This window comes from Onychostoma macrolepis, chromosome 13 (assembly GCF_012432095.1).
Source record: "Onychostoma macrolepis isolate SWU-2019 chromosome 13, ASM1243209v1, whole genome shotgun sequence".
Classification (NCBI taxonomy): domain Eukaryota; kingdom Metazoa; phylum Chordata; class Actinopteri; order Cypriniformes; family Cyprinidae; genus Onychostoma; species Onychostoma macrolepis.
The window spans coordinates 21,158,951-21,231,039 of record NC_081167.1 but is presented as its reverse complement, the minus strand read 5'-3'; the positions used below and the strand labels follow the sequence as shown (position 1 = coordinate 21,231,039).

Here is a 72,089-nt window from a genome sequence, read left to right as displayed (position 1 = left end):
CTCCAAAAAAGTATAGATAGAGGCAGTTTAACACTGTCACATCAACTTTCCTTTTAATTAAAATGTTTAATTGTTTGGAAATTGAGGATTCTATTGCAAGCAAAAGTTTTGTCAAATCTCGCTTGATACAAGACTTCAGCTGCTCAGCAGCCTGTGATTGTTGTTATTTGATTCTCCTTTTCATGATGGGCCATACATGTTCAATGGGAGACAGATCTGGACTTCAGGCAGGCCAGTCAAACATATTCACTTGGTGTTCATGAAACCACGCTGTTGTAGTAGCACATACAGAAGGAGAACTGACATTGTCTTGATCTAATAACCATGTACTTCACATGAAATATGTTATCTTTATGGCAGTATATGTCTTTGTACAATCCCAGTATATGCCTCCATGCCAATGGTACCTTCGCACATATGCCAGAAACCCATGCCGTTTGCTCTGCTGCACCCCCATATCATGACAGACGTTTGCTTTTGCATCTGTTGCTGATGAAATTCTGGATGGTCCCTTTGGTCTTTGGGACTGAGAATTTGATGTCTGTTTTCCCTGAGAACAAGTCGCACAACACACATTTCCATCTCTTTCACTAGATGAGCTCACTGCATAGAATTGATGTATAGCTTTCTCCTAGAGTAACAGAGATTCAAGTTGCATTTCTTGATGCACTTGATGTACTCCCGAGCCCATCTGGCTATATTTAACACTGCAGTATGATGGTTTCTTATGCAATGCCATTTGAGGACTCACATATACTGGGATTTCTCTGAATTCACTGAATCTTTTCACAATATTATGCATGGCAGTTGGCGAAAGACCTAAATTCTTTGTGATTTTGCATTGAGAAATGTGATTTTTGATTTGTTTGACACTTCTCTCATGAAATTTGGCACAAAGTGATGGGCCAAACCTGATACCCTATTACCGGTTTACCCTGCTTATTGTAGACTTTCAAAAAATTATTCCATTGTCACGAATCTGGTCTGTGGCCTTCTGTCCGATTGCCAACAGAGGTTGCCCTTCCATTATATTGACTCTCACACTACACAGACTGTTTCACGTTACCTTGGACTACATTTCCCATGTGCCATTTCACTAATCACACACTCACCTGTTGCCAATTACACACACTATATAACACCCACTCAGATCCTTTTCAAATCGCTGAGTATTGTTTAGCGTTTATCGCTCTCCTAGTGATAGCTACATTACGGAGCCAGTCTAGTTTCTCCAGTCTTAGTTCCCAGCCATATCTAGTCTTGTTCTCTGCCTGAGTTCCCGTGTTTCGATCCTCGCCTGTGTATCTCGATTCTGTGTTTCCCTGCCTACTCTGGATTTTGCTTGTTCTGGATTACCCCTCGTCTGGACTATAGCCTGTCTGTTGGATTTCCTGTTTGCCTCGCCCTCTGTTAAATTACCAAGGTACTGAATTGACAAGCCTATTAGTGTTTTCCAATATACCCCATTGTCGTGGCTGTTTTCAGCCAGCATCACTAGAGAACCTTTAATGTTCTCATATCACACGACTGTGTAACATCATATTTGAATGGATCAAGCAACTTGCACTGTTTATCTCTTATAAATCGTGGCAGACGCATGGTGGACATTCGTCAGCGCTGTGCGGGAGACTGATCCCGCTCTGCTTTGACGTGCGGCTGGCGGATGCATCGGGTAGCGCTGCTTCACACTTTTGGAGTATTTGCTTTATTCGGTTTTGCATGCGGTGTATTTTAAAAACAGTGCCTAATATCGGGGAGGTCTCCCTCGTTTCGGCATCGGCCCACTACTTGAATGGAATGTTCTGGTGCTCCCGATGGCCAGTAGGCGATCGCGGGCCCCCTAGACCTCTGGGCCCTATGCACTCTGTCACCCTTTTCCCCCCATTAGTGACGCCCCTGACAATAATACACACACACACACACACACACACACATAACATATTATAAATATTACTGGTGTTGATAGAAATTAACCATTGTGCTTATAAGGAAGCCAAAAACTTTGAGAGACATAAAAAAAGTTTTGCATAATAGGAAAAGTCTCAAAATACTTCTATGTTCCACAGAAGAAAGAAAATCATATAGGTTTGGAACGACATGCGGAAATGATTACTCCATGATTATTATAAATGTCTACTTATTATTCCATTAGCCTACTGGATAATAAATAACCGTGTTCAACTTTAGTTTTATTAATGTATAATACTTGGTAAAATTGCAGCTCTACTGACCATTTGAAGAGTTCAGATGCAAAAGCCTCTAAGTGCCATCTGAAATTTTCATCTATGAGCATTTTTATCAGGCTGCTATGTTTAGGTTCAGTAATTTTACTCTAATGGCAATGCATAGGTCCTTTTCTATGCAATGAAAGTGAAATAAGTGAATATAAATATAGGGGCCTGATAAAAATGCTAATTTTAGAAGAAAATTTCAGGCGGCATTTAGAGGCTTTTGCATCTGAACTCTTCATTTATTTAGACCATAAGTCTAACGCGGCGACATAGGGCCTTCTTATAGTTTAACGATGTTGGTGTCACAGAAAAGTTCCCAAATCACACCTCATACCAGTGAGCACGCCAAGAAGCGCGGGAGTAATGCCAGGCAAGGAACTGAGGATCAGAGATCTGGAGGAACGAGTGGCAGAGAGGAAGCAAGAAAAGAAATCAAACAACAGAAACTACACTGCACTTGGAAAACACAAGACGTAACACGAAAAAACCGTTGGTAATGAGCAAAGCATAGCGTGTACCGGTCTGACACAAGAGGGTCTAAAATAGAGGGAGTAACTAGCCACACACAGGTGTGATGGTAGCCAAAGCAGTAAATAGGATAACAATAGGAAGAGGAAACCACAAAGACAACGAGCACATGGCGATCTGTCAAAACAAAACCCATGTGCTCACATCAATGAACACGTACGTAGACAAGACAAGGACAACAACAGCCGTGACAAGACATGACAAACAGACTGATTAACAGAGTAGTTAAAATACCAAAACATAATTTTCTGCCTGACTTTGAATCTTTTGAATCTTTTAAAGTTTTCTTTTTGAGTCTTTCATTTTTTTTTTTAATTCTCCGTATAATTTGGAGTTCTCCAATTTTATTTTTCTTTGGCCTGACCTTTGTCTGAAATTATAAAACAAATTTAAATTCAAACCTTGCATAAATTAATACACAACACACAGGAAGAAACCTTAAAAATAGACAGATAAACAGATAATACAAATTGTACACATTATTTATTAATTTATTTGTTTGTGTGGAGAGGTGAAGTTAGGGCCCAAATTAGAGATTTCAACAAACATTAGAAAAAATTTAATTAAAAAGACAGAATTAAAAATGAATATATTCTTTAAAACTAGATTTTTTTAAGTTTGCTTTTTTGAGTGATTAATGTATTTTTATTTTGCTCTGTAGCCTAAGTTTAGAGGGAGTGACAGCACACCTATATAATTCTCTATTGTTTTAAAGTCTGAAGCTCTGTCTAAGAGCTAAAACTTTCTGTAACAGTTGACTTCTGTAAGTTTATGCTGTATGAAAAAAAACAGCTGTTTCTGATATGTTGGAAATATTTTTATTGAGTTTTGTTATCAACACATTCTTAGTGCATTGAGCTGCTTTTTAGGGGATACAGAGAGCAATGAAATTCACTAGAATCATTAATAATCAACAATAAAAGTGCATTCACTGGATTGTGCCTCTATAAAAATAGAATGAAAATTCAAGCCCATGCAGACACAGGGAAACATGCAAACTCCACACAGAAAGGCCTAGCATCCAGGACTGGTACCGTCTTTTTTATTTTATTTTATTTTGGAGAGGTGAGGTTACAGCCCAAAATAGAGATTTCAACATTCAAAAATTAGGAATAAGGGATTAAGGACAGAATTTTAAAAAAGGTCTGTTCTTTAAAACTAAAGTGATTTTTTTTCCTTTTTTTAAAGCATTTTATTTTTAAAGCATTTTTCTACAGTTTTCTACATTTTTATTTTATTTTATTTTATTAGTTTGTTTTATGATGTTTTTTTCGTAAATGTGTTCTATTTTTAAAATTTCATTATATTGTCTCAAGTAGATTCCACATGAAAACTACCACTGAATGAATAAGAGAATATAGTCACCAACAAACAGATGTACATTTCAGATTTAAAATAAATTACATTTAGCAAAGTACCAAACTAAAGGAAAATCAAACCTGAGTCTGCATAATTAAAAAGAAAAAGTATAAAACTGGTAAAGATCAGAGTATAATTGTATTCTACACCAGTGGTGTTCAACTCCAGTCCTGGAGACTCACGGGAGGCACTTGGAGCACTGGGTCCCCAGACATGGCTCTACACTAGAGAAAAGTGGAAATTATCACAAATAGTCAGAAGAGGGCAGTGCAGCCCTCCCAATAATCCTTACATTTCAGTGCATTTATTCTAAAGTCCCCAAGAAATCAAAATAGAAGTTTTTTGGTGGTTACAGTAAAGTTATGTGTAAGCTTGTGCACTCCAAAACACAAAATTTGCATTAAAATGATATATGTAGCCTATTCAAGATTGAGTGTTTTCACTGGTCTATATAATCTATATAATTATAATAGATCAATGGTGTTTTTCTCCACCACCAATATAGATCAACAAATTTGATGACTTCATTCTGCATTCTGAAAGAATCTGCAGCTGAAATTGGTCCCTTGTTCACCCATTTACTATATGGTGAATTGCAGATTTTAAATGCTATTGGAGGAGGTCAAACATCACAAAAGGTTAAACAGCCCCAGTATTATAAACAGCACTGATGAGTAGAAGTGATAACACTGCTGCTATGTGCCGACATAAATTCAAAACCTTTCAAACAAAACATTATCAGCTTTACTAAAAATGATAACCACTTTGCTGTCTATCTAAAGGGTTGAATTTTAATATAATTTAATATCCAAAACATCGAATAATGCTTTCATGTAATGGCTCTTCAGTAGGACTGAAATTCTGTCCTAAAATCAGATTTTATAAAGGGCTTTTCTTGAGGTTACCCAAGAGACCAATAATACTAGTATTAGGTCAGCCAGACTGAAGGAAAAGATAAATGCAAAATAAGAGGTGGAGAGACAAAAATAAGAATCAGGAGAGAAGAAGTGTGATAAATCATAACAGTGCTAGTTGGGCATCAGTGTTGCACAGAGGAATTCCATTTCACTCTGAGCACACTTTCAAAACACATACACACACATGCTGTTACATAAGCAAGTTATAAACTCTCACTCATCTCTCACTCACAGATCATTTCAGAGGTGACTTTCCTCCAGCAGCAGCATCTATTATCTGTTCATGTATGAGCAATTCTGTGTCATATGCTATACAGGCAGTTGTGAAAACTCATTTTTAGAGCAAATAGGAGGGCAGTTTTTCTCCAAACACTAGAAGAAATGAAAAAAGCAAGCTGGGTGTATGCACCTCATACCCTGTCTTTCATTTTTGTGTGCTGTTGCCAAAATTTTGTCATTCTTTACTTATCCCCAAGTTGTTCCAAACCTGCATTAGTTTCTTTCTTCTGTTGAGCACAAAAGAAGATATTTTGAAGTATGTGTGTAACCAAACAGTTGCCATTGACTTCCATTGTATGGGGGGGAAAAATACTATGGAAGTCAATGGCTACCGTCAACTGTTTGGTTACTCGCATCACTTGTGCTTCTGCTTTAAGAACATGCATGTCTGTTTCTGTGACTTTCTGTGAGCATGTAAATGTGTTTTTCATGATAGACTTAATTAGAATATGGACCTTAATCAGAAAATGATATGCATTTAAGCATGGTCGGAGAAATTGTTTTCAGAGAAACCTGTTGTAAAATGTTCTAGCATTTACCCTCGTGCAATATTTCTTTGCTGTGCATCAAGCCAAAGTTTCAGCACTGTAATTGTTCTCTAGTCGTGCACTTGTGTAAGTGTGTGGTTATGCAGTTTTGCAATGCTAATTTAAAATGTCTTTATGTTACGGAACCGTTGCTCTGTAGATCTGTGCCGAAGCGACTGTTAAAATGGAATTACACACAGCGTGTAGATGAAGCAAGTGTGGCGATTGCTCAAAAGACTTAGGGTAGAAGCGTTTGGTTTGTTGGTACAAAAGAGATAGTCGAAGTATGATTGGCTGCTGAGAAGGAGGCGGTTACCCATCTGGTGCAGAAAGAGATGATCTCTTTGAACCCTGTTAGTTCAGGGGTCTCCAGGGCTGCTGTGAACTTACACAATAGGCTTGATGTCCACTGGGTCCTACTGGACATGGCCAAAACATTTTCCCAATCAAGAGGGTCCTGTGTGTACTAGTTTGTGCATGTGTGAGTAAATCTGCACCAAAATCAACCTCAGCACTGTGCATTCATGTTTGTGTGTGTGTGTGTGTGTGTGTGTGTGTGTGTGTGTGTGTGCATGCATTTTGGGCAGATCTGTTATTATGAACTCCACAACCCGAGCTAATGCAAGGGAGACGAGGTCAAAGGTTATTTCAACACAACTGTTTTCATCCCTCCAAGCTTATTTCCAACATATGCAACAATTAAAGATGATGACAAATATTCAGGCCCATGTGAGAACATTTCTGGCTTCTGACGGCTTTGGAAACATCTCCCCTCCCCAGTGTTACACTCTGTAACTATATTATGTTATGGTATTATTCTGAAAATGGCAGTGCGTACACATTCTTTGGGGGTTGTGGTTATATGAAGTCAGTCTTGTGGCTGAAAATCCCTAAATGAAATGGCAGTGTTGCTTAACAATGTCAGTTTTGAAGATGAAGATTACACTGAATGTGTGTATGTGAGTGACTTTCAGCGACTAAAACCAAACATATAATATTAATGCTGCATGCATTTGATTTTAGGTTGTAAAAAGGAAAAACAGCCTCACTTTTAAAGCTGTGAATGAGTGAATCTCAAGTTACCATGAAGAATACACACACACACACACAGTGTGTTTAAGTTGCAGTTTATTGACCAGCTGCTATGGTTACGAAGCAGAGAGGCGGTGAAATTATTTCACAGCAGTCAGATAATGATTTATGACTTCATAAAAGGAGAGCAGAGAGCTGATTAAAAGAGTGTCATGGAAAACAACATGAAGGGGCGCTGGTGGCACCAGTGAACCCCAAGTAATTCCACTTCTCTCTTGTTCTTTTCTTCTTCCTTGTCTAGTTACTTTCTTGTGGATGCTCTGGAAAAAAAGCTTTTGAGATGGGCAAAGAAACTCTGTGAGAACAAAATCAGTGGTCCTTTTAAAAGTGGTTATTAGGGGTCTGAAATAAGGTTGGAGTTCAACCTCCAGCTCTTTTCATCTGAGAGTTCAGGCCTTTTAAGAAACTGTTTAAAATGTCGTAGTTGCCAATTTAGGCAGTTCACAAAGGTTTATAAGGGGAATTAAAAGAAGCACCACAAAGTACATATTTTAATTCGTTCCACAAACATGGAACCGTCTTTATCTTTTTTTTTTTTTTTTTTTAATTTCTGCATCACTGGTCAGGATTTGAATTCATTTTGACCCCAATATCATAGCCCATTCAGAGATCAACAATCAATCAATCAATCAATAAATTTGCAGTTAAAATGTTCTTTGTTATTTGTATTCCTGGCATTTGCTCAAATTCTGATACAAATGACATACAAAAAAAAAAAAAGGTCTTGAGATGAATAAATAAATCCTAAATAAATCAATGTGAATGAATGAATCAGTTGAGAGACTGATTCAAAGATTCACCATGACAGATTTGTTTCTTTCCAGAATTTAATAGTGGCTGCGTTCAAAATTCCATTTTCTCTGAGTAGGCAGTTCTTTTGAGGAAGTAAATACTTCATGACCGTTAAAAAGTATGTTCTGTGCAGTATGAATGTTACTGTGAAATTAATCCAGACATACTACATTCACCGTGTTGTCATTGTCATGTGATCTTCTCCTGTGGCCTCATGGATTTGCACTTCAGAATCTCGCCGGGAGTAGTAAATCATCCAGTAACTTTTACCTGAATGCTGTGAATTCTGACATATTTCACTATGTAGTAAGAGAAGTATGTGAAGAATCCAGTGTTTTTAAACAAAATGGTTAAATGAACTTGACTCAGTCATTAGGACAGTCGCCAGCAACTGGTCTAACTATGTAACCCGCCGAAAGAGTCTCAGGCAAGAGCCAAATTCAAGGACTGGGAAATTCCAATTAAAATTGTCCCTGAATATTTCCATAGGACAGTTATGTCAGATTTACCTCACAAAATTGTCTCCCGACTGCTGAGAAAGCCCACACATTCTCCTTAAGTTCACGCAAATGTGCTCCCACACTCGCCCACACAAAACAGCAACTGATAAGGAACTGTTGAGAACAGTTGAGGGTACAGTAATATCAGTTTACATCCCACCTGTCTGACTTCACAATCAAACCTCATCTGTCTTGAGTATTGAATGAGTAGAATAATGAAACACGTTAAGACCTTTTTAGCTAAAGGGAGCACAATCCTGCTGGTCAAAGATGAGTGATAAAGGACTATAAGGCGAGATATGATGCTTTGAGAAATAAAGAGATACAAAAGGAAAAGATGGAAAGAGAGAGAGAGAAAGAGGAAGAGAGAAAAAGTGGGTATGAGCTTTTTCTCACCACACCTGTCCATGTGGAGGATATCCGCTCTGGGTCCATTGTTCCTGAACCTTGATGTGGTAACAAGCCCCCAGGATATAAACACACACATATATACACACAGAAAGGATGAGGGCAAAGCACGGGGATCTTTACGTGCATCCTGTATGGCTTCAGAGATCTGAGTGCTGTTCTGTGTGTTGTAGAGCTTCATAAAATAACCTGACACTTTTTATGACCACATTTCTTTCACATCTTTCTGCTTTTGTTCTGATTTTCCATTTGATTTTCCAGTCTAATGTGACTTCCTGCATCTGATGCTCTTTTACTGTGTCTACACCAAGGCATTAATATCTCATGCAGATATGCCAGAAACATAGCATAGTTTGATTTTGAGGGCTATATAAAGTTTTCAATTTGATTTAATAAAAATTATTTAAATCATACCATATAATAAAGAAATCTGCAATGCAAAAATAATAATAAATAAATAAAAGGAAAAACAAAAATTGATTTAAAATTTGATTCCAGAAATACATGGATCCATTTGAAAAATACTGTAACCCCCTATCATACCCCATCACTCACTGGCAGTGCAAACAAAACACCAGAATGGTGCATGCATGATATCTTATCTTGATAGCAGGTGATCATTTCAGACTGTGGCAGTCTCTGCTGACTGATGCATTGTGGGGTGAATGGTGCTTCTTGTAAGCGACACAGTTCCACCTCTGAGGTTTTGTTCTTCTGGTATGTTGGGCTGAATTTTGCATCCCCACCCTGTTACTTTGCGACAAACGGAGTTCTGTTTTCTACTGTCTCTTATGGTTTTGCTATATAGGCCACACCAAACCATTCAGCTTTTATTGAAGACAAAAGACTCCTTGTGAGTTCTGAGTGAACAATGATGTTGGGGAACACGAAACCTTCAGAAGAGTAGTTTAACACCAAACAAAACCCCTCCACCATGATATAAAGTGTCACTGGAGATTTTTCCATAAAGTCATTTTAAACTGAACATTTAAAAATAATTAAAAGAATGACACTTTAACACTAAACAGACCATTAATGTTATAAACATCCTAAAGAAACTGAATTTACTGGACAGCAGCAAATGCAACAGTGACAAAATAAACAGGCAATACTGTGATGTTCATCAGCAATGGAAGTTGATAATAAATACTTGAGATTTTAGAGCTGTCTTTAGACAGCTGTTTGGCATGGAAATCAATTACAAACAGAGAACACTGCTGTTTGGCCACATGCACACGTGTGCGACACACATTCTTCTGGCCAGGAGGAAAATCAATAACACAAGCCAACTTCTGGGACCGAATAACAGGTATGTAAGATTTCTTTTATCTTTTTAAGTGCCAAGCCTGGGGTCTGATGGGAAAAGAAGAAAAAAAGAGTATATCAATAGCTGTTCAGATCCCTCCTGTCCAGCAGGAGGCAGTGTTGCCAGAGAAATGGTGCAGGTGCAGATGCAGGGAATGACAAGAAGATGCCACACTGGGATTAAAGACAAAAAGGTATAGCCTGAAGGCACCTAAAGTCAGAGTTTATGGCTGGGCGTGACACACACACACTTTTTTGTTTTTGTGAAAAGTGGCGACATCCCATAGGCGTAATGGTTTTTATACTGTACAAACTGTATGTGCTATTGCCCTACACCTAAACCTACCCCTTACAGGAAACTTTGTGCTATTTCAGATTTTCAATACACTCCATTCTGTGTGATTTATAAGCGTTTTGAAAAGTGGGGACATGGGGTAATGTCCTGAAAAGTCACCTTCTCTGACCCTTGTCATTATACAAATTTATGTACTCATTTGTCACAAAAACGTGCGCACACACACACACACACACACACACACACTCATGCACGTATATATTTGTACACACTGCCCATTCAATAAGTATAGCTTCTGGCTAAGTAATACATGTTTATGACAGAGTGCCTGAGACTCAGATTAATGGCCAAGCTTCCATTACACACAATACACCTCAACAGAGTGCAGACAGGTACGAACACACACAGACTGAAGAGCTCCCAGAGAAAGATGCATGGATTCATACTTTGACACAGTGATTCTAATCCCTTATTGCACATTGTGTACATTTAAAGATGACACACAAACAGAGGAAACAAACCTGTTTTGGGGGGAAATACAACAGTAAACATATTTCTGAAAACATTTAGAAATGGGATGTTTTATATTCATATAAATTGTATGGAATGAGCCGATATAGACTCTGATTGGTCACCTATAGGGTTCATGTGCAGGAAACAGGCAAATGACACAGGTACTCCATTTTATGGGTGCTTTTAGTGTAAGTGCATACATGTGTGTGTGCTTGTGTGATCTGAAAAGAAGGGCATGTCCTGGCTTGCTGGTTGACCCAGGTCAGAAATCTCAAGGAATGCGTGTAATACGAAGCGGATATGTCTTTTTGATTCATTGGAAAGTTGCCTCAGCCTAGCAGCCTTATTAAAGCTGAAACGTTATTCAACAGAGCATTCAAGACAAGCAAAGCTGATTGGTGAAAACAAATGGAGTGATATTGCAGAGATCCCCCCCTCCCCACCCATTTACTATCTGCACTCTGCTTTTTGTTTCAATGTCATTAAAACATAATTAAATAATTGTAAATAATGTAATAAATAACAATATAATTCAAAATACCCATGAAATACAGAATCAGTTACAGGATTCTTAAAACCATATTGCACGCGGCTCATTTGAACCATATAGCTCTAAAACTTTAGGTGCTGAGAGGGTCACTTCCATCAGTAGGCCTATTAAGTGAAAAAAAGCCAAACTGAAAAAGTCGCTCACTGAAAAATGTAAAGAAAAAAAATTTAATCTAAAATTGTAACTTCTAAATTATTGTTTCATTATTCTAGATTCAAGTCAAAATATATTATTATATTATTAATATTATAAAATATCATTTAACATCACTGAATCAACCTAAATAGATAGTTTAAATAAAAAAAATTAAATTTTATGGGTTAAATCAGGAAATAGGAAAATAGAAATAGGAAGGTTTTTTTTGCATAACATGACTGTAATGATTGATATGTATTCTCAAATTTGATTTATCGATCATTTAAAACCTTCTGCAGTGCAGCATAAACTGGAGTTTTGTGAATCTTTAGGTTGTAACATGTTTTGTCAGATATCTTTTGTACAGAGGAATTGCTAAACAGACAGCAGTTAGTGTTTTTCAGTCATTTGAAGTGACTGGATGTGTGTCATTTTCATGGTCACGGTCCCAACAGAAAATCACTACGAAAAAACAGAGACAAAGTGACAAGCAACTGCTGAAAACAGCTGTTGAAACACACACACACACACTGAGGGATAAACAGGCAAACAGCAGTGTCAAAGAGAGGAAGTGTGTGTGTGTGTGTGTGTGTGTGTGTGTGTACATGAGCCAATTAGAGAGAAAGAAAGAAAGAAAGAAAGAAAGAAAGAAAGAAAGAAATAGCGGGGGTTGTGTAGGCCTCTTTTTATGGTCAACTTTGACCCCTTCTCAGACAAGCAGCAGAACCCTAAAATAATAGACAGCAGAGACAGACATAGATAATTACACCTTTACTGATTACTACTGTACCAATTCAGTGGATACTGAAAGCTCTACAGTGTGTGTGTGTGTGTGTGTGTGTGTGAGAGAGAGTGAGTGAGTGAGTGAGTGTGTGTTCAACATGTTGTAGCTACACTGCAGTTTTAAACGGATCCAACAATGTTTAGGACATTAAAAAACAACAAAAAATGATTCAAACATTTACAAAACATTTAAAAAATAATTGCAGCCTCATCAATTCATACAGAGATTTATACAGAAGTCACTGACAGAGTTGGTTTGATTGGAAAAGGCTTCACATCTGAAAGTATTAGAAAACAAGTGGATTCAAAACTTTAGGTGCAGACTTTTGCTACTAATAATGGTAAGTCAAAGTTCCTCTCCGTGTGAACTTAACTCCTACATCACTGAGACTTTTCAGCGTTTCTGTCTTTACCAGTGTTATTTTACTATTATTCGTATACTATCTTAGTATTATTGATGTTTAGAGATTAGTCTTTTCTTTTCTATTATTTATTTTCATTTTAGTTACATTTTTAGTATTTTTATGCTTTTGTCATTTTTATTATTTATTTTTTAATGGTTTTTGTTTTTATTAATAATAACAACACTCTTGTCTGTGTTTATGCGCAGACTGTCCATTCATTAGTGGTGGGGATTTTTCAATGATTCTTTCCACAGGTTATAGTCATGTCTGTATACGGCTACAAACATCTGTTTTTGTAAGTGAGTCATTGAATCTTTACTCAACCGATTTGTTCAACAACACCGATTCATTTATGATCCAAACAAGGAACTACGAGTGCTTCTCAAATGAAATGATGCATCTTTGCAGTATATTAAGGCTGCCACGTCATAAGGCAGTCTTCGGTTTGCATCCTTCATTTGGCCTGTTTTGAAGGATGCATCAGGAGTATCCTTCGCTGCAAATTTTCCCCCATGTTATACAAGATAAAAAAAAAAAGATTTTTGAGGTGAAGGCATTGTGTTTTCTTTTATTTTGTTGTAAATTAATCACATAATGACCATAGAGACCACATACTGTTGTCATTATCTATACTGTATGACATCAAAGTACCGCGAGAGCGATTGGAGAGCAGATCACTCTTAAAGCTTTTTCATTTCTCTCACGGTACTTTGATGTCATACGCTGATCGTCTGCGCAGTGCTGATCTCAAACAAGCCTAATGACTCTAGCCTTGAAGCCTCAGAAGTACTGGTCTAGAAAGGACGTGTCCTCACTAGGATGCTTACTTCCGTTTATCAGTGAATATAACCACTGAATCGTTCACTCGAAACACTGATTCATTCAAGAAGGAAACATTGTCCGCTACAATCATGTATCGGTCGGAGACATGCAGCATAATGTAAGTTACACAATATTAGCTTATTTAATTATGCAGTGCTTTTGTCTTAGTCGGACATTTAATAGAATGTAACAGCTGTCAGCCCATCATCAACTGTAGTGAAAAGTTGGCTATGTTAGATGTGTTCTGACCAGATTACGGCACACGTCAGCGCAGAAGAAGCTTCCAAGAAACCCATCGAATAACCTACAGGTTACTGTGGGCAATTTGAGCTAAAAAGCAATGACTGCCACATCCTCTTTTCTAGTGCCTTGCATCCACCAAACTTTAAGCAGTGAGAAACAATGTCTGAAAAATATTACTGACCTATGAAATTATAAAATGTAACACCAAATGACAAAAGGTCAGTGTTTGTGTCACAGTCTTTCAGTGATGTCCCAGCAACTGTCACCTGCCTTTCTAGATTTATCCAATAGACTAGTGTTGAATGAAGCATCATCACAGCTGCATTGCAGATGTGTCCTAGATTCAAACAGATATTTTGAGGGGTCTGAAGAAGCCCTCCATCATATTGAATGGATTTGAGATGAGAATGCATAGCACTTTAAAAGACTCCAGGTGTTTGGTGCTTGGGTCAGTCTCAAAGCAAACGATCCTGCAATATGGTGCTTGGAGACCTATGATTTATTTGCAATAGTAGTAGAAATGTTTAGTGAGCTGTAAGGCTTACATTGGGCATCCTCTACTGTGCAGGTTAGTTTTTTAGTAGATTCAGATTAAATGTATTGTACTGCTTTTGCGTGGTTAAGTATGAGTAAATGGGTTTGACATGACTCGAATGACTGTATTATCACAATACTTTATGAATCTAATCACATTAAAATATTATGTCAAATCATAATCCATGTATTGTCATAAGGTTCCCGGCAATTCCCTCTCACCGTAAGTCTTGCCACTGCAACAACAGCAGCATAAAGCTTTTTCACATTAGCATTCACAGGCATTTTTGGTTGCAAAAATCTTAAATTATGAAATTTGTGAATTCTATCCTCTAAATATATAACGTATGTTTGTAAACACTCTCAGGTAAATACATTCTTGGTAGTTTTGTTTTACTGTGTTTTCCTAAAGGGATATTTCACCCAGATATGAGTTTCTTTCTTCTGCTGAAAACAAAAGAAGGTTGCATTTTCCATTGCATTTTCCCCCATACTATGGAAGATATTGGTTACCGTCAACTGTTTAGTTACCAACATTTTTCAAAATAGCTTTTATTTTCTATTTTTTTCTACCCAGACAGCATCATAATTTTGGCCCAGATCCAGCCCACATCTGGCCCGTGTGAAATCCATGCGGGCCAGATGTGGGCCGGATCTGGGCCGACACTGCTTGCTGTCTGGGTAGTGTGCAGCTTGTGAACAAATCGTTCATGAACCAACCCATCCATCACTACATGACTGAAAACTGTAGTGAATGTTGCTACATTTAATGAATAATAGATGTGCATATGCAAGTACTGAGAGCCTCTTCTCACTTGCTGATCTAATGTATATATATATATATATATATATCTTTAAAATATACCAACATAACATTATTTGTTTAAACAAACTCATTCTAGTCTCATTGTACAAACGTTAGAAACATTTTTCTTATTTTAATGCAATTCAACAAATTTTTTTACTTATGTACTGAAGGTAAATTTGATCTGAATTGTGTTCTCGGGACAAGGGCATTTTCTATAAATATCACTAACCCTGAGCTTTTAACCACTACAAATCATCATCTGTGAGTAACTTCTACACCTGGTCTTGAATCACACAGATTCAGGCACTGATAGAGTGAAGACAGAGCGGCATGCTTAACAATCTGTTATGAGTACAGCTTCATTTAAGAGCTGATCTTGGTTCAGTTTTTCCCATTATCTAGCTAATCTACTCCTTTACACATATGGCAACTGTTCAGGCCTCATTTAGGAAGTGACCTTTGATGGAAATGACTTGTGTTTGAGACTCTGCTGTAGCTGTACCATCAGCACCATAGAAATTAAGAAGAGACAAGTGAAGAGAAGTGGGCCAGAGGTGGTAAAGCACACAAATAATGAATTTGCTTATGATCATTTTGTCCAGGTTCATTTCATTGTGTACAATTCACTTAAATGGGGTTCATTCAGCGAGTGCTATTTGTTGCTATAAACTGAGTAATTATTTAGCATGATCTGAACCGGGGGTTTTCAGAATAGAAGAATACAAACTTCAAAGTTTGGTAGTGTTGCAAAACAGTATTTTGAAATATTTTGAGTTTATTATTTTCAATTTACTATTTTATAGAAATAGAATGTGACATAATATACTGTTGCGTAAATTTGTTGCAGGTTCAGAAGAACTTTCACATTCTCAAAGTGAAGTGTGACCGCACCTTTAGTGAGACATCTAAACTGTGCAGCAGTGGGATGTCCAGGAGGAAGATTGAGACATGATGCCACATGAATGCCTGTGAATGCTAATGTGAAAAAGCTTTATGCTGCTGTTGTTGCAGTGGCAAGACTTATGGTGAGAGGGAATTGCCAGGAACCTTATGATAATACATGGATTATGATATGACATAATTTTTTTATGTGATTAGAATCATAAAGTATTGTGATAATACAGTCATTCGACCCATTTACTCGTACTTAACCATGCAAAAGCAGTACAACACATTTAATCTGAATCTACTAAAAAACTAACCTGCACAATATAAGCCTTCCAGCTCACTAAACATTTCTACTACTATTGCAAGTCAATCATAGGTCTCCAAGCACCATGTTCTCAAGTTGCATATTCCCATGAAAACGCTGGAAGGACTGTAAGAATGACAGAATCAATGCATTATTTGACAAGATAGCAAGTGCTGATTTGAAAACCCTAGCAGTGAAATTCTAAGAGACATCAATGTCATGTTGAAGAGACATCTTGATTTCGGCTCTTTGCCAAAGGATGCATTAGTTTGAAGGGATGATCCTTGTCTTGCCAAAAAAAATCTGAGAAAGTATTGCAAGTTCCAGATTTATGTTACTGCTGCTTGCAGGAGCTTGAGTTTAATGTTTATATACTGTATTTGGCTGATTATGCTCTGTGAGTTACAGGCAAACAAATGAGATAAAACAACTGCAGATTTAATTGAAATATATATAAAAGAACAAAAAAATTTTTCATTCAAAAGTTTGGGGTTGGTGAGATTTTTTGATTTTTATTTTATGTCACTTGTGCTTACTGAGGCTGCATTTATTTGAGCAAAAATCAGTAAAAAATAAAAAAGGTGTAATATTATGAAATGCTAAAAAAAATAAAAATAAATCTATGCTGTATTTGCTGTCACTTTTATCAATTTAATGCATCCTTGCTGATAAAAGTATTAATTTGTTTAAAAAAACGGTATTTTTCCCACACAGCTACAGAAAGAATACATTTGTGTAAATTAACTTTTTATTCAAATATTATTTTCAGTATTATTCTTCATTTCATCAGTATTAATTTAATTTTTCTTAAGTGAATAAACTTCTGTCTCTGTCTTTTTCCTTTTTAAATGCAATCACAACCACCATTCATTTGCTTTCTCTTGCTTATAGTCATGGATACAGTTTCCAATCAAACATCACACCCTGAGTACCTGTCATCTTAAAATTCCTCTCATGACGCATTATAAACGAAAACACACTTGTTCTCTTTCTCAAACACTCCCTATGTGACAAAAAGCATGCACTTTTGTTTTTGTTTTTTTTTAGATTCAGAATATGGATATTGAGTCACGTCTCAAATTAGAAGCTTTGCTGTAAATTAAGATAACAGATCTTTACTTTTATTCAGTCATCAGCCTCATTTACATAATCTTTCCGAAAAATCCTTTCAAGTTGTATGTGCGACTATGTCTGTCAGTTGTTGATCATCAGCTCAACTCCCAAACATTATCTCAGTTGTGTTGAAAATGTATTGGCCATGACCTCAAAACTTTTTGCTGCATCCCCTTTTTACTCATTTGCTCAGCACTGGGACATATTGCATGCAGCAATAGTGCATGTACTATTTATATGACGCTCCTTTTCTTATTTTAGTTAGCTTAATGTTGATTGGATGACGAAATGCGGAGTTGTAATACGTAACAAACACAAATGAGGAGTGGCAACATTTCAGATGTAACAGTCAATGTGTCACAACATTAATGTCACAGTGGCCCAGTATTAGTGGTCACTTTAATGGGTCAGTTCCCTTTGAACTGATCTGCGTCCTCTAAGGATCCCTCTCAGGTGACGCATTCTGCAGTAATAATGCATGCTGCAGTGTGTGTTTATCTATGTGTGTTGGATGGTTTATTTTAGGACTGGCTCCATTACCAAGGCTGGGAAAAGTCTGCGTCTCATAGAGGGAGACAGTAGTCTGCCACACCCATTAACACACACACGTACACACACACACACACAATCCCAGGCTACACCCCACAGCCTAAGGCCAGTTCCCAGACTCTGCCAGTGTGTTTCCATCTTACAGAAGCTGGTTAATGACAGACCCTAATAAAGACATGACTGACTGAAGACTCACAATAAATCAATAAACCACTATAATGCTCTCATCTGAGACACACAATAACACACCACACACACACTTCCATGACTCCAGGGATAAACACTTGGGTAAATGATGACATCACTGAAGTAGATCCAGTATCAGAGTGTGTGTGTGTGTGTGTGTGTGTGTGTGTGTGTGTGTGTGCGCGCATATACCGGAATGCAAACAGATTATACAATTTTGATTTCATTCTACTACATTCAATATGAGTTAATTGTACTGTACAGATGTAGAACTTTACCCTTAAATCGGTATGTAAATATTTAACGGTCAGATATCTGCAGGTGAAAAAATTGTTATTTGAATTTTATGTATATACTATCAATATTTAAATGAACATTTATTTTCATATTTTTTGTTTCAATTTTAGTTTAGGTTTTAGTAAAGTAATTTTTTTCTGTTTTAATTTTACTCTTTTTAATACTTCAGCTTGAACTTTTTATATCCGTTACTTTTAAAGGCATTTTATTTTTTTCCCCCCTAAATTTTTTATATTGAATATTTTTTTATATTGAAACATTTTGATTCTGTTAAGAATAACAACACTGGATGGAAAATTTATTGCTTTCGGAAAATGCATGTGAGTGTGTTTACAAGTGAATGACTTGGCTTTAAATGAATAGAATTTGATTTTGCTGATCACGTTTTCTAATCACAATGCTTGACACGTACAGGCACATACAATCACACATACCACTTTTTTTTCCCAGAACAATATTTTCCATAAAGTGGCCAATCAGATTGACTGATGATGTGTTATTGCAGTCTTTCCCATGTAATATTTTTTACAGTTTTTCCCAAAGGTGTTTAGGTAAAGTGAGTGGGAGGAGCATGTCACATCTCAAGAAGCAAGCTTTCAGAGTGAAACTAGTCACTGAAACATGAAATTGGTTAAAGCTCAGTCAATGCCACAGTCTTTGCTGCCATTTTTAATTTTTGTGTCTGTGCAATAAACATTTTTCTTTAATGGCAGGTAATGTAACTTTGCACCTTCATGTTAGTGATTTAGTGAGGTTAGTGAGTTTCCTTTGAAGAAACACACACATACATATGTTCAGTGGTCAGAAGTGGAACAGCTGAGGAATGACTGGACTCATCTGAGAGCAACAGCTGCAACCTAACTATTGCCAGCGATATGAGAGAACAGATATATAGACACAGACACTAACGCACAGGCACATGCTACACTTACATGTGACACTGTAAGGTTATAGATCTGCAGCATGCATACAGGGGACATTTATTTCCAAATATCTTTTCTTAATTTTAAATATCTTATCAGAACAGCATAGCTGCGGCTTCAAGGGTCACGGCCAGATTCCCATTGTCAGTGGTGTTACTGTACACACACTATCAGATTTCAGTTTCAGAGGGACCTCCTACCACAGATGCATGGGTATGCGCTGTAGGTGCATATGTCCGTACAGTGGAAATTGACAAAGCTGCCAGTGTGTGATGATAGGCACCATTTATTACAAATGGTCTGTCTCTCTTCTGGTGAATTTTTCTTAAACAAATGCATGTACAAAGTGCACTTTGTATCTACGAGAAACCACCCTGCTGCATTCTAACTGATTCACACTTGGCACTAAAAGGACAGTAGCCTGGAGCATTCAGAAGTTCAGTGCTTCTCACAATGGCAATTTAGATGCAGTGTAGTTTTTCAGTCAGAAACTTGGCTTCACTAGTTTTTGACATTGAACCTGCAGCCCACACAAAGTTACATGGATGCATTACAATGCATTCATCATTAACCATAAATATGTTTGCATATAGACATATAGTAAAAAAGAAGGAGAACAAGCAATCGTAACATTTGCTGTAACATAATGCTTGTATTTGAAAAAGCACACACATTCATGGTTTGTTTATGTAAAGGAGTAGTGATTCATTGATAGGTTGACGGTGGCAGCTGTCTGGATGATGACGGACAGCTGCGTTGGTAAAGACAGCTGAACGATCGCTCAAACACACGTATGTGCTCACACACACACACACACACTGCTCTTTACTTTGTTCGGTTTACAAAAACAATAAACATGCACCTTATCATACAGGCTATTTGGGGCCAGTTGTCACAATTTTTTTTTTTTTTTCGAAACTGTAAGGTCAAAAGTTCAGTTACCCAAATATGTGTTTTCCTCTAGCAATTGTTTTACATATGTTGGGTGCAAAAATCTTAAATTATGAAATTTGTGAATTCTATCCTCTAAAAATGTAACATATGTTTGTAAACACTCTCAGGTAAATACATTCTTGGTAGTTTTGTTTTACTGTGTTTACCTAAAGGGATAGTTCACCCAGATATGAGTTTCTTTCTTCTGCTGAAAACAAAAGAAGGTATTTTGAAGAATGCTGGTAATCAAACAATTGGTGGTAGCCATTGACTTCCATTGTATTTTCCCCCATACTATGGAAGATATTGGTTACCGTCAACTGTTTAGTTACCAACACTTTTCAAAATAGCTTTTATTTTCTATTTTTTCTAGGGTGCAGCTTGTGAGCAAATCGTTCATGAACCAACCCATCCATCACTACATGACTGAAAACTGTAGTGAATGTTGCTATACATTTAATGAACAATAGATGTGCATATGCAAGTACTGAGACTAGCCTCTTCTCACTTGCTGATCTAATGCATATATATATCTTTAAATTATACCAACATAACATTATTTGTTTAAACAAACTCATTCTAGTCTCGTTGTACAAACATTGGAAACATTTGTCTTGTTTTAATCCAATTCAACAATTTTTTTTACTTATGTACTGAAGGTAAATTTGATCTGAATTGTGTTCTCGGGACAAGGGAATTTTCTATAAATATCACTAACCCTGAGCTTTTAACCACTACAAATCATCATCTGTGAGTAACTTCTACACCTGGTCTTGAATCACACAGATTCAGGCACTGATAGAGTGAAGACAGAGCGGTATGCTTAACAATCTGTTATGAGTACAGCTTCAATTAAGAGCTGATCTTGGATCAGTTTTTCCCATTATCTAGCTAATCTACTCCATTACACATATGGCAACTGTTCAGGCCTCATTTAGGAAGTGACCTTTGATGGAAATGACTTGTGTTTGAGACTCTGCTGTAGCTGTACCATCAGCACCATAGAAATTAAGAAGAGGCAAGTGAAGAGAAGTGGGCCAGAGGTGGTAAAGCACACAAATAATGAATTTGCTTATGATCATTTTGTCCAGGTTCATTTTATTGTGTACAATTCACTTAAATGGGGTTCATTCAGCGAGTGCTATTTGTTGCTATAAACTCAGTAATTATGTAGCATGATCTGAACCGGGGGTGTGAAATTAAGATTTTATATAGTGTTCGCTTCCATTTATACACACAAATATAGCAGAATGGAGTCAAAAGCATTAGCTTTTGAATTTAGCTTTTTGACCAATAGAGGAGGATCTATGTAAACATCACAGGTTCAGTCTACAAAGAATACAAACTTCAAAGCTGCATGTTCGGTAGTGTTGCAAAACAGTATTTTAAAATATTTGGAGTTTTTTATTTCCAAATTACTGTTTTATAGAAACAGAATGTGACATAATATCCTAGGGTTTTTTCTTTTCTGCATTACCATAACGATGGATCCACCCTAAAATGGAGAAAAAGATAGGGAGAATTGCTTAGCTCGTATTTGTTACCTGGGATAGCACTGGATATGAGATCTTAATCGCATCAGTAGAGAGGTGAACGCAACACCCTCTGTGTCAGGGCCTGGAATAACGCAGGCCTTTTCTTGTCCCAACATCAAATGAAAATCACTCCAGCAGTTTTTTTTTTCCCAAATAGAAATTTAATTCAGGGTGTGGCGTGTATGTGTGTGTGTGCATGTTAAATGTGATCCGTGCCGCTACATGATTTTTGTAAGCAGAGATCAATTGAACACACACATGCTTGGATGCTTTTGTAAAGTTTAAGCTTGTGACTCAGCCTGACAAAACCTCTGTGATTTGAAAGATTTCATTCACAGTACATTCTTATTCAGTTTCGACAGAATTTAAGATATGTTTATATTTCGAGATGTAACCTTGTGTCTTAGTCTTACTGTCACACATCTTGCTTTGGGCCACTTCATATCGCTTCTTATACTCTGTACTCTGTGACATGATAAAGTGCTGAGATATGCTAGAAACGTTCGTGGCGTCTTCTGTAATAGTCCTGGAGAATGTCTGATCTAGACCTAAACAGCTCTTCATATATGGCACGAGGTAAGAGGGCAGATCAAAACATGCCCAAGAATGCAGAGCAGGAATTTAATGGTTAATCGGGGTAATAATACAATCACTGTCCATTCAGTTTCTCAGAAACTCGCACCTGAAATGCTCAACTATGTGTGCTTGAAGCAAAGGTTGTTTTTTAGGGGTGCTATTTAACAATTATGCAGTATTTGATTATTTGGTTTTGAAGTTTTGGTTTTAGGATGAGAGGAGTTTCGATTGGCAGCTGCTGTGGTTTTTTGCCAGCACTAGATGAATGAAGTTCAGTTGAGAGCAAGAGGAATTCTGGGATGTGTTCAATGCCAGCATGGAGTCTTAAACCCGCAGAGGGTCTTTAGCAGCTGTTTCCACAAACAATTAAGGTATTGAGACGAGTGAAACACAGGCTTTGACTCATCTTTAGTCTCCAACTGGAGATCCCTCAGTGTTTCATACACTGGTCTGCATTTAAAATAAAATATCCAACACTTCAACAGCCTCAACACACAGGCTAATGAAAGTGTAAACAGTTTACTTACAAAGCTTTGCATTGACTGGAAATGTTATGTCAGGTCAAATAAGTACTCTGCAGACAGGGTTTCTCATTTCATTCATTTTTCTATTTCTACTTTCTTTTTTGTAATGTTCAGAGTTTGTCTTTTTAACTGAAACTTGTTTGCTCATCGTCAACATTTTTTATGCCGTGTTTGAGCATGTCTAGTATTATAAATGAATGAATGAATAAATGAGCCATTTCTATTTCTATTTTATATTAAGTGCAGTAGTTAATTAGGATCAGGCAACCCCAAAAAACCCCAACAACATTTGAGTCACAAATATGTATAAAAATGTATAAAAAAACCCTACAAAACTTTCCCAAAGTACATATTGTTGGGATGTTAAGAATTCCCACATTGCAGTATGAATATATTGTGGTTACTGTTAAGCTGAGTTACTTTAAACTTTTCTTGTTTTGTCATTATGGTTAGTTATTTGATGTGAACAAAAAATCTATTTGGATGAAGGAGGCATCTTGATTTTAGTGAATGTACAAGTTGAAAATGAGAAAATTAAAAGTTACTTAGGACACTTATTAAGACAATGACTGAGAGAACCTAAAAATTTGAATGCATCATGTTGCCTTGAATTTTTAATTCCTTTTTACAGTATTTATGAGTTAAATGTGCAATATTTCTCATGGACTTTTGTAGTATTTTCAGTTGACTCAATAACATAATGTTCTCTCGACTACTTCAGTTGTATTGATTGTTGAAATTAATTTTGAGTGCAGACAACGTAAAAGCAAGGGGACTTTTTACAGCATAGTTTCTGATTTCGTTTTTTCTTTCTCTCTGTCATTCTCGCTCAGCTTATAAAACAGGAATGTGAGGTGTACCTCAAGTTTCAGGTACTGAAGACTGAGCTGCCAGATTCCTGTTGGCAGCTTCCTCCGTTGGCAGAACAAATGTGTCCGCTAAATTCTTTTCTTTATGTCTGTGCATGCAGCTCAGATTGTGAATATGATACCACTGCTGACTCAGCAATAATACTACAGCTTAGCATGGAGCCAGCATCCAACAAATCAAAGCTCACTCGCTCATACACACGCCAAAGTACCTACATGTAAACCTACTACTGTTGACATTAGCAATCAAGTGTACTTACCGTCCCTTCATACAGTAAGCTTACCAGCACCTGCTCTCCCCGAGAAGTATATATTACAGTACGGCAAGAAAAACACGCTCCTAAAATAGACACCTTTCCACTACCACAGACATGTTACAGGATAAAGTCATTTCAGCACAGAGTTCAAGCCAAGGGCACCAGGCCACCTAACAAGACCTGAGGATGCAAAACCACAGACTGGGGCTCTTCAACTCCAGTTTCCTGCAGTACCAATCCTAATTTATCCCAACTGTCTGTAATTTGCAGTCAGTTTTGAACACCTTGACTAGCTTGTTTGGGTGTGTTTGGTTAGGACCAGAGCTAAACCCAGCAGGACACGAGCCTTCCAGGACTAGAATTGAATAGCCCTTGATGTAAAAGATTGAGTAATTTTATGTATCTCCATCTGTTATGCTTTTTTCCCTTTTTCAACTTTAGTTAGTGTGCAATGTTGCTGTTTGAGCACAAAAAGATCTGCAAGTTTACAAAACTCAAAGTCCATTCTAAAAGGAGATATTCTCCTTAATACACCGTTGCTTATTTAAATACAGTAATTCCTGCCTACACGCTAAGTCTGGTTGAGCTGCGCTAGAGAAGACGAAGAAGAGCTGCTTTACTAGCATGTTGGTGCCATGGAAAACAGATGCTGTTTCTTCCACCCCGCTTCCAAAACAATCTTCTTGTTTGTAAACATTCTCAGGGTCTACAATGGACTCCAATAGGTATGGCAAAAATGGAGCCATCATTAATATTTACCGCTGAGCAGATGAAACTCGCCGGGGAGAGACATTTCTGGAACACGCTCTAAGTGGTCACTATACGCACTGGGCAAGCTAACCAATCAGAGCACATTTCTTGTTTTGGAAGGAGAGGTTTCATCGAAACAGGCAATAAATTGGGAGTTCGAGACAGACTGGGATGAGAGGTGCTGCAATAATATACAGTGGAGAAAATTTTTTTTGATCCCCTGCTGATTTTGTATGTTTTCCCACTGACAAAGAAATGATCAGTCTATAATTTTAATGGTAGGTTTATTTGAACAGTGAGAGACAGAATAACAACAAAAAAATCCCCCCCCCCAAAAACGCATTTCAAAACAGTTATAAATTGATTTGCATTTTAACGAGTGAAATAAGTATTTGATCCCCTATCAATCAGCATGATTCCAGTCCCAGGTGTCTTTTATACAGATAACGAGCTGAGATTAGGAGCAGTCTCTTAAAGGGAGTAATCTCATTTTGTTAACTGTATAAAAGAATCTGTCCACAGAAGCAATCAATCAATCAGATTCCAAACTCTCCACCATGGCCAAAACCAAAGAGCTGTCCAAGGATGTCAGGGACAAGATTGTAGACCTACACAAGGCTGGAATGGGCTACAAGACCATCGCCAAGCAGCTTTGTGAGAAGGTGACAACAGTTGGTGTGATTATTCGCAAATAAAAAAAAGAAACACAAAATAACTGTCAATCTCCCTCGGACTGGGGCTCCATGCAAGATCTCACCTCGTGGAGTTTCAATGATCATGAGAACGGTGAGGAATCATCCCAGAACTACACGGGAGGATCTTGTCAATGATCTCAAGGCAGCTGGGACCATAGTCACCAAGAAAACAATTGGTAACACACTACACCGTGAAGGACTGAAATCCTGCAGCAAGGTCCCCTGCTCAAGAAAGCACATGTACAGCCGGTCTGAAGTTTGCCAATGATTCAGAGGAGAACTGGGTGAAAGTGTTGTGGTCAGATGAGACCAAAATCGAGCTCAACTTACTGTGTTTGGAGGAGGAGGAGTGCTGCCTATGACCCCAAGAACACCATCCCCACCGTCAAACATGGAGGTGGAAACATTATGTTTTGGAGTGTTTTTCTGCTAAGGGGACAGGACAACTGCACCGCATCAAAGGGACGATGGACGGGGCCATGTACCGTCAGGGCCAGGGCATTAAAGCCAGCCAGGGCATTGAAAATGGGTCATGGATGGGTATTCCAGCATGACAATGACCCAAAACACACGGCCAAGGCAACAACGGAGTGGCTCAAGAAAGAAGAAGCACATTAAGGTCCTGGAGTGGCCTCACCGGTCTCCAGACCTTAATCCCATAGAAAATCTGTGGAGGGAGCTGAAGGTTCGAGTTGCCAAATGTCAGCCTCGAAACCTTAATGACTTGAAGAGGATCTACAAAGAGGAGTGGGACAAAATCCCTCCTGAGATGTGTGCAAACCTGGTGGCCAACTACAAGAAACGTCTGACCTCTGTGATTGCCAACACGGGTTTTGCCACCAAGTACTAAGTCATGTTTTGCGAAGTTTTGCAAATATTTATTTCACTCATTAAAATTCAATTTATAACTTTTTTGAAATGCGTTTTTCTGAATTTTTTTGTTTTTATTCTGTCTCCCACTGTTCAAATAAACCATTAAAATTATAGACTGATAATTTCTTTGTCAGTGGGAAATGCACAAAATCAGCAGGGGATCAAATAATTTTTTCCCCCACTGTCTGTAAAAAGAAACAAAAAAATCAAGCATGAAAACCTGTTCTAGTACACCAAAAACCAAATCAAGGATCCGTAAAAGTATTTAAGTTTGAGTAGTTCTTAATTATTTTGGACTCCAATTTCTATGATTTTGCACATTAAGAGTTGAAGGAAAATCTACTGTAATATAAAACAGCTCTCAAATCTTAATTAATTTTTAGAGCATAACAACCCCAGTCACTTTCATTGTATGTGAAACTAGCATGAACTGGCATCAACCAGCATCTTATAAAATCATTTTTGGGTAAACTATACTGCACAATTCAATAATTTTGAAAGCAAGTCTCTTATGCTCACCAGGACTACCAATTTACGTAATAATTATACAGTAAAAACTGTAATATTCTGAAATATTATTGCAATTTATCTTTTAACTGTTATCTAAATATATTTTGAAAGGTAATTTATTACTGTGATGGCGAAGCTGAATTTTCAGCAGTCATTACTCCAGTCTTCAGTGTTACATGATTCTTCAGAAATCCTTGTGATGATTTGGTGCTCAAGAAACTTTTCGAGATTTATCATCAATGTTCAAAGCAGCTGTGATACTTTTTATGTTTTTGAAAGCAAGTCCTTTACAGGACTGCCAGTTTATTTAATAAATATACAGTAAAAACTTAATATACACTAGTCAACATTTGAAGTGGATCAAAACCTTTCATCAAAGTTGTCCTAAAACCTAAACCAAAATGTGTTCTTCTCTTAGGACAAATATGGTGAACTTTTTTGATCCACTTCAAATGTTGACTACTATATTTCAAAAGGTAATGTGTTCCTGATGGCAAAGCTTTATTTTCAGCATCATTACTCCAGTCTTCAGTGTCACATGATTCTTCAGAAATCATCCTAATATGCTGATTTGGTGCCCAAGAAACTTCTCAAGAATTATTATCAGTCTTGAAAACAGTTGATGCCTTTAAAAATTAAAAAAAAAAACTTTACTGGTTCCTTGCCAATGCTTTACACCCTCATCCTCCAGAAAGATCCGGTAATCCAAGGTGAATTGTTCTGAAAAGAAATGGAGGAATTTTTTATGTGGGTGTGTCTTTTTTTTCCTTGGGAAATTAAAGCCCTGAGACCCAAGATGAGTTAGAGCAGGTTAATCTTTAAGAGAGATGATACACATCGTTACTCTGACTGAGTCAAAACAAAACCCTTGTTATCAGCCTCTTCAACTCTCAGAGGATTCTTCTCCAGCTCTGTGGATTTCACTGTCATGCATGATATCAGCAGCTGACAGATTAGGCATGAGCTTGTGTTTTGTTACATATGAAATAAAAGTGTAAACCTCTATAGGTACAAAAGTCTTTAATAAATACTTGGGAAAAATCAAACAGATTTAACAAATGAAATGCCAGATTCAGTATGAGCATCAGTGCATGTAGAACTAATCGCAGCCAGAAATGTGATGGACTTGTTTTCCCATGATAGGGGAGTGTTTCAATTGCTTAACATTACAATAATGAAACTTTCATCGAGGAGTGACATGATTCAGAATGTAAACTCATCTGAATTAGTCACATTTGCATCATCCAATCATTTCTATATTCAACTGTATCATGTTTTTCTGTGCTCTAAAGACACCAAATGAAATGCATGACAATGAAAAACATAAATTGTTCCCTTCATTCAGCCACAGCAACAAGCACTGATACAATTTTTCTGACCTTCCAAAAATCTTAATTGCATTTGATTCGACCCCAATCAAATATGACAGAACAGCTCATGAATAAAGGAGGGAAAAATACCCCAGCCACCCCAGACAAGGGAGGATTTCTGATAACATAAATCTTTACTCATAGTGTTCTTTTGAAAAATGGTATTATAGTAATATAGTACCATTTTATAAATATAAAATCTGATATTCAACACAATACTCAAACAGAAGATACACTTTGAACTCAAGTGTTTTCTGTCTTTGCGGGTCAATACTCTGGTCCGTTTGTGGTTCATTTTGAATTGTAGCATAGTAATACAAAGCAACGATGTTCTGAAAACATTAAGAATAATAATAATAAAAAAAATCTTCCAAAGTCTTCCAACATCCAACTTAAAAACCAGACAGTCTGGGACACTAATATGAACACATAATTATATCATGACTGACAGTGGCTTGAAAATGCAGGTGTTGGATTTTTCCAAGGAAACAAAGTGCCACTCGAACATGCAGCATATTTCTTTGAAGTCTTTGAGTCTTTCTCCAATGAAGTACTGTAGACCTTCAGAAGAAGTCAGCATTTGATCAGTGGCAAAACATTCTTTCAACACGGTCAATGTGTCCAATCTTTAGTCGACATTCATTAGGAAAGTCATAAAAACAACACAGATAATCTATTCTATCATCTAAGATAGATCATCTACTGTTTAAAGGTTTTTTTTATAGTCTCCACAGATAGATTACCAACTTGTGGCCATTTTACATATTTATATATAAAACATTTTCTGATCAACATAAATAAAAGGAATGACACTGTTGAAAAGGAGAGCGACTAAAGGAGAGAATAAGAAAAAGTAATAATTCTAAGAATGACAATGATAAAAAGGTGTCACATAACTTACTAAACTCGAATATACACAGCTATGTCTTTTTTCACTATTTACATATGTACATATGAATATTTTTTCAATATAATGAACTATCTCTCAGTGATTAAAGAATTAAAATCATTGTCCCCTACTGTGTGACCAAAAATCTAAGTGTTTTGCGACAACACAATAGTGCACTGACTGAAGTGGCCCTTGATTCTTTACATCGTGACTGTTCTGTTTATATGGTTGTCACTTTAAAAAAAAACAAAAAAAAAAAACTGAGCAATAATTTCTAACCATCAAGAGCTGAATGAGAGTTTATCAGTCAGAATACTCTTACTGTCTGGACTCTGAGTACCAATTCCCAAAGGTGGTGAATTTGAATATAAAACAGTGGATCTTTTATACTTAACAGTATCTTAGTTCACCGAAAAATGTAACTTGTCTTCATTTACTCACACTCATGTCTTTCCAAATGTTGTTTTATTCTCTTTTCTGTGTAACAAAAAAGAATGAGGACTGAGGCAGTTGAGCTCTTTAAAAGTCTTCTGATGTCACAAAACAGATTTGTGCGAAGGACAAACTTCAGACATTACTCACATAATATCTTGATATACATCTTATTGGGAGTACTAGAGATTGTCTGATTAATGAACAAATGATTCTTTTGAGTTGGAGCTTTTCAATGAATCAGTTGATCCAGTTCAATTCTGAATGATCTGGTTTTCACTCACTGACAACAGGTAAACAGCCCAACAAACGGAGAGCTATTAGTGAATAATGATGTATATTTTGGTCTGTTCATCACACAAAACTATCACATGGCTCCAGATGACTTGGAATATAACATACCAATTTTATGATACTCTTATGATACTTTTATGGTGCTTTTGCGTCCCTTTTGAAGCTTGAAAGCTCCAGTTCTTGACTGAATTCCTACACTCTTATGTAACTTATTTTACACAGGTTTGGAATGACATGAGGGTGAGTAAATGATGACCGAATCTTCCTTTGGGTGAACTACCCATTTAAGTGTGTCAATAACATTTGTTAACAAAAACAAGAACCAACATATGTGTATTATTATGCGAAATGTATATAAAAGGTAAGCGCTATCGTGACGATTTAATGAGGCACTTGTGTATATATACCTCTGGAAGATTTAACGGCTTCTAACACTTGACTTTGGGCAGGTCTGGACATAATCAAAAACACTCTAAAGCTGCCTATCGCTGATTCCTCTTCAGCCCCAAGGGTCAAAGGTCACACCACAGTTCACAGACATAATCTCAAAGATCAGCTTTGTGTAAAAATGTCCTTCTTTTTAAAGAAAGTGAGTGCAAGTGTAAACAAAAGAAAAGGATTTTGAAAACCATTCTTTGAATGTCTCATTTGCTGCATTTTTGTGACACAAATCCCCGTTTCATTTGACTACCCAATGATGAAAAAAGGATGAAAAACACCAATCGCACAAGCTCAGAAGCTTTCAGCTCAGACAGCCAAAAAATACTTTTCCAGTTTGTCTGCTTCTTTCATACGTAATGTTCTTTCGTGTGCTCGCTTAAACTGTTGTTCATATTGTTCTTGCAGCGGTTGTCTTTGCTGCTGTAGTGTGTCCTGTTTGGCTGATTTTGGGCTGTACTGTGAATAGTGTACACTGCGTCCCCTTTAGTGTACGCAAGAGATGAGCACTTATGCAGAACCAGCCCTCTGTCGCTCTCTTCATCTCCTTCTTCTTCCTCCTCTTCCTCTCGCTCGGCTCCGTCTCCAACCCGATCCAGAGGGTAAAGCAGGTTCTTGTTCTCCTGCAGCGGGTCTGTGTTGTCTTTGTGAGGCGTGCGAGTGCTCAGTAGTGTCCCGCGCTGGTTGTTGATGCTCTCTTCCATCTGCGTGTCCTCTCTTTGTCTCGCTTTCCTGCGTCTCCTGAACCACCACACGCAGACGATGACACATGAGATCCATAATACCACAAACAGCACACATAGCAACGGAATGAGGTAACCTGTAGAAAGAGATAAAAAAGACATTAAACATTTTCACTACCGTTCAAACTTTTTGGGGTCAGTAAGATTTTTTAAAAGAAATTAATACTTTATCAAAATAAATGGATTAGAAGTGACCGCAAAGACATAAATAACGTTACAAAAGATTTAGATTTCAAAGAAATTCTGTTCTTTGGAACTTTCCATTCATCAAAGTGTCCTGAAAATGTATTGCAATTTCCTCAAAAAATTAAGCAGTTTTCAAACAGTTCAAACTGTTTTAAACTGTTTTCAATATGATAATAAAATATTTCTTGAGCATCAAATCAGCATATTAAAATGATTTCTGAAGGATCATGTTGCACTGATGCCTGGAGTAATGATGCTGAAAATTTGACAGCTTTCACAGGAATAAATTAAAATTTAAAATATACATTAAATTAGAAAACATCTTACCAACCCAAAACTTTTAATATTATTATTGTTATTATAATATATAATTTTAAATTCTTTTAGAAATGAACTATAATTTAAATAATAAATTAAATCACAATTATTTTAAAAATAATTAGAGTCGTGTTAATAGAGGGGGAGTCGTAACCTAATGGTTAGAGAGTCGGACTCGTAATCCAAAGGTTGCGAGTTCGAGTCTCAGGTCTGGCAGGAATTGTAGGTGGGGGGAGTGAATGTACAGCGCTCTCTCCACCCTCGATACCGTGACTGAGGTACCCTTGAGCAAGGCACTGAACCCCCAACTGCTCCCCGGGCGCCGCATCATAAATGGCTGCCTACTGCTCGGCACAAATTCCGAGTATGGGTCACCACACTTGGCCACATGTCACGTCACTTTCACTTGGATTTAAAAGAGACACATCTGACTCACCGACTTGGGGATGCGGATCCTGAGTGTCAACTCTGACCTCTCTCACAGCCAACAGTAACGTGCTGTTGTGAGGTTTGGACAGAACATCAATGATGGAGCGGACAACATCCTGTATCTCAGCTCGTCCCTCAACAAAGGTGTTTTGCTCATATGACTGTGGAGATCAAAACAGAGAGAATGAAAAAGAGCAAATGAAAATTTGCAAATACTCAAGTCCTTTCTCTTAGCTATAGGCCTGATGTTTTACTTGCATTGTAAAATACTGTAATTATATCACTTGTTGGAAAACTCCAAAACAACAACAACAGAGTCAATTTAATGCTATTTGGCCCTAAAAAGACAGTACACAATGGCAGAATATCTGTAAACAGTAAAATGAAAAGAGCCAAACTGGAAGAGACACACAACCTCACTACAGAAACAGGCAGAAACAAGAATAAAAATGACGACATCCAGGAAAAGTTTAACCACAAAATAAAACAGATAAAACAAACATTTGATTATGTAGCAAGCAATGAGAAAGTCCCTGTCCTGTTAGAATAACAAATAAGGGAAAATCTCATTTGAATCTGGAAATAAAATTGTATTACTTATATAATATTACTTCCTTATTTACTTTGACTTCATAAGAAAACATACTAAAATTGAAACTAAAAAAAGAAAAAGTACACTCAGAGAAAAGGGAAGGAGGAATGTTGGAGCCATAGTGGAATGACAGAGATAGACAGCATAAAATAGGAGTAAAGGAATTTAGAGTGAGGAAGGAAAAAAAAAAAGAATAGCTAGATCAGAAATAAAAGAAGTTAGACCTGACTGGGCAAGTTATTCACCTTTCCCTTAAATTTCATGACCAGCCACATGTAATTTGTCTTTGGTAATAGTCAGGGTATAACCATGCTGGAGTCTGCAGGGGATGTCCCAATGCTGAGCTTATAACATCAGCACAAAGCACAGCCTTATGAGGACTCACACCATAAAAGGTTACCGCTCCTTTTCCGGAAAACTTTCAATGTTACAACATAAATCTTAACAGCATTACATCATCACAGAAAGAGTAGAACTAAGATTCTGGCTATTAAGAGCTTAAAGTAGAGGGCCAAACCTTTCCCCAAGAGTCTGCATTACTACAGCAATGGTCTCAGAGTGAGTGAAGGAGATAAAGAGAAAGATGAGAAGGTGCAGAGCAGGACAGGTGAGGTATGTTAAAGGATGAAAAGCTGGATTTTTGATGTGAAAGAAACATTTACATGAGAGAACTGAAAGAAAATAAGTCACAAAAGAACTCACAAAAAGTTCAGAAAAAGAATCAAATTTTACAAGCACTCTTTGGAAGCCGTTTGACTCTGATTTAAAGGGCCTTTTTTGAAGAAAGTGCAAACTGGAAGAAAGGCAGGGAAATGTTTTAAAGGACAGACGAGACGGAAAGAAAGAAATAAACACTCCAAAGTGAAGGAAAACAGATGTGATGGTTTCAGGAAGAGCGTAATATTGAATGAAAAAATCTCTATTTTGATGCACACTGTTCCACGCTGCCTTCAAGTTATGTTAGAGTAATTGCTTTTACGAGATAAGCACACATAAATGTCGCCACAGTTGTGTTTAGCAGCAGGAAACTTGGGATTTTCTTCAAGGCCCACTTTCCAAGTAAAAAGTTTGTATTTGTTGGTATTTTAAAACAGCTTCTAATAAATAATGAACTGACAACTTGAGGCACAGTAACAAGAAACAGTTAAATCTTCATCATTAACCTCCTTTTATGTTCAGTTTTTTTTACTTGTTTTATGTGACACGTCAAGATCTGAGACTGAACATGAGTATCAAGCAGACAGGGATTGTTTACAGCAGATGAGGTAATTTTATAGGATTAACAATTGATGATTAAAGAAAGTGAGCTCACCATAGCAACCTCCACTGCATTTTGGCTGGAAGGTGATTGGTCGCACAGAATGGAAAGGGCGTGGTCTTTGGCCAGGGTTCGTGTGATTGGAAGATACGTTAGCTCTGTGCAGACTCCTTCAGCAGTAGTGCCCTATTAAAGATAAAGAGCTGTGTATATTTCATCTATCTGACTTTCAGTACTTTTAGCATTTACTAAATTAAAAACTCTTACCTGCGGGATATTGTCAGAGTCAAATACAAGCGTAACACGAGCACAGTCGTCGTCTAGGTAGCCGTTGTTGGGTAGGCACCGAGTTCCGATGGGCTGTGGATGTTCACGAGTGGAGCATATACCCAGATGATTGCATGGTGGACGAAGGCAAGACAGGAAATTAGGCTCTACACACTCCTGTCCTAGTGGACACAGGGGACGCTGTGGCTCACCAGAGTCTGACTGCAACAAGCAGGGCTGATGACCACAATGCACCTGTGGTCACAATAAAAAATCTTAATGAAGTATCTATATCTACATGGAGATAAGAATAAATAATAATAAAAATAAAGGAATAAATGATAACATGCACAAAATTATGTCCTTAATGCATTTTCACCAGACATTAACATTTTACACTGCATGTGACTGTAATTGGTATTTGATTGGTACAGTGGCACAGTCTGAGGTAGCTTGTTGGACTCACTTTAGTGCATCTGCTGTTTCCGTTCATGCACTGACAGCTGTTGCACCCATCCTCCCAGCGATCACCGTGATGAACCTGCACCCCAGAGCGATTGCATGACTTTCCAACACCAATAACTACAGATGAAGAGAGATGGAGAGGAACACAGAGAAAGAAAGAATGAAAGAAAGAAAGAGAGATCAGATCATAAACATTATAGTAGTTTGAGAGTTAGTAAGATTCTTTTAATTAATACTTCTATGCAGCAGGGATAAATTAACATGATCAAAAGTGACAGTAAAGACATTTATAATGTTTAAAATAAATGCTGTTCTTCTGAACTTTCTATTCATCAAAAAATCCTGAAAAAATTATTAGGGTTTCCACAAATTGATAAAAAGCACAAAATTTGCATTTTAGAATGATTTCTTCATTTGACACTTAAAACTGGTTTCAGCTTTTCTATTATAGAAATAAATTACATTTTAAAATATATTAAAATAGAAAAGAGTTATTTAAAACTGTAAAAATACTTCATAGTATTACTATTTGTACTTTTTTTAATCAAATAAATGCAGCAAGATGGAGCAGGGAACCTCCATTATATATTGTACATTACTAAGTGTTGCATTTTAAGCCTGTCCTATTATAATATGCATCAATAATAATATGCCATCCAATCATTTCAATAAATAAATAATCATAACGTTTTACTTAATGCATTTTAATTTGTAAGGGACAATGAAACATTTAGCTAAATGCATTTAGCTGTATTTTATTTTATTTTTTTCCACACAAAAGTTGGCGGAGCCTGTGCACTACCACCACAGACCCCTGTTGAAAGCCGCTGAAACAGGCAGTTTAGTCTAGTCCAGTTTTGTTTGGCTGAAGTTAAGGTGGGGTCACACGACATGAGTAGACAGCAAAGATTTTCAACACTTCATTTCTCATAATGCAAACAAGTAGGGTGGGCTGTCAGTGGGAACTCACACTCCTGGCAGCGCGGTCCAGCTCGTCCCATGGGGCAAAGACAGCGATATCCATTAATCTCATCCACACATGTGGCTCCATATGAACAGGGAGAGGACTGACACTCATCTATATCTGAGATCGAGTGACAGAAGTAGAGAGTGTTAGTCTGAATGTATCGAAAGTAGCAACAGATCTTTACTCCTTATTGTGACATAAACCTGAGTGAAATGGCTCATCGAAAAAGAAAAAAAATGTTGAATGAGGACTTCATTTCATTTGGTTTTGACTGGATATGAACGCAAGCTTGCAGTTGATTGTAAGAAAGCGACATATGTCACCAAATAGAAGACTGTCAGTTCACAAGAAGACTGATATTTAATTAAAAATTATGAGCTAAATTTTTTAAATGAAACATGCATGGATGAATTGTTCAGAATGTACGAAGTGCATAATTTTTGCACCACTAGTTGCACTAAATGGAACTGCAAAGACAATGTCTATGTTCAAACAGGTTTTCCGAACATTCCACTTGTAAATTATTTAATATTAATATTTTTATATTAATTTAAACAATAGTATTTATGTTAAGTATTTTATTTTTTAAATGTTTTAATAATAAAAAACTTTAAGGAATGTCATGTCATGAATATTCATAGTCATATTTAGAGATATTTGCATATTTATTTACTCACTGATTCGACAGTCAGGTCCAGCAAATCCAGGTGCGCACTCACAGCGAAACCAGTTGACCCCGTCCACACACTGTCCCCCATTATAACTACAGAAAGAGAGGGACAGAGAGACAGCATCTGAGTATATCTTACCAGCTTAGCAAGATAAAGATGCTACAGGTGCATTAACTAGTAGCTTTCTTGCCCACGTTAGATGTATGGTTTAGACACATTTATATTCTATATTCAGAATCAAAAGTTCAACTGAGGTTTTGTGAGTGACATGTTTACGGAGGTGATTGTTTTGTTCTCTTTTCTGTACTTTTCTTCACTAACGTTATCTGTTTCATCACTTACCATGGATGAGGGTTGCAGTCATCAACATCTGAAAACAGAATGAAAACATCTCAAAGGCAGAACTACCAGATGATATATCAGAACTAGACCTGTCAGGGCAAATCACAGCCTGCCATACACGTGAGAGTAAATCACATTTACACATGCACAAGGTTTAGTTAGTGGATATTTTGGGAAAAGAGAGAGCGGGGGGAAATTGGTAAGTGGGTGTGGCCTTACCTTGAGCACAGGTAGGCCCCTTCCATCCATCCTTACAGATGCAGGTGAACACGCTGCCCCCTCCAATACAAGTCCCGCCATTTAGACACGGACCAGATTCACACGAGCTGTTCATGGCTAGAGAGAGAGAGACAGAGATAGTCAGAAAAATATAGATTAAATGAGGTCAACATGGTGGTGTTCTGGTTTTATCTCACCCGTGTTACAGGTACTGCCACCCCATCCAGAGGGACACGCACATCGGAATGAGTCTCCATGATCATAGCATGTTCCTCCGTTAGCGCATGTACTGGAATCACACTGACTGTCTCCTGTAACAATAACTCTACTTTGAATACAAGTGCATTAAGTTAAATGCCTAAAATGGAAACTAAAACATACATTCACTTACGTGAGTTACACGTCTTTCCTTTCCAGTTGTCAGTGCAGCGACAGTAGAAATCATTCAGCAGATCGATGCACATACCCCCATTAAGACAAGGCTCGCCGCTACACTCATTCACCTCTGAAGAGAAGATTATAATCACAATTATAAAATAATATACATCATCAGTAGTGGTTCACTCCTGTAAATTAGGCTGGAGTACTTTAATTCTGATGGCGAATATATGCACAAGCAACCTGGTTTGTGGAAAGAAGCTAAAGGTTGGTAAAAATGTCTTACTTTCAGCAAGACTGCATTTATTTTTTCAAAACAGTAATACTGTAAAATATTATTAAAACATAAAATACTAAAATATTTTTTTTGAATATATTATAAAATATAATTTATTATTAAGCTGAATTTTCAGCAGCCATTACTTCAGTCTTCAGTGTCACATGATCCATCAAAAATCATTGTAATATGCTGTTTAGGTGCTAAAGAAACTATTATTATTATTATTATTATTATCAATGTTAAAAACAGTTGTGCAGCTTAATAAATCTCTATGGACTAAATGTGTTTAGGGCTCCACTACTAAAAGAAACAATAGTTAAGTTAAACATGTAGAGCTGATATTTTTACCCAGATCACAGAGCTGCCCATAAAAGCCATCAGGACAGACACAGCGAAAGGAGTCGATGTCATCAATGCATGTTCCTCCACTCTGACAAGGAGATGATGCACAGTCATTTATATCTGAGAAAGAAAGCAGAAAAGAAACCCCCATTAATTGGTGCGTGTACTGTAAACACTGCTATAAAGCTGTAATAATGGTGTGTGTTTAGATGTAATATTACTTACTCTCATGACAGTATGTCCCAGTAAACCCTGGTTGGCAGGCACAAGTGAAGTTTCCTCCTGACTGACTTATGCAACGCCCATGAGGACCACACACATTTGATAAGATGTGCCGAACCGCTTTTGCTGTGCCGTTGGTTGTCACGGCAATAGTACAACTGTCAATCACTAATGAGGAAAAAGAACATCAGCCAAAACAAAATTAACCAAACACTGATATTAATGTCAGGAGGGGACATACAAAAGGGGAAAAAAATTATAAAACAGAGTTTTTACATTAAGTGGAAATAGCCCGCCTTGTTGGCAGAGGCCATCAATTAATGGCTTCAGTGGTGTAGGCGATAAAGCGCTTAATGCATTCTATGACGCGAGCAACCTGAGTTCAAATCCGCCTTTTGCCAAACTCGTTCTTCCCCCTTTTCACATCTCTTATCACATCGGAAAGGAATTTATTTCCAATAAAAACGAAGGAAATAATCGAGAAGTTTAAAATAAAGTATCAGGTAGGGTTAGGGTAGGTGTAGGGAGGGCTTTATTGTCCCTATATGGCAGCATCTATTTAATAATTCTAATAAAAATGATCATTTACACTCAATACATTATTATTGCATACTGTTTTATAATGTACTACAGTACTGAGGTGCAGTTATTTGCCACTATTAGCAAAAAGTTATATAAATAGCAGAAAATACTGCTATTTTTACATAGTGTAAATAGAATCTATTGCTATTCGCATTTAGTGTAAATAGCATATCGCTAAGAAAATACTTCTATTTTCACTTGGTGTACATACAATCCATTGCTATTTGCACTTAGTGTGCTATTACACGCTATTTTCACTTCATCTATTGCTATTTTCACTTAATAGCCACTGCCTTAATAAAATTAACGGAAAATAAAATAAAGGTAGAAATAGTAGTTAGCTTAAGTATATTAATAGGCAACTTTTATCTAGTGCTTTCTCTGGGAATCAAACAGCGCTGTGCTCTAATAATTGAGCTACAGGAACATCATAAATTTTATGAGGCCTTCAGTGAGGTCATTTGTCTACCTTGGCAGGTGCTGGTTTTGCAGTGGTCTCGTAGCTGACTACATGTCTTCCCTTCATATTCATCTGCGCAGGCACAGTAAAAATCTCCCTGCATAGAATGACACTGGCCTTTATTCTGACATGGGTTTGGACTACACAGATCCACCTGCACCTACAGAGAGAGAGAGAATGAGAGAGGAAATGAGTGATTGAGAAAGAGAAAGTTCTTTTTGTGCATACTTTATGTAATTATTGGCCTCACCTCACAGTTGGTTCCGGTGTATCCGTACAGACACTCACACTCATAACCCGTGGCTAGTGAACGGCAACGTCCACCATTCTGGCAAGGGGAGCTGGCACAGCTGTTTTGCTGCACTTCGCAGTGTCTTCCCATGAAGCCCGGCTGGCACTGGCACGCGTAACCATGACGACCATCCTAACAAAAACACACAGAGGTGGAGATGTTTTGCAGGTGTGCAGGGCAGAATCCCAAGTAAGCTTGTAAAAGTTAAGGAGCAAATAACCAAGAAATGATAACCTACTCCAATATAAATTCCATTACATGGTGTTTTCTTAAAGGGATAGTTTACCCAAAACTGAACAAAGAAATTAATTACTTTTGTCCGAGGAATATAAAAAAGGATATTGATAATCAAACCATTTTGACCTCCATTGCATAGACAAAAAAAAAAAAAAAAAACACCTGAAAGAAACATTTCTCGAGCAGAAAATAAGTCACACAGTTAACTATCCCTTTAAGAATATCTGCATCGCCCAAATATCCGAATCATCTACGGAACCAACACCTATTTCATTTCTTTTTATCTTTACCATTTGTGTGCTCACACCTGTGTCAACATTGATTCTTTGAGAAGAAACATGCAAATTTTGCCATAAGAAGTGTAACTTAAGTGGCTGCAAAATCCGTATGGTTTGAGTTTAGGTTGTTCATGGTTTATTTCTGTTATTCTGAAAAAACTTTTTCTTACAGTAGCACCGTCAAAGGCAATAACAATCACAGAAATTTTAGAAAAATCCATAAAGGGAGGAATTCACTAATGTCTTTAATAAATTCAGTAATGAATCTGATCTCAAATTGCATAATTTATTTGCACACACTGTGTTTTTTTAGCTAATTGTATTACGTAAATCAGAACAGTGTAAAGAATCACAAATGTGGTTAACAAAACAGACATATGCCCACCTGACAGGTTCCTCCATTCTGACACTGTCCGTAACAGCTGTTGACATCTGTAAAATAATCATCAACACAATCAGCACATCATTCTGGCCCAAAATGTGTAAAAATTTAAAACAAAAGATCAAAACAGCTTTTAGACATGCAAGAGCAGGCAGATTAACAGAGCACATGCACAATTAGGAGAAAACTCGTTGTAAGAGACAAAGCAATACAGAATAATTGAAGATGGAAAATAAATCTTTCTCAAATACTGCTTTCTCAAAATCGACCATGTTTCTGTTTTATGCATTAATTGTAAGGACTGTGTTGGTCACTCTTTTTTATGCAATTAAAACGAAGCTTTTAAGCTTCAAAGAGGACAATAAATGGATCATAAAGGTGGTCTTCTGAAGCTATATGATAACTTGGTTTGATAAACAGATAAATGTAACAGACCAGAATGCTTATTTGTGAACGAATCATTTATTTGAGTCTGATATTTTCTAAGAATTAATTGATCCAGTTCACAAAATTGGTGGTAATGAATAATGACTTACATTTCAGCCTTTTTATAGTATGGTGGAAGAGAACATTTTCTGTTTTTGGATCATCATTAGGAATTTTTGGATGCACTATTGCTTTAAAGCTGTTTCTGCTCAATGAAAAACAAAGCAGCTTTAATCAGCATTAGAGAAGAGGAAGAAGAGCAAAAGTTTGCTGCTTTGCTTAAAAAGAGTGAAAAAGTATAAGGTATAGATTTTGTAGACTTTATAGAGTTTGTATACTGACTGATATTACAGTTCGGTCCTGCCCAGCCCAGGTAGCAGTTGCAATGATATCCACCAATTAGATTTTTACAAGCGTAAGCATTTAGACAAGGTCTCCTCGTACACTCATTCACATCTGTTTGAGAGAGAAGAGGAGGATGAGGGGAGCTAAAGAGAGCATGGAAGTTCAAGCCCCACCACCAAGCACAAGATCTCGGAAATGTCAAACCACGTAAAAAAACTCAGATTCCCAGGATGCACCGTGGCATATTCACATCCTCCATAAACAGCTTTACATTTTCCTCTGTACGTTTTGTTACTACAGTATCAGTGATCTCACGCCTCCAAAACACATACTAGAAGCTCATAAAAAGGAGGTGCAACACTACTAAATATTCATGTTCTCTCATAAAAGCATTGAGACACCCTAAAGCAGTAGGGGGCAACAAGGGAGACTTCCAAGGGGGCCTCAAGATGATTTACAATTATTTAAGGCATAATAAACATAAATAGTTGGGGAGATTAAAAATAAGAAATATTTAGATTTTAGTTGCCTTATTTTTATTTATTTATTTAATTTTATTTAATTATTATTTTTTATTTACAAACCAGGGTTCTTGGAAAACGTTGATATATGAGGAAGCCTAATTTTGAAAGTGGCATTTCTAGACCTGGAAAAGTACATAAAAAATGTATGTCTATTTTTATAATAAATTTATATTATCATATTTATGCCAAGCTCTAAAATACTTTATTGAGTAGAAATTATTAAATATATTTTTAGTATTAATTAGTAAAATATATTAAAAATTAGTAAAATATATAAAAAAAAGTATTCAGTATCCAGTAAGGGGGCAATATTTACTTCCAATACACCCTGAGATTTTAATAATAATAATAGTTATATAGATTTATATAACAATATATATTTATATATTTTAATTAAAAATAATAATATTAATATCAATTAATATTACTAGTAGTTTAGTATGTTTTAACTTAATTATAAAAATAAAGACAGCTATATATTACTGTTGTAAATTACAATAGTTTTCTTATTTGATCATTATAATAAAATGAAATTTGCATTATAACTCTGAAACATGCAGCACATCTGTACATCTGTGAATATGATTTACATTCAATATGATTAATTATTAGCTTTTTCAACAACTCATGAACCATGTGCAGGTCCCTTGCAAACCCCCATTTGGTAAACCCTGCCGATATATTTAATGTTTCATAACATAATTAATATGTTTAATGTGTATAGGTGACTATAATGTGTATTAAAAAAAAAAAAAAAAAAGTGAATAAAAGTTGTGTGTGGTGCTGTAGCTATATGGGACTGATGTTGTACCACAGATGAAATCGAACTCTCTTCTTAATCCTGCACAGGTAACCCTGTCCGCTCCACACCTGAGAACAGAGTGCAACCTGGGAAACCCAACCTGCCCCCATAACCAGACACCACGGCTACAATTCCACACTGCGCTTGTTTACAGGTTATAAAGCATTTCCTGTTGCACTCACAGCAGCGGAGTAAAATACTTCCACCACACCCCTTTTGAGCTTCTTTCTCCACCCCATGATCACTCTAATATAGTTGTGCAAAAAGATAAATTTAGCCCCCGTCTTGGCAGTTGCCAGGCCTGTTGATATATATAGCTTTACTTAAATCACCTAGGTCCAGTTACAGATAATATTCAGCTATCTGCCATGACCACACAGCCTCAGACGAAATTCCATATCACACACATACAGTACACACCTGCAAACTCAGGTTAAATAAACATACAAGCACGCAATGCCAAAATATATACATAGTTGCAGGCATATCACACACTCATGCACTCACAAAAAACAATCAAAGCACACACTCGCACTGTAACACAATCAACTGTGAGTAATTTGTGGTGTGAGATGTAAACGCAACATTCAGTTACACACCTCATTACATTGAATAAATGCACCATGCATTGCACACTCAGAGAACTGCTGATATTTGAGAGGTGCCATCCGGCCCCCTATTTAGACATGCTATGATCCAGTTAAACGTGGTACTGTTTTGTTGCCCCCAATAGATTTGAGCATAAAATAAATCATATGAATTCATGCACACACTAGGTCTCACCTATCTGACAGGTCTTGCCGGTCCACTGTGGGAAGCATAAACATTCGAAGCCATTCTCCAGATCAAAGCAGGTCCCCCCATGAGCGCATGGGTTTGACGTGCACTCATCTTTGTCTGAAATGTACACAAATGAAAAACATACAGAAAATTAAAATAAGTATGCATAATATTTAAATTTCTAGTATAGTCTGCCTCATCTAGAGTCAATAAAAAGTGAATGACTTCTGACCTTTAGCACAAGTTGGGCCATCCCACCCTGGAGGACACTGGCACTCAAACCCTGAAGCCAGCTCATGACATGTCCCGCCATTTGCACATGGGTTTGACATGCATGCATGCTCGGCTGTAAGGTGCAAACACACACACACACACACATTTTGGTAGACCTTGTTAAACTCAAATCACAGGTTGGAATAAGCATTTCTTATCTATATATTATTTTTGCCATTCCTACACTTGTATATTAAAACTATTAGTTTTGAGAATTATATGACAACTTTTGTCAAAGTTTTACTAAGCTTTCTTACCGATATGACAGTTTTTGCCGGAGTAACCCTCAGGGCAGGAGCAGAAATATTCATCTGGTTCTGTATTCAGACACGTGCCTCCATTTACACAGGGCTTGTGTGTGCCGCAGTAATTTAAATCTGTACAGAAACACATACATAAACAATACACAATCAATCTTTTCCAACAGGAAAGAATATGGCAGAAAAAGCTGCAACACTCCACACAGAGCAGAAAAATGTGTGTGGATGTCAATGAATGTCTAAAGTGAGAGGGAACAGACCTCAACTGCATTCATTTACTATCTTAACAAAACATTTTTGAGCTAAGTGTGACATTTCAGGTCATAACACCAGAAATCTCCTATAATAGGGTTATTTTTTGTTCAGATAAACTACTGTTCAAAAGTTTGGGTTAAGTAAGATTTTTATGCTCATCAATGTTGCGTTTATTTGATCAAATATAAAGTAGTAATATTGTGAAATATTATTACAATTTAAAATAACTAATTTCTATTTTAATATGTGACCTTGGACCACAAAACCAGTCAATTTTTTGAAAATGAGATTTATACATCATTTGTTCAGATAGGATACTATTTGGCTGAGATACAACTATTTTGAAAATCTGGAATCTGAGGATGCAAAAAAATCTAAATATTGAGAAAATGGCCTTTAAAGTTGTCCAAATGAAGTTCTTAGCAATCCATATTACTAATCAAAAATTAAGTTTTGATATATTTACGGTAGGAAATTTACAAAATGTCTTCATGGAGCATGATTTTACTTAATATCCTAATGATTTTTGGCATAAAAGGAAAATTTATAATTTTGACCCATACAATGTATTGTTGGCTATTGTTACAAATATACCCATGCAACTTATGACTGGTTTTGTGGTCCAGGGTCACATATATTTAAAATGTAGTTTATTCCTGACATGGTAAAGCTGAATTTCCAGCAGTCTTAAGTGTCACATGATCCATCAGAAATCATAATAATATGCTCATTTGGCACTCTAGCAAAATTTCTTCTTATAATCAGTGTTGATAAAAGAACAGCATTTATATGAAATAGAAATTTCCTATAACATTATAAATGTCTTTACTGTCTCTTTTAATTGAAACCAGCATCCTTGCTGGATAAAAGTATTAATTTATTTTTAAAAACAAACTGTTTTACTAACTCTGTTGTACTAACTTCTAAACAGTATATGTGCGTTACTACAGATTAACTTTTTAATGTTCTTATAACTATTGCATTTTTAATCAATTTAATTACACAATATGCTGTGTAATTTTATCTACAGTATATTTGCTGTTAAAGGGGACATCGGATGCCCATTTTCCACAAGTTTGTATGATTTTTAGGGTATTCATGAAATGTCTGTAACATGCTTTAGTTAAATTTCCTCAATGGTCGTGTAAAACACCCTTTCTACCTTGTCAAAAACAGCTCTGTTCACAGCAATTCATTTTGGTGCATGTCTCTTTAAGTTACAATGAGCTACTGCTCACCCCACCCCTCTCTTCCATGGGGTGTGTCGACAACAAAACATGTGAATTGCTGCATTGGATCCAGTATATGGCTTGAAGGTGGTCTTATTCAAATACCTAGCTATCTAGCTATCTACCTGTCCACGTAGAAACCGGCTACAAATTCAGACTCAGACAGCCCATAACGAACTGGCTGTGTGTTTTCAGCTTTTCTGAGTAAGTTTCAACTAAATGCAAAAATTTAATCCAACGTCCCCTTTAAAAGAAGGCAATTCAGCCTACCTTTGTCACATAGAAGTCCTCCCCAGTTCTTCTCACAGGTGCAGGTCCAGGGTTTCACGCAGGTGCCATGCACACAGCCCGGGTACGGCAAACACTCATCACACAGTGGGCCCTGCCAGCCATACTTACACCTACAAAACCCAAACAGAGCATGAGCAGGAGTGTGTGTGTGTGTGTGTGTGTGTGTGATATTTCTGCACAAGCCTCCCTGAACTGAATCTATACCATTGAACACATTTATCAAACAGCAGTTAAACTTATTACATCATGTCAGCTTAACATGATTTTCCACTTTCTTTTTATTTGCACATTTGAAAAGTCTTCAATTCACACATAAATATTAGCAATTCTGATAGTGTCACACATTACACATGTACATTACACCAGTAAGTTTAAGAGAAGGAAGTCTGAGTATCACGGAGACAGGAGTGTAAACTTCTTTCTAGTAGCAGACACAGGTCATGACCTCTGTCTCTTTTCTAATCTTAGACAGCAATGAATTCCAGACAGACTGGTGGTCAAAGGTCACTTCCATCTCACATACTTTAAAATATGGTTGAATTAACACAGAGGAAAATAAACATCACTCAGACACACAAAATTGGAGGTGACAATTCAAAACAGCATACTACCGTACTACTCTACTATTTCTGTACCATACTGTATAGCATACTGTATGCAAACTTTCAGTATCCATGTACAGTAATCCTCAGATGGCCACTTTACAATGTTTACTATATCAAAGAGCACACTTTTACCATGAACTACCATTTTGAACATCTATTTCTTTACTGATTATTTAATTAAACAGACAAATGTTCATTTAAATATGTTTCTAATTACATTTTTAAGGTGATTATTGGCCAAATTAAACATACACATGTAAAGAGATCATGTGAGCTCATGTCTTGTAAACAGTACCATAGACTCTAAATGTTAAATTAAATGTTTAATGCTTTCATTTTTATATATTTAAAAATAATATCCAGTATATACTGCAGAGTATTCAGTAATAAGCTAGTATTCCATTCTGAATATAGACATTCATGAGGGAGGCAGAGCTAATATTATCATATTATCCTTCAGTTGTCTGCTCAGCTCATTCAAGACTATTTAAAGCTGCTGTGCATGCCAGAAAATGTGTGTGCGAAACAATTTTATACTAACGAACAGACTCATTCATCTCGTCGGGATGCATGACCTGAGAATAGAGAGAGAACGAGAGAGAGAGAGATCAACTAACACTTACACACATTCTCCCGGTGTGTCACAGCTTCCGTGAAGCTCACTGCAGCCTTGCTTACAGATAGCTGAAAGACAAAGACATTATGAATGAGCTTTATTATATTCCATTGTTCTCCCTTGATTTACACATGTAAATTACATTACTGATGACAACAATAATAAGGTGTTCACACACATAATGAGTTTATTGCTGGAGGTCAAGTAAAAATTTTAATTTGATCATAAATGGGATTTATTACCTGTAAAAAAAAAATAACGTTAAGGCTGGCAATGTAATCACATAATATGAAGTGTAGGGGTGGGAATCTTTCAGTACCTCGCGATTCAATTCAGATCGATTCTTGGGGTCACGATTCGATTAAAAACGATTCGATTAAAACACAATTTTTCAATTTTTAATCACGTTTCATGATTTTTCATCAAATTTTTTGTGCACACTGGATGTCAAACGCACCAGTATTTTGATACAAAAACACACCAGTTTATAGTATGGGTAGTCCTGACTCAAGAAATCAGTGTTTCCTGTTAACTATTAACTTCCTAATAAATCAAAAATATTTTAAACTTCCCATAATAACAAAAGAATTAATATAATATTTTCCAAACACTTGCCCTCACTGAAAATAGGGCAAGATTTATTACAGTTTTTCCTCCATTGCCGTTGCTGTTTTGTTCCGACAACATGTTATTATTATTATTATTATTATATTAACTAGAAAATACATTTTTGAAATTTGTGAATCGATGCGAATCGATGGAAGACTGAATCGCGATTCATATGTGAATCGATTTCCCCCACCCCTAATGAAGTGTCATTTGATAGAGATTTTGCTATAAATGTTTATGTCATTGATACTGTTTGTAAATGTATGTATAAACTGCTTGAAGTTTTTATTATGTTGCTTGGGAACTTTGTAATTATATTTTTAGGCTAGTATTAGTTTTTGCTGCAGGGATCAATAATTAATCAATTCTAGATCAATAATTGCAATATTTCACTAGCATCTAAAATTACAACTTTATTGTAACAGCATTTATCAAGAAATAAAATTATTGCCCACACCATAAGATGTAATTTTAACAGATAAAGAATCCGTAGTTTTTGCAGCCAAAAATTTATGTAAAACATAACATAAAACAACTTAAAACTTGAAACTTGGCATGAAACAGAAGATGTGATTATCTTTTCTACCCTGCGTGACGTATATCCATGTAAAATGGGTTTTTAACCTAGAAAAAAACGTAGGGTGGGACTTGATTGGATTGTTGGATCATTGTCATTTGCTAATTGCTACGATCTCATGTGAGTGTTAGCAAACTTGCACACCTTTTTTGCAGTCTTGCCCAGTCCAGCCCTCCATGCACTGCTGATTGCCGAACTGATCGCATGTGTAATGGCCAAAGTAATCATCTCGGGGGCGACACTGTTTGTTGCACTTGTTGCCGTAGTAATGGCGGTCACAGCGCACACGCACGCTGTACTTGATGCTGGCTGTTCGGCCCTTCTGCTGAATGACCTGTCGCTCCTCTCCGGGGTTCATTTCTCCTCGATTAATACTCCTCTCAATCAAAAGATCATCACCTATGAGAGAGACAAAAACATTAATATATATAAATATATATATATATATATATAGTGTGTGTGTGTGTATTATGAAGCCTGTCTTCCTGCTTCAGTGGAACACACACTTGCCTCAGACTGCTTGGGAGCCAGTGAGGAAATAATACAATCAGGAACAGACCAGGAAGACAACCCCCCCCAAGAAAACACACACACACCCAAACTCCCTCTCGAGAAGCAAAGAGAAACACTGTGACCTTGCGAACAGCTACAGTCACAATGTAGGGGAGAGGGAAAGTCTGTTTGTGGGTGTGTGGGAATTGGGAAAAAGACAAACAGCGTCTTAAAGTGCGAGAGAACACAACATCAACAATGATTCAAATCTAATCTGTGCCGTTCATGAAAGTGGGTGTTGGCTTGAGATTCTCACATTGCAGCACTTTCCATTCCAAACAAGAAATTCACACCTGATTAAATTAGCAATATCATCGTCTAGGGATATGATAGGGATATGGCTGAATGAGGGGGTGACATGATCATCCGAAGCCCAATCACGTACCTGAGACCAGAGACTCATTTGCATATTACCAAAATGAGCAATTCCATTTACACTCATTTGTCTAAATAAATGACAATAAAATAAATCACTGAAATGCTACAAATGAATTTAGGCATTAAACTGTACAATAAATGATGTGAATGGATACACATACGCACACATACACACATAACAGTCATGTTAAATTGTAAAAATATTTCACAATTATTATTATTATTCATATATACAATTATTACATTACATTCAGCAATACATGCATATATGTGTGTGTATATATATATATATATATATATATATATATATATATATATATACACTCCATAAACTCCCACTTGAATGCAGAAAATATTTTAAAAACCTAGAAAAAAAAGGTCGGATAACCAATTTGAGGATGTCTTAAAGATTTGGCAGTGGTATTTCTGACAGGTCGTTATGTTTGACCGCTAGCCAAGGTGCTCTATAAATCGCCCTTGTGCACGTTCTCTCACGAATCCTTCCCCACAGCCGAAATCACCCCGCTCACCCCATCTCAGTCCACTTGCTCTCTTCCTTAAATGGACACATGATTCCAGAAGTGGAACAAAAGCTTTGACATACTTTCCTACTTTCCAACTAAAAAAAGGAATTCGACACGCTCTTTCATATAAAATGTGCCATCCCCCCTTTTTGCTGTCCTCTCTTCCCCCTCTCACTCTCCCCCCACTTATAAATATAAAAAAATCTAGTACTCATCTCCTAATTCATCTACAGCAATTAGTTACAAAAATACACACCAATCACTCCCTCTCTATAAGCTGAAGGAGACACTTAGAGACTGTTACTGGGTAGAGTCACAGTAGCGTTTGTGTGTGTGTGTGTGTGTGGGAGAGAGAGAGACCCTGATGATAAGCCAGCTCAAGAACACAGTCACACGCACGGATAAGAGCACTAACTATCAAACAGGTAAGCAAATGAACAGCTCTCGCCGAGTCTGAAACGTAATCAGTCGTGTTTATCCATGAGCTTAATCAACACTAGAACTTCAGCCTTGATCTGAGAGGCTCTCTTTAACTCATAACAACAGCTTTAGATAAAGAAACACAGATTTAGATTTCAGGAAACACAGATGATGGCTGCTGTTAGCCTTAAAAACAAAGCATCTTTTCTTAGTTTCTTTTCTTTCCTATTATTTTCTTTCTGTCTCATTCACATCTCTCCATCAGTCTGTCTCCAGTTTGCTCTTTTTCACTGCCTCCATCACAATGGGTGCGATTCGGCCCCCATCGCCACTGCGATAACAGATCACAAACAATAGACCAAAGAGTCGGACAAGGCCAAATAATTTCCCCTATAACTACACAACGCTCATTCGCCCACTTTTCTAAGTTTTCCTCCATGTAAATGTACCGCACCTTTCTTAACTTCCCTTTTGCATTTTTTCCACTTATCCACTTTATTACCATCTAGCGATCTACCAGCCAGCACAAGTGAAACACAATAACGCCCCTGTCTCTGCCCCTTGACGATACGTGAACAATGCAGTTGACCTGCTGGCCAAAAAGAGCTGTTTAGAGTCCAAACGTAGAGCTGGAGAGACGGACTTCCTGAAAGGTAAACAGCCCCGCGGGACCCTCTCCTCCAAGGGCCCCGCTACCTGATGCCCTGCAAACGCCAAAACCGGCTTCTTGCATCTAAAGCCAGATTTCTTTTTTTTTTTTCTTCTTCAAGGCCTGAACTACATCTGTGAGCTAATTCTAGAAGGTAGACTTGGAAAAAACACCTGTAAAAAAAATGAAACCGTGAGGCAGGTATGACACCCAGATGATGAATTGATCTCCGCTGACAGCAGATATGTCTGTGGTGTCTAGGCAACAAAAATATGCACAAATACAAACAAAAAAAAGCTGCTGTAATGATAATTTTTATACAAGAAGTACTTAGTCATTATCATAACTATCCAAAACGATAACAAATTAGCATGCAAGACCTGAAGTTGTGTACTTAATAATAAGAAATATGACACTATTTAAAAAAATTTAAACATTTATATAAAAAAATATTTTCATAAATAAAATCAAGAAAAATATATAAAAATATAAATAGGTTTAAAAACAATATTATATATATATATATATATATATATATATATATATACATACATACATACATACATACATAATTAACTTCGAATATTAAAGATTACGTTTTATTATTATTATTATTATGTATTAATTAAATATTACCAACTATTAATTTAAAAACCTATCATAGAAAAAATGATTACCTACAATATGCTTGCAAATAAAAAAAAGTTATTAGCAAATAGTAATTCTTGGCACCATTCCACCCATAATGCATCAGGAACACTCACGGCCTCTCACCTGTGGATGTCTCAACATCAACATCATGTCATCTGGGTGATCATCTCAAAAAAATGCAGACTAGATCTTGCTCATGGTCTGTCTGCCTGAGATCTAGTCTCCATTTGAAGCAAATGAATGTCCTGCGCTGAACTTCAAAAAGTCACATGACAACTGTCCGACTGTTGTGTCTGTGAACACATCAGTGCCTTGTTAGTGTTGTGTGTATTTGTGAGAGTGTATATTCGTGCCAGTCCTGTCAGTAGCCCTTTGCTTTATGACTAATTGGTGGCAGTACATTTGTTTGTATGTGTGCGTGTAGTGTGAAGAATAGTAGCATTGCAGCTGCTCAGACAATAATTAGCTCACAGACATGTGTGGAAAATAACGAGCAGCTACAGTAATTAATGTCTTAACGAGGCGATGACCTCATACACTTTGTTTAGACAAAAACTCTCTCCAGGGACTTTAAACATGACACGCTGAGTATAAACAGTTTCCATTTGCATGCTAAAACAACCTCCATGCCCCATTAAGGGCACTAGCACACTAGCAACAAACAAGATATTCATACACAAATAAACATAAACTAACCTATACAAATACTCATATCTGCAGTAAAGTGTCTAGAGAGATGTAAAATGAAGCTTTACATGAAATGGATGAATAGACATTTTACCAGCCTGAGTTGGTTTTACCTCTTTCTACTACTTTGCAGTAGAAAAAAAAAATTGGTCTTCTAAGAAATATACTTGGTTTATACAATAAGATGTTATTGGATATAATGGGTCAGGATTTGCTTGTTTTAGAGCATCTGTAGTTTTGTCTAATAATTTGTTTCTGCTTGTTTCTGACCAATCCACAGACTCTAGCCATCACCACAGAACAACCTGCTTATAAATCCTCACATAGCAGCAACATTAACACTAACTGATCTCCACATCACTTGTTTTTCCCAAAACACATAAAGTAACAGTTTACTTTCTAACATAAACTCGAATATGTGAATCTCCAGTCCAGTCTCAATAATGTGAAATTCCTAGTGAAAACAAACTATTTTCATTTTAAGTACACTTGCAGCTACTTCACTAGTATCATTTACTTATAGTCTCATTGTGAAGACCACATTAGGTGAATATGGCTTATTTATTATGTTTAAACTACCATTCAAAAGTTTGGGGTAAGTTTTTTTTTTTTTAAAGCCACCAAGGCTGCATTTATTTGATCAAAAATACAGTGATATTGTGAAATATTATTTAAACTTTAAATAAATTTTCTATTTTAATATATTTTAAAATGTAGTTTATTCCTGTGATGGCAAATTGAATCTTAATTTCCTCAAGGTAATTAATTACCTGAAATTATTTGAGTGTATTCAGCTTGTCAGGTTTATAGTGTACATTGTAAATGATCAGCTAACTCCCAGAACATGAATTCCTTCATTAATGGTACTTCCTGTAAGAGTCATCATCTATTATGGAGCAATGGAGAACCACAGGAGGAGAAGAGCAAAACAGGACACATCTGGATAAGACAACACATTCACACACATATCAACATTCACACCGTGTGTTAACATGTCCTGCACACTGGGTTTCCAAACCATTAGAGTGGACCAACAGTGCTTTCTGATCAAGAAAGTTTTTGCAGTGTTGAAAACTATGAACCAAAAAGATGCACTCAGAAATGTTTTGGTTTATATATTTGCACTGGTTGATATGCAATGAAACGTTTTCAGTTACTGTTGGCATTAGAAAAATGCAGTTTTTTTTTCTCATTAGTGTTTATAGTAAACATTTTTTTCAAAACTACAGTTCATTTATGTATGATACTTTTTAATGATAATAAATTACAGTGTATTAGCTTTAAACCTTTACTGCTTTACTATATATTTTTTAAATGTAGACCAATTTAGCCAAAATATTTAAACACAAGCGTGCAAGGGAGGATGTGTAGAACTCAGTGAATCACAGGCATTCGAATTCTGCAGAAATCGGTGTAATATTCTGCTGAGTTCTGTGCAGGCAAATTCTTCATGGGCCTGTCGGTAACATTTTGTGGTACATAGACACGTCAGACCTTAGGTATCCAGCTCTGTCTTAATACTCTAATCGGCCACCTGCTTTGTTTGTTGTAGTAAAAGTAACAGCAGCTGTTTAAGTGAAAACATGAAGAAAGTAGCCTCACTTTGTTACAAAAAGAGGAGGAATCTGTCTAAGAAAGACTTACAGAGAATTTAAAGGGATAGTTCACCCAAAAAGTTAAAATGATTCACTCATGCTTCAGCAATCCTAGGTGTATATGACTTTCTTCTTTCAGACAAATACAATCAGAGTTATAATAAAACAATATCCTTGCTCTTCCAAGCTTTATAATGGCAGTGAATGGCTGTTGAGATTTTAAAGCAAAATAAAGTGCGTAAATCTATCATAAAAGGTTAATAAATGCCTTCTGAAGCGAGACGATGCATATGTGTAAGAAAAATATCCATATTTAAAACTTTATAAACTGTTGTACTTGCATTCACTAGAGAGTGGCGTTCCAGCAGATGACGTAGGCAAACGCAGAAGAGACAAACGCGGAAGGAGAGAGCAAAACAAAACACCAGTCACAAATTAGAAGTACAAAACAAGGATTTGGAAAGAAAAATGTTAGAGGATTTCGATATAAGCCAAGAGGAGACTGCTTTTCCTTTGCTTGAAACAAAACTTGGTTCTCATTGGACTAGCATATTCTCCTATTCATCCTACGTCAACTGCTGGAACGCCACTCTCTCATGAATGTGTGTAAAACAGTTAGTAGTAGCTAGAGATTACAGTTTATAAATCGCTTTGCTTCAGGAGGCCTTTATTAACCCCTCGGAGCCAAGTGGAACACTTTTTATGTTGAATTTATGCACTTTATTTTGCTCCAAAATCTGGACCACTATTCATAAAGCTATTCGTATGCTATTATAAAGCTTGGGAGAGCCAGGACATTTTTTAATATAACTCAGATTGTATTCGTCTGAAAGAAGCAAGTCATATACACCAGGGATGGCTTGAGGGTTAGTAAATCATGTGGTAATTTTCATTTTTGGGTGAAATATCCCTTTAACAACTTGGGAGAATTTCAGAACTTACGGAGAATTTTACATAAAAGCACAGCATACTTCAAACCCCAGGCTAATGCATCAGGAAGGATAAGTAAGGATACATCTCGTATGTCGCTCCACAAAGAATGTTTACCCTGTTATGTATCCTGGTATGTTTCTCATACAGTGAAAGGTCAAATGTCAAATCTGACTTTTTGTGTCACTTGTAGATGTGAACTTGCTCAAGAGAGAGATTGTCGGTACTGATGAGAAAGCACAGTAGTGCATGTTGGTGTGTGTGAAGGTGTTGAGAAATCATTACTCACTGCTGTCTGGGATCGTTTGGTTGTCCCAGTCCCAAGCCTCCACGATCAGAGTGTATGCCCGCTAGGAGATAGAGAGAAAGAGCTGGTTAGCTAATATACACTGACATATAGGTCTTCACAGTCAAAGTCTACGCTGAAGACAAACACAAATTATCAATAAAACACCACACAAAAACAATGGCACAAGAAGCACAGACAAAAAAAAATCATATTAGTTTACCGACAGAGTCCAAATAAAACGTAACGATCAAAAGTTTGGGGTCAGTAAGATTTCTTTAATGTTTATGAATGAAGTCTCTTATGCCCAATAAGGCTACATTTATTTGATTTAAAATATTGTAAAAACAGAAATATTATTACAATTTAAAATAAAGGCTTTCTATTTGAATAATGGCTTTCTAATTTACTAATCAAATGTCAAATGATCCTTCAGAAATCATTCTAATATGCAGACTTGCGGCTCAAGAAGCATTTCTTAAAATTATCAATGTTGAAAACAACACTGCTTAATAAACAAAGTGGAAATTTTCATAATTTTTTTCAGGATTCTTTGATGAACAGAAGGTTCAAAATAACATTTATTGGAAAAAATTTTTTGATTATGAATGTAAATACTGTCACGTTGATCAATTTAATGCATTCTTGCTGACAACAAGTAATACCGAAGAAGGGTCTTACTGACCCTAAATTTATGACCAGTAGTGTTATATTGAGACAATATAAGGAGGAGAATACAAGAAAGTATAACACTTGGTATGCCGGCTATATGGAACTCATGCGTTTCAAATAAAACAACAAAACTTCACAGTTTTTTCACATTAATCTCACAAAACCACACTTAGAAGGGCATCAGGGGACATCCTTGAAGAAGAAAAAAACTTATTCATGAAGTATAATATCTAGGGATTTTTTTTCAGTTACTCTAGGGTTGGGTGGAAATGGAAATGGAAATCTATTTAATGTCCTCATATTGATACCGTGTGTATATGTGTGCGTGCCTTTTTAACAGGATACAAGTCATAACAGCAATGTGAATAACCTGGTTCCCACGGTCTGGTGACTGATTAGCTGGGTTATAAACCAGATGAATGATGAGATGGTGCAAGGATGTTTGTAGGAGCGTGTATCAGGTCACTGCTGCAGTCAACAGTTCATAAATGATTGCGTGATGCTTATGCATGCACTTTTTTCACACAGACATATGCTTCAACAGTGTTCTTTAGTTCATTTTTTTCATGGGAAAATGGTTTGCTAACTCAAGTCAAATAACAGCATGGGCAGAATGACTTCAAAAGGTTCAAAAGGTTTCTGAACAAGCAGTACTTCACAGTGAGTGAGGTGAACTGACTGTAAGATGGGAGAGGTCATGTTTCTTCACTCAAATGAGGGGTAGTAACGTTTCTTCCCTTTAATCTGACAGAACCTGAGTGCTTTTGGATTACAAACATTGTGCTGGATGAACATTCAGGAAATGTCTGAAACATTAGGAAGAAATCGCTGGGACAGGATAGCATACAACAGAGTGCAATAAGATTCTGTGTAGTTAAGATTTTTTTCCTTCAGCTCAAGTCTGTTTAAATGAAAATGGTTAAAAATCACACCAACATTAATTTCCAATACTTTGGTACAGGAAATGCAATGGAACAGCTTTATATGATGTATGATATAAAGCTTCACAAAAATAATAATAATAAAATAAAAAACACGGTGGAAAACAGAGGACATTTCTGAAGAGGTGATTTTAGCAGGTCTATGTTTGGCTGAAAGGTTGTATTTTTTGGTTTGGGCAGAGATCAGGTTTACTGTGGCAGCACGGCATGAGAAACATGCCCATGGATTTCGTGTGCTGACACTCACGCATCTTTTCTCTGGAAGCATGAATCAGCACGCTAACATCAGTGAAGCCAAACCACTCCAACTTGTAGGTGCATGCAGTAAATGGAAGAAAGGAAAGACTCCTGATACAAGCATGGCTTTAAACCTTTCACTAAACCTCAAACAAAATTCATGTATTTCAGAAACATTTTTTATAGATGTAATAGATGTACATTTTTGTGTGTACACAGACAGGCTACAACAGATCTGTAAAGTATGCAAAACCCTTCAGAAAATATTTAACATGTATGTTAGGAGTAATGGTGGTAGAAGGATGTTCATGAAGAAAAAACATTAAAACTGATGGACAACTGCTGGACAACTACAAAATACTATCACAATCCAAATATAAAACTATTATTGAACTTGGCAGAACTTGAAAGTGTGGCAGTCATATTGCATCAGAAATGTAGTCACATTTGATTTTTGTTTTTAAGTTGTTTTCTTTTGCACTAGGTGTCTCGCTGTGTGTCCAGCTTGTTGTTAAAAGCCACAAGTGTCAAATCTGCCTTGAGAAACCAGCTTTTTATTATATTCTGCTGCTCTGCATCAGTAAGTGTATATGCTGTGTGAATAACAGTAGCCAGCAAGATAATTACTTACTCTCAGAGAAATGTGAAAATGAATCACAGTGTGAAAGGTATATAGGCTATGCTTTTAAAATGGGCAAGGCATTATAGACATGGTGTATCTTGAATTGTCCACTGCATGCATTCATGATGCAAGTTGCACCATGAATGCATGCAGTGGACGATTCAAGATTGCAAGAGAAGATTCTGATTGTAAGAGAAGGCACCATTAGACTTTAGGCCCAAACTTTGGGGAAGCTTAGAGGGAAAATCCCAACTTCCAAATCCCAAACTTTTTTCTTTCTTTCTTTCCTCTGGTCTTTTGGCTTGGTTCTTCTTGTTCTCGTTTTCTTTTTATCGTTACCTATTCAGGTTGTAAATTGCTGATTTCTACCTGTCATAGACTTCTTTCAGCAGTTTTACTTTAAATGCCAAGGGGTAATGTGTCACTTATACTACTGATTCTTCATGTGAAGTAATGCCCTTGCCTTGGATGTTTATATATAAATTTCGTTGAATATGTGTATTAGTATTTGCTTAATTTTGTATATATTTTTCTGCATATGTCATTTGGTTGTTTTATGTATTTTCTGTCGTTTAATTTTCTGTGTAACTGACAAGTGTACCTTATTATAATTTTATTTAAAATGTTTTACTTTTTTTAAAAATTCATATTTATTTAGGGTTTTATTTACGTATCTGTGCAATTATTTTTTAATTATTACTGCTGTTGTGTCTATCACTTGCGGTGTTCTACGTGTTTCTGTTTGTTTAAAAGAGAAGAAAATAAAAATAAAAATTTGATTTAGAAAAAATGGGCAAGGTATACGCAAACTATTGAGCCAAATCTCATGCGTCATGAAAGAAAAAAAAAACAAGTGATATTTGTTTCACTAAAATATTTCAAAGTTCATGCGATTAAGCCTGAAGCTCTTTGCAATCATCATAGCCTTATGAAAACTTCAAACAAACTTCAATCCTCAATGACAGACTTGTTGATTTATTGATCATTACTCTTTATGATTCCCTCTCATTTGTGCATGTGTCATGAAAAATGAGCAAAATATAATGAATATGGTAAGATATACACTAAGGTTAAAAAATTTGGAGTTGGTGAGACAACTTATTCTCACTAAGATAATTTATTTGATCAAAAATACAACAATTTTATATTATTTTAATATATTTTAAAATATACTTTAATTTACTCCTGCAATGCTGAATTTTCAGCAGCCATTTCTCCAGTAATTACCACACATCCTTCAGTAATGAATCTAAGAAGCTGATTTGGTGCTTAAGAAACATATTAATTAATTTCAATGTTAATTTCAACAGCTGTACTGCTGAATACTGCAAACCCTGATACATTTCTTTTCAGGATTCTTTGAGGAATAGAAAAAACATTCATTTGAAATTGAAATCTTTTGTATCATTATAAATGTCTTTATTGTCACATTTGACCAATTTCATTTGATCAAAATGTCTGTTCACATAAAAACCTAATCAGCTTACAAAATAAAATGATATGCATGTATGCAGTACTATACCACAATAAAAGGACACTCAACCCAAAAATGAAAATTACAGGTTTAAAACTATGACAGAAATTTCATTTATGGGTGAATGTCTTTAATAATGTATTTAAGTATTTGTTATTTGTTATTTTGTTACAAACATTTAGTTTGACAAGAAACAATAATTGGCGGACCACCTGCAGCTCCCCCACATACCCCCTGGGGTTGCCTATTGCTTTATAACATCAAGAATAACATCTAAACCCATTAAATGCGTCAGGATGTTGAGGAATCAGTGTCAGCAAACAAACGATAGGCTTTGTGTAGCATTAGTTTGCAGCATGAGCATACCTGGTCAGTGCAGTGGCGTAAAACAAAGTTACTAATCTCCAAAGACAGCCATCAGACACCAACCACCAGTCCAGGGAGGAGCAGGAGCAGGGAAGATTTTATCTTTCCTTAGTTAGAGGGAAATAAGACACCCACATGCATATACACATGCCAGCAGATACACAGGAACACGCACACACTGGCAATGAATAAATTACACCTCCTAAGTGACACTGAGCAGGCAGTGCCACAGTTTTTACACCTCAGAGGGCCTTGAGGAGGACGTATATTGCGAGAACCGAGCCAGAATGTGCCTTTTATTATCATATACACTCAGACCAGATTTTAATATACCAATCCCAAAGGATTCAGGTCAAATGCAAATCAATGCACAGTAACACACTTACATGGGAACTGTTCCAACTAAAAGCTGAATGTGATATGTGCAGGCTGGTAACACACCTGTGTAAGTCTCTTCATACCCCATGTGCTTGGGTTTCTGTGGCACAGAATTAACAATGTAATTCTATTGTGTGCAGTTTTTCAGTGAAAGAGGTGTTGGTTTATTAAAGCAATAAGCTATGAGAAGCTGTGTATTTGATTTTATCATGATTAAGGTGTGTTGTTAATTTAAAGCTTTTTAAAATAAATATTTCACACAAAATCAAAAATCTGCACTGTCAAATGCCAAAATGATATTCACTGACATTTCATTGACATTTAGAGATCTGTGTATGCAGACAGACTACAACAGATATGTAAAGTATGCAAAACTCTTAAGAAAACATTTAATATGAATGTCAGAAGTAACAGTGGTAGAGACTGAAGGCTGTTCATGAAAAAACAAACATTGACACTGTAAATGTCAAAACATGTCATGACCATCTTTTTATTAAATTATTTATGAGTCTTGTTATATAAACTTATGAATGTGGAAGAATATTGCACAAAAAGTGTCATAACACTTGTGTTCTGCCATTTAGTTCATTGGTTTGCACCAAAAGTGTCATAGCACTTGTGTTCTGCCATTTAGTTAATTTTTTTTTTTTTGTATTGTTTTTCCTTTGTACACATGCAATAGGTGTCTCACTGTTTGTCCAACATCTTATTAAAAGTGTCAAGTGTCAAATCTGCCTTGAGACACCAGCTTTCTGCTGTAATCACCTGCTGGTCTGCATCTGTATGAGTGTTAAAATGTTAGTAGCCAGCAAGACAATAATTGTGATATTTTAATATCTAGAAAAATGAAGGTGTGAAAGGCAGAGCTTTTAAAATGGACAAAAAAAGTCTATTACAAATTACTTGAAGGCATATTATAATTTTATGTGAGGGCAAAACTCAAAAAGTCATTATTCTTGTAACTTTCTCCTCCGGTGATATTAGCCAGTTTAGGACAAAAATGTAAAATAAAATAAAATAAAATGAATGAATGAATTAATTAATTAATTAATACAGTCTGTTCCATAAAGATATCAAGAAAACCATCCTAAAATCATATGGGCTGCTTTTAACCTCTTAACTGTCACCGTCCACCCTGTGGGACGCCTACGTTTACTTCACTATTTTACAATTAAATCCTAATCTAATCATGACAAACTATATATCGTTGGAAAGGTCTAAGACTTCTAAATAGGTATTTTACCACTTTTTTTGTAAAAAAATTATGTAGGAAAAGTAATAGATTAATTTATGACAAGAGTGCACCTGAAAAATCTACATCATAACAGGAGTTCTGACCTTTGTCACAGAAAGTCTTCTTATTTGCCTTTTTCTCTATCACGCTTTAGAAATCATAAGAAATTATATATCAGTTGAAAACTTAAAATCTCAAAATTCATCCTTTGAAACCCATTTTAAAATCAGACATTGCATTACCATGGAAATGGTACATCAAAATCACGTTGGAAAATGTTTTCATTCATGAATTATAAAAAAATAAGTTTGGATAGTGCACTATCTTGTCTGTGTTCAAAACCGTGAGTGACAGTTAAGGGGTTAAGTTACTTTAATTGTGTTTTTCTCTCATGAGCTTGAAAGTGGGTTTTGGAATGACATCAAGGTGAGTAAATACTAACAAAATCTTTACGACAATGATTTCTTTAACATGGTAAAATCATTGTAATAAATGGTCTTGAGTGGCTAACAAAACTGTATTTTTTAATAATTTATTAAACAGCAATATGATGGAAAACCCTATGTTAAGTCAATATATTTAATATTTAATAATCATAACAAGCAATATTTCTGCTAAATAATAGAACAAGAATAAATCAAAATTTTAAGCTGACTGCATTAAAAAAAACATGAAAATGCAACTGCACCAACATTAAGCTTCTGAAAACTATGGGAACATGTTTGCATTAATAATTGTCAAATATAAATTGTTATCACTCCTGTAACCAGTAGACAACATCACAGTCCAGTTGAAGAAAACAAAACGGATTTGCATCAAACACATGTGATCTATACAGAACGCTCACAGAAAAGAGGAGAGAGAAACAGTCGTGAAACAAGAGACCCAACACTCATCCAAGATTTAAAGAAAGCAGGATGGGGTGAAAGGAGGACAGGAAAGAACTGAAAATAAAAAATGGAAAGAGTAGAGCAGATCAAATAAAGTTTGAACATCTAGTCAGGCCCTCATAACTGTTTTAGTTGTAAAGAATGAAGGAGTCGGGTTCGTCTGTCACTAGCATCCCTCTCTCTTTTAGTAAAACTTTTAATGCGAATCAATCTCCCTTGCATCTTGGCAGGTCTACACACATTAGATTTAAAACAGAGACAGAAATGACAGAGCAAAGATACAGTAATTTAAGTGTCATATCTCAAAACAGCCAGATACACTGACTGCTTTAGAAAGAGCTAGCGTTATCTTTGGTAAAGATACATTGCTATTGTATATTTCTGTTTGGTTTGTAAAAGATCTCTTTTCTTAACTGTGTATTCAGAGTTTAGATTAAGTCTGAGAACTTATCGTGAAACAGAACATGGATTTCTTGAGCTCTTACTTGGAAAAGCTTAAATAAAAAAAATAATTGTGGTGTGTGTGTGTGTGTGTGTGCTCAGTGGGATGGGATTTTTATCCAAAAACAAAGGATGGTATGCTGGAAGAGTATCAAAGATCTCACAGCTGTAGGACGTCAGGCACAGCAGGACTTATAAGGCTCATAAACATCACCTTCCGTAAACTGCGTTCCTCCCCTGGCACACCCGATTCGCTAAGAAACTATGGACAACAGCAGATGAAAGTGTCTTGGCAGATTTGAGATTAGCTGATGTTCACTGAGTCCAATGATGCAAGCAATTGTTTATCCAACAGTATATTGTCTACCATCATTTCCATTCATTAAACATACACATGCTGCAGAGAACATTATGGGAGGATTATTCCCATTAGCAAGTGTTTGTTTTTGTGGTTTGCCAGTTCCAAAAATAACTATTAAACATCACAGCAGGAGGATTTCCTTCCTACTATGGGCTGTCTTCACCAGTATTAACACAAGACTGCAAATATCTCTCACTTCAGACTTCAACAGAGTTACAGCAGAGAAGAATCTTCAGAAGTTCACCAGCTCCATGTGAAACCAGTTTCTCAAATGACTAATCCTGCAAAGCTGTTTAAACAGCACTTATGAATCTATTCGCATGCAGGTGACCAGATAACGGTTCAGCGACACAGTCTAGACCTAACTAAACTCAAAAAGTAGAATTTGCACCTGAGAAACAGTCCTAAATTGAATAGGGAAACCATGTTTTAAGGTGCATGTAAAAACACAGATGTTCTTATGCATACCAGAAACGACAGCAAATCAACAACTTATGGGTATGATAGATAGATAGATAGATAGATAGATAGATAGATAGATAGATAGATAGATAGATAAGATAGTGGATGAGTGTGTGGATGGAAAGATGGAGTTCGGAAGTTGTAAGTTGTTGCAGAGCCCTGTAAAATAATACTTAAAGTTGATTCTGGAAATTATCTTGATTTGTTCCCTTGAAACCAACTCTTAATTGAACAATCTGTAAGCTGTCTCAAGTTCAGTTTTGGTCAGATTCTTCTGAAGAACCATCTCAGAGATATAGAAATAATCATGCACAGTCCCAAAGCGTCTCATTACTGTGTACATGATTTTATCTTCAACTGGGCAATTACTGTGCGTTTAAAACAAAGCCACTTTAAAAGACGAGTGTACATAACAGAAGAACACAGGCAGCTCTCACCACAACGATACTGTTATCACCACGGCCAAAATCTGGAAGCAAACAAGACTCAAACGCAGTGATTCAGCGTTTTTCACTACTTACAAAACATATTTACCAGGTTTAAGAAAACAACAACAAACTCACACTGAGGTAAGCGCTGTGTGGTTTTAGTTAAATGTTTTACCCACAGTAATGTGCCTTGCGTTATCTTACAAACTATCTGTTCTGGTCTATTTAGCGACAATGCTGCTATCTGAAACATGATCGTGTAGACAACTCCCACTGCCTCTCTCTTTCTCTTCTCAATCTCTCTGATTGTGATATCACTCCATGAGCATGCCAGCTCTAGTTAAGAACTCTGTCTTGTGTAAATCGTGCCTTTCTTAAAAAAAAAAAAAAGGAAAAAAGAATGCAATCTCATTTTTGCCCAAACCAGCATTCCTGTGAGCTCATGCGACTGTTGCCCTTCACTAATGACCATATATTAAAATTCTTTCACTAAGAAAAATATGCTAACATGCTTAGTTGATTTGCTGAGAAAGTGACATGTTCATTAATGATTTTAAGACTCATTGATTTTATGATATGATTAATGATTTTAGTAAATGTTTTAGATTTGCTGCTGAAAAAAAGAAGAAACTTAAACCAGCCTTGTCAGGTGGCTGGTTTTTGCCACTTTTCAGCTAGACCAACATGATAGATAGTAAAGTAAAGTAAAGATAGATAGATAGATAGATAGATAGATAGATAGATAGATAGATAGATAGATAGATAGATAGATAGATAGATAGATAGATAGATTGATAGATAGATTGATTGATTGATTGATTGATTCAGAATGGATGGATAGATATATTAGTTGGTTGGTTGTTTTAACACCAAGTCAACTTCTAATGCCAATACTATAAAAGAGCTATTAAAAAAACTATATGAGGCTTTTAAAGTTTGAGATAGATAGATAGATAGATAGATAGATAGATAGATAGATAGATAGATAGATATTGATTGTCTTCCTTTTAAACTCCGCAATACATGGACTTCTTGCAGCCCCGTCGGCATGCCATAAAGTAAAACACACTACGTCCTATAAATACGACACCATCAGTTAAGCGTGTAACTGTACACTCCGCGCGCGCGAGAGACACGCACCAGCCGCTTCCCAAATGTCATATGGGCATATAGCCTAATGTGTTTTCAATTGTAAAGATAGTATAGGAAAAGCTATATGGTTACGATAAACACACTTATAAGTTTATCTACTTGCTTTCTTATTATTTTTTCTTTTTTAAGTAAAATCAAAGTTACAACTAACAGTGTTAAGTTTTGACACCCTTAAGAAAATTCGAGTTCAAACTCATAAAATCGAGCAGACATTTTTTCACAATGTAGCCTATATAAAGATAACTATATAGAAACACAAAAAGGGTTTGTTTGTTGTTGAAGGGCTGATGAAAGAGGGTATCGGTGAACACCTACCGGCCAGGCGAACTGAAAGGGGATGATAACGGTCCCGAGGTCATTGGCCTTGTTTGGGTTTCCATTGAATCCTTTCAGCTGAAACGTATTCCCTCCGATCACGCTCGAGCTTCCAGAGCCGTACGAACATGAGCCAGATGTGGTGACCTCCACTTGGTATTCCTTTAGACACACTCTCAAGTACGTGTCACATTCGTCCTGGTCGCACAAACCGTTTTGCGCGCTCCGTGCGCCGTCACAGCAGTTTCCATTCGCGAGCTCACCCCTGTCATTCTCCACGCTGATCAACTGGAGCTCCAAATAACCCGACGACTGGCACACCTAAAAATAACATAAACAGCAGTTAAAATATGAAATGCAAACACTTTGACTTTGTAAGTCTGCACGGAATAATTTGTCGTGCTCCCATTAAAATACAAGACAGAACATGCAGAAGAACACAATATAGCGGATACAGTGCACCGACTTACATTTGTGTTAATGAGTGATCTCATGGTTATACAGGTATTGCAAACATACCAATCAAATGCCCTCGCAGCAAATATGAATAAACATGTTTATGCAATAATGAAATATGCACTTTATTTAGGCGATGCTTAAAGTTTCGATGTACATGCATTACGGTGCACGCGGACTGGTTTTAAAACGCTTTTAAAGTTTAAGGATCACATGATTCCACTGACAGCAGGATAATTCTATTAGGACAAGAATCCCAAAATCTAATTTGACAAAAATGAATGAGTTTCAGTTCAGTGTAAATCGGTTGTTTAATCTATGACTTTACAACTAGTGAAGAAAACGGTGGACTTTAAAAGGCATAAGGAAGTTTAACTCACCTCAGTCCAAAACGTCAAAATTAAGAACACTACTGAGAAACAAGCTCCAAAATAGTTATGCATGACTCCTATGAAGTTAATACGACATGATTAAAAAAAGAAAACACACATATGCATCATTATCCACAAAAATCCAGCCATTCAAAGTGATTCCTTTCTCCGCAAGACCTCCAGAAGATGAGATGAAAGTCACACACACACATCCACTCGCTCCTCCAGCGCGCTGCTCTCACTATATCAGTCAACTACTAGCCGTCTGAACGGGCTTGATTGACAGTTCAATACACCATTGGCAAGGCATCAGTTGTAGTAGAACGTTTGCGTCAGCCAATCGTATAGTCAGAGGGCGGAGCCTTCCTATAAATTACAGATCTGACAGGCTTATTGACTTAGTCTGTTAGAGTAAAGGAAAAAGGCTTTAAAACGACAAGCGAAACTGTTATTATTTAAGAATTTTAATCTTTCACAATAGAAATAATTTTATATTCTATAATATTTGACAATTTAATGGTTTTATAATTACTGGTAGAAGTATGTTGACATTCTGTAAACGATTATTACACACAATTTTTTTTTTTTTTTTTTTAGCATTTTGCCCTGTTTGTACTCTTTCACAATCCAAATCTACACTCATGTCAAGGCACGGGTGAATGGTTGTGGGTAAGAGATACAGAGCGCCCTCTAGTGATCGATCACTGGCGTACTGTATTATTAGGTTTCCTCCTGAAAACTTCAATAAAAAGACTGTCGTTCACTCTTTGGCCTCATCTAGTCCTGGCTTCTTGTATGCTTTAGTTATTTATTTGTTTATTTATTGGTTTTTGTTTTTTTCGTTGTTGATGTTTTTAGTTCAACATAATCCAAAAAGGGTATTTTTGAAAATTCCCTGACAAATAGGCTACATGCTGAACAACAACTTGCAAAGACTTTTGAAGTGATCATCACAATTTGAAATCATCATAAAACAGAATAATCGTATTTTTGAGATGTTCTCATGAATTTAGTAAAAACCAAACATGTCTGTTTGTGTGTTTACATTAAGCACTTGCCCATATCACTCTCACATCTCTTTATTATTTGAAGTCATTATTGTGCCTGATAAAACAGCATGGGAATGTTTTTTTGTTTGTTTTGTTTTTTGTGGTCAAAGGCTTCCCACCTCTCAGCCATGATACCAGACCTGAACTTTTGATCTTTAGTAAAGGGAGAACTAAAAGAGTTTGTTAATAATAGACTAAACCAGATGATATCACAGATTTACTGTACAGCTGTGTCACGTCCTGCTTTTTGTTAAAATCTTTCTACATCTCTCTCTACTCTTGCTCTCTCATTCATTAGGAAATGGGTGACGCTATAGTGCTAATCTAGCCGTCAGACTCCATCCTGCGTTCCTCTAGTGCCATAGCCAGAATAAAGAGAGGAAGTCAGCCCGAGAGCTGCATGCAGAGGAATTAGATGTTAACAATGCTTGCTGCACTCTGAGGATGTGACACACTGTGACTGTGATAGAAAGAAAGGCACCTGCATTCTGTTGAGCTCATACAACATGTACAGATTGGGGAGGGGGTGGGAAACTTGGAAATATTCTGCACATGGAATAATATCTACACCACAGAAGCACACGTTATTTGGATCTAAGGGTATGACTAATTGAAGTTTTGTTGTTGTTGTCATCATAGCCATTGTAGCTCTATTATAACAGCTGAGGTTTGGCCTGCAGTCAAAAATACAATTGTAGTTTTGATACAGTGTTGTTGATTGATTTGTTTGGTTGCAGGATAAGATAAAAGATTACAGCTTTGTCTGCTAACATAAGAGATTAGCTCACATATGAAATAACATTTTTACATGCAGTGACCCTAAAAAGCCTGTATCTTATTTGATAATATCTTAATTTTGAAGGCTTTTAACTTACATGATAAAATGCTGAGAAACCTGTTGTACACAATTTACTACATGCCTTCTGCCATCGTATTGACAGTTCATACTTTTTTTAGGAAGTAAATGGCCTTATATCATTCCTAAAATGTGTCCACGTGTTATATAATGTTATATACAGGTGCATCTCAATAAATTAGAATGTCGTGAAAAAGTAAAAAAAAGAAAAGAAAAGTGTAACGTTTCAAAAAGTGAAACTTTCATATATTCTAGATTCATTACATGTAAAGTAAAACATTTCAAAAGTTTTTTTTGTTTTAATTTTGATGATTAGAGCTTACAGCTCTAGAGCTTACACAAAGCATATTAAATGCAAAGTTGACTGGAAGAAATTGGGTAGCAAAAGGTGCACAAGCAACAGGGATGACCGCAAGCTTGAGAATACAGTCAAGCAAAGCCGATTCAAACACTTGGGAGAGCTTCACAAGGAGTGGACTGAAGCTGGAGTCAGTGCATCAAGAGTCACCACGCTCAGACGTCTTCAGGAAAAGGGCTACCAAGCCACTTCTGAACCAGAGACAACGTCAGAAGCGTCTTACCTGGGCTAAGGAGAAAAAGAACTGGACTGTTGCTCAGTGGTACAAAGTCCTCTTTTCAGATAAAAATTAATTTTTCATTTCATTTGGAAATCAAGGTCTGGAGTCTGGAGGAAGAGTGGAGAGGCACAGAATCCAAGCTGCTTGAAGTCCAGTGTGAAGTTTCTGAAGTCAGCGATGATTTGGGGTGCCTTGACGTCTGCTGGTGTTGGTCCATTGTGTTTTATCAAGTCCAAAGTCAATGCAGGCGTCTACCAGGTGATTTTGGAGAACTTTATGATTCCATCAGCTGACAAGCTTTATAGAGATGCTGATTTCCTTTTCCAGCAGGACTTTAGCACCTGCCCACACTGCCAAAATTCATTTCCAAGTGGTTTGCTGACCATGATATTATTGTGCTTGACTGGCCAGCCAACATGCCTGACCTGAAACCTAAATGGAATCTATGGGATATTTTCAAGAGAAAGATGAGAAACAGTCGGTCCAACGCAGGGGCGTAAATTTCATCTGACAGTAGGGGGGGACAATAAACGTAAAATTTCTCAAGAGCAATTTTTGAAGGGGACACAAATAATACAGCCAAAATTGTACTTGTAAGGATAGATATGTGTACACAGCATGCACATAGCATGGAGACCGTGTTTAAATATGAGTTCATGGTTCACCACGCGGTCATATCGGGCCGAACGGTTTTGGTCAGGTATGGTTCCAGTTGTTTTTCCACGTGAGCCTGGTACGACGCTGCACGATTACAAACCGTTCTCGGCCCGGACTCGGCACGGGGTAGAGTGCGTGTGCATGACGTCGCCACTCAGGATCTGTCACTTGTCTGTTGCCTGGCTGCTAGTTTCTCCATAGCTTGCTAAGCGCGCTATTTTGAGCAATGTAAACACAAATTAGTAATAAAATCTGAAGAAATTTCTGATCATCCTCCATAACGCGGTGGTTATTTACACCTCATATAATATGTAAACACTTGTGTTACCACGGCAACGACTGACGCATTCCACAGAGATCCGTTATCAGCCACGCAGTGGAAAACGAAACCGTATCCGTGCTGACTGGCCCGGATCTGCACGGAACGGAACGGTTAAGCAAAGAGAACCGTTCGGCCCGATAGTGGAAAAGCGGCTTACAATTATTATTTTCGTCTGAAACCTAGTATGTCTCTTTCGCATTAATTCAACCGCATTAAACCCACTGATCTGCCACTTGACATCATATTGAACGAAACCCGTAGGTCTACAATATTAGCCTAATATCAGTTCACACACAGGCTTATCGCCGTGTTAGTTGTAGTGGGTGACAAGCTAAGGTATTAAGCTTGTTAACCTTATAATCGGTCATAGAAAATACATCAGATGTCATAATTTTTTTGTCATGACTAATTTATTAATGATCGAGCATCATCTGTATTAAAGAGAAATAATCATTTCACCCGATGTTTAAAGAGAATAAAATAGCCTTGACAGCCTACTTACACATAACTTACTTGCTCTCTCTCACCGGACTCGTGTGTGCATCGGTAAAGAAGGAAAGCAGGCAGTGGACCAAACCACTGTGAGGAAAGGGAGGGGGGGAATCTAAACATTTCTGAACTTAAAACGTTTTTTTTTTTGCGTTTATTTTGTTTTACTAATCACACAATTATTTTAAGTATATGGCCATTATATTATTTTCAATACACAGAGTCGCTTGTAATGATATTTTTAGGGGACAAGCCTCAGATGGGGGTCTTGTACTGTAACTGACTGTAGTTCGTCGTCGTAACCAACTTGAGTGGGAAAATGCTCACATTCGATGGCGTCAGGCACTTTGGAGAGGTGTTCTCTTCACAGATGAATCCCGGTTTTCACTGTACAGGGCAGATGGCAGACAGCGTGTATGGCGTCGTGTGGGTGAGCGGTTTGCTGATGTCAACGTTGTGGATCAAGTGGCCCATGGTGGCGGTGGGGTTATGGTATGGGCAGGCGTATGTTACAGACAACGAACACAGGTGCATATTATTGATGGCATTTTGAATGCACAGAGATACCGTGACGAGATCCTGAGGCCCATTGTTGTGCCATTCATCCACGCCCATCACCTCATGTTGCAGCATGATAATGCACGGCCCCATGTTGCAAGGATCTGTACACAATTCCTGGAAGCTGAAAACATCCCAGTTCTTGCATGGCCAGCATACTCACCAGACATGTCACCCATTGAGCATGTTTGGGATGCTTTGGATCGGCGTATACAACAGCGTGTTCCAGTTCCTGCCAATATCCAGCAACTTCGCACAGCCATTGAAGAGGAGTGGACCGACATTCCACAGGCCACAATCAACAACCTGATCAGCTCTACGTGAAGGAGATGTGTTGCACTGCGTGAGGTAAATGGTGGTCACACCAGATACTGACTGGTTTTCGGACCCCCCAATACAGTAAAACTGTTTAGAGTGGCCTTTTATTGTGGCCAGCCTAAGGCACGCCTGTGCAATAATCATGCGGTCTAATCAGCATCTTGATATGCCACACCTGTGAGGTGGATGGAGTATCTCGGCAAAGGAGTAGTGCTCACTCACACTGATTTAGACAGATTTGTGAACAATATTTGAGAGTAATCTTTTGATTTTGACTGATTACAGCAGTCAGAACAGAACTATGTCAAATTTAGACGCTGCTTTAGAAGCACCCTTGTATTAACGTTAACTATTTTTTTGTCATTTGATGCGAAGGTGATATAATACAAAGTATAGTGTTGTACATTTTTTACCAAATCAAAATATAAAAAACTTTTGAGGATTTACGATGCTGATGACCGTTGAAACGCATCATCAGTCTTGTGAAAAGGTGCCCATATTATTATTTTTTTTAGTTTGTTGTCAATGTGTCAGACTTTACCAGGTTAAATATATCCGAAGTGCCCAAATCTATGGCCACCATAAATGCATTCACTCTGTCTTCATCTCATTCTCTCTCCTTCCACTTGAAGAAGCAGAGAGAAACAAAAGTGCAGCAAGCAGGTGTGTCATTGGGAGGTGTGAAATTCTGGCTCAGGTTTATAAATGTCAGTGATGGAGTGTGAGAGTGCTTAACCTCTGACTTCAAGTCAGACTTCAATTACCGCTAATGCAGATTCCCTCAGTGTGTACACTCTACACCTCTTTTAGGGTCACTGAAGGAGTGGGACATGTCAATGAGTTGACCTGAATATGTCATCTTCAGAAGAGCCACTTACAGCTCACCTCAGCTTGCCCTGTTCTGACTGATCTCGGAAAACTGATTTTAGTTCCTAAAAAGGGTGACAGCAATAAAACTGTGTAGATCCCATACTCTTGAGTTTTACATTTTGTTTTTGTTCACAGCTGTGGGTTACGCTCTCATAGAAAAAGCAGGACATATCTTGAATTGTACTTAGCCTACCTGTTGTGTACACTCACAGAAAATATTTGTCTTATGTCTTTCAAAATCATACATGGCTGGTTCACAAATACGTTTTTGGGTTCCACTGTGCTGCTTTTTCATGTTTTAAGTAAGCATGTGTAGATAAAGGCGTTGCGCCGCTTATGACCGCCGCCTAAAGTTAAAATAAGCACAACTTTAATTGGCATACGATGCTGCTTATCAATGTCAGTTATGAAACAGCGGACCAATCAGAAGACGGCGGAGGCGGGACAAGAATCGCGAGCGTTTGTGTCTCATGGTTTAAACTAATAAATAAAATAAAATAAAATAAAATAAAATAAAATAAAATAAAATAAAATAAAATAGCTTTGCTCCACATTTTGTATTCAACTGAAGAAAGAAAGTCAAAATATCCTTTTAAAAAAGAGCTGAAGCATGGAAGTATCATAGAAATACTGTATATCTTTATCGGATTTCAAACTGCCAAACAATCCACTATCTTTGATACAGCTTGTAAACATATTAACCTAATTTTATTTTGATGGTTATTTCTGCGACTACTGATGCCATTGCACCAAACAAAATTGTGAGCAAATATTTGTTGGGACAAACAGGTAGTCCAGTACCATACTTACTCCAGTAGCCTAGTTGAATTAGTCAAAATGAATTAACTTCAAAAAAAATATATATTTTTTTCACATATCCAGCCTGAGACTGTAAACCACTGGTAATTAGACAGCTATGTCCCCACCACGGCACATAGGCCAGTTTTTGAAGCCCAGCTGTGGTTTTGATCCAGGCTTCTGGGAAAAGATGCCATGGCAGAGTATAGGTCTGCAGCCCATGAGGGTTAACCTCAGGCGGGTATGTGCGTGCCTAGCAGTGGGTGGGTATGTAGAGGATGGAGCTGTTATCAGCTCAGTCAGCTGTGCCAATCATTCATTGCATTAGTGTGCTGTAAGAGAGGGAGGAGTACACACACACACACACGCACGCACAATGAGACATTGTGT

General features: G+C 36.8%; 1 protein-coding gene across 2 annotated transcripts; it reads right to left on the bottom strand.

Moving 5' to 3' along the window:
- Positions 1–27,810: 27,810 nt before the first annotated feature.
- Positions 27,811–65,440, bottom strand: jag2a (jagged canonical Notch ligand 2a). 2 transcript variants are annotated; one of them, XM_058795040.1, is made up of 26 exons: positions 65,214–65,440; positions 64,378–64,698; positions 54,408–54,468; positions 47,877–48,131; positions 46,554–46,614; positions 45,305–45,435; positions 43,548–43,667; positions 43,250–43,363; positions 43,021–43,134; positions 40,909–41,022; positions 40,144–40,190; positions 39,202–39,375; positions 38,961–39,111; positions 37,913–38,077; positions 37,694–37,807; positions 37,079–37,192; positions 36,885–36,998; positions 36,688–36,804; positions 36,469–36,496; positions 36,133–36,218; positions 35,459–35,572; positions 34,490–34,605; positions 34,024–34,278; positions 33,811–33,942; positions 31,914–32,067; positions 27,811–31,050 (listed from the first exon to the last, which is right to left on the bottom strand). In XM_058795040.1, exons 1-26 carry the CDS (start codon positions 65,274–65,276, stop codon positions 30,581–30,583), a joined length of 3,705 nt encoding a protein of 1,234 aa, XP_058651023.1. In that variant the 5' UTR covers positions 65,277–65,440; the 3' UTR covers positions 27,811–30,580. The 2 variants fall into 2 exon arrangements, with proteins under 2 accessions (XP_058651023.1, XP_058651024.1); XM_058795041.1 differs by lacking the exon at positions 40,909–41,022.
- Positions 65,441–72,089: the final 6,649 nt, after the last annotated feature.

Bases quoted from the DNA above. Each gene is read 5' to 3' on its own strand.
- jag2a (XM_058795040.1), bottom strand. From the start codon at position 65,276: ATGCATAACTATTTTGGAGCTTGTTTCTCAGTAGTGTTCTTAATTTTG. The intron at 43,668-45,304 runs GTAGGCTGAATT...GTTTCTGTACAG, and splicing joins AGGACTTCTATGTGACAAAG to ATTTAAATTACTGCGGCACA. The intron at 35,573-36,132 runs GTGAGTAAATAA...ACTCGATCTCAG, and splicing joins TGGACCTGACTGTCGAATCA to ATATAGATGAGTGTCAGTCC.